Raw genomic sequence first — 72,089 nt, 5'->3', positions numbered from 1 at the left:
CTTGGGTTTGCATCACATTCACATATATATATTTCACAAAACTTGTCTGCATGTTACCAGAAAGAATGAAAAGTTAATGTTTTACAACTGAAACTGAAAAGCATAGACATTCATCACCTGCTCTTTTGGAGGTAAAAGTCCAAATGCAGCTCCCATTGCTAACCGGGAACTTGATTCCTAAACCACCAGTTTAAAAACTATATTTAGCTGAGAACTGCATGTTGGCATCTAACCAAATCATGTTTCAATGAAACAGAAAGGGATAAACTTACAGAGGATACTCAAAGTCACCAAGTTTACTTCCTAAGTTTCTTTTATATCAACAGGTCATGTGAATTAATTTGGTTTTTCATAACAATCTCTCCTCCCTAACAACTATACTCGAAGATGGAAAGGATATTCATAAAATGTAGCTTACCTTTCAATTTATGGTTAACCAAATGGCTTCCCGGTAATGATATTTGCTTCTCCTTCTAGACACTTATAATAAGAGTTAAGGATCTCCTCCTTTCTTGTGAAGACCCACGGCTAGGAGGAGAGAAGAGGGACAACCTTGCATGTGAGGTTGTTAGGTGGTGGTTGTAAATAGCCTAAGAAGTTAGCTTGCTTCGGACATGAGGATGGGAGACTATCCTAGAGCATTGAAGGATTAGATTGTTGGGAAGTCTTATGTGTACAAAAAAATAGAGAATTGATGGAGATGGTGATAGTGTATATGCCTTGGCTAATGAGAAAGAAAAATGCATAATGTGAAAATAGGAGAGTGAGCTTTTGTTAAGAGCATGTTGGGGAATGAGATATGAGTATTATGTTTGAAAATGGGCAAGTGTTGTCAAGGTGCAGGCCGAGAATCAACAAGGGGATGCAAGGTGTCATCATGAGGGTGGAGGTGGCGTCCATGTAGGGAATGTGAGAAGGAGTTTGTTTGATATGTGCACGACATGCATTGGGTGAATTGGAAATAGATTGCCACATATATCATATGGAATGGCGGACATGACATTTTCTACACACTAAAAGACCCGAAAAGAAAATGTACATTACTTTGACCATGTCATTACTAATAGATGTAGTCCCCAAACTCAAGATTCTAGAGTAAAAGATTATATTACTTTGACTTTAAGGCATCTGCACAGGCAAAACATAAGAAAATAGACTTTATTTATGCACGTCAGAGGAAGTATTTCATCTATACTTAAGATTTCTTGTCCCAATTATATGCCACATATGACACATTTATAATGAAAATTAAAAAAAAAAAATCATGTATGAAATTGGGTTGTTGTCTATAATCTCTTATCCACTAGCACAAGCAGCAAGTGAAACAAATAGTTTGATGAAATTGCAGAGGGTGTGTGTAACACCCCGTATATATCCGGTAATGTTATCATACTATCGTATTAAGCAGCGCTTAATTTCAAATGCGGAATATCTTTTTCTTTTCAATTATGATGTCATTATCATTACCAACTTGCTTATTAATCAATTAATAAAATATCGCCTGTAGGTAATTGCAATAAAACAGCTAACTGAAATACCTCATAACATAGATAATATAAGTGTGGCTCTAGTCACGGAACTACAACAATGTAGACCGGACCATCTAACAGTTTATACAACTCCAATCTAAAAGTACTAACAGAAAGTGTCATGGACAATCCCCATGCTCACTCAAATAAGGCAACATGCCCAACATCAGTCTCAACAACAACATATCATAAATAGCGAAAAACATAAACAGCATCCCAAATCCAGTCATGCTAACATAAAGCAGTAAAACATAATCAGCTAAGCTCCGGCCTCCTGCCGCCTAAGGCATCAATACCCATACTGCCTGATCCTGAAATAAGCATTCTCCAAACGTGGGGTAAGATCTCTAATCTAGAAATCTCAGTAAGTCAGTGAGTCCTCAAGGATCTTCCACCCCAAGCTCACTTACATGTGCAATATAAGTTCAAAAGCAGTTTATCATTTCTAAAACAATGCAATGCAGCAGACAATCATGCCATGTGTGTCAATACTAATCTACTGGCCAGAGACAGTGCAGGTATACGTCTATCACCTACACACCGTGCAAGTACCACTTGCATTCACCCCGGTACACCGTCTTGTATGGCGCTACATACTCAGGCTTCCCGTCAAGATGAAACAACACATGCATATTAAAAGTCATTACATGTAAAGTTCAATCAACATATCAAATATCCAAAAGCATGTACACAACATGCATAAACCATACCCCCATCGGACATGGTGGAACCACAACATGGCTAAACCGAGGACACGAAAGCTTACCTTGCAAGCTAACTCCAAAACCAAGAGTCCACAGCTCAAAGTCCAAACACAGCAGATTCACAATCTGTTATGGACCAATACTAAATCAATAACATGTTCCACATGCATACAAATTAAAGACAACGCCTTTTCATTACACTTTATGTCTTAAGGCTTCTCACCAAGCCATAAGCCCTTAATCACTTGATTCTGACTTAGTTCATTAATTACAGAAGTTCCACTTCAGCAATCTAGGGTCCACAAACCCCCAATAGCCTACTGTACACACAGCACAGCTACTGTTCTACGAAATCCCAGAATATCTGAATATTCCTCGGGACCATATCCGGATATGTAATATCAGGATATCTCACTGGACATATCCAGATATGCAATATCCGGATATCCAGAATCCCATATCCGGATATCTATTATCCGGATACTCAAAACCCATATCCGGATATTCATCGGGCACATATCCGGATATTTCACGACAGAATGCAGAAAATGCATTTCGTGAAGATATCCTTCCAAGGTTGGATTTTTAACGATTTAAGCACCTAAACATGCATTTCTAGGTGTGTTCAACATTACCCAACAACAAGTTATCAGCTTTAAGCCTTAACATGCATCAAACTTTCATTTTTAAGCATTAAACTCATGATCAATGGTTGGTACACATACCCCAGCTCAAAACAGAAGAAGAGGTTGCTCTTTGGAGCTCACAATCAGCCCCTCAAGGCTGACTCAACAAGGTGCACGAAATGGACCAACAAGATGAGTCATTTCCTCACCAAGGAAGATACTTGGAGCTCTAAACCACCAAGAACAAGATGACTCCCCTCCAAACTCTCCAACTCAGAGCAAGGACCTCACAAACAGCAACTCATAAACTCAGAAAGATGACTCTTTTCTGCTCACAAGACTCACTCCCTCAAGCCCAAGTGTTTAGGAAGAGGTAACATGGAGGTAGAAGGTCACAAGGCTCACACAAGGGAAGAGAGCACCAACACAGAGTAAAAATGATCAGCCACCACACGACACTCATGCATAGAGACAGTTTTCTAGGGGTATGTGCCCTTAAAAGGGTATTTATAGCCCAAACGCACTTAAACACACAGTATTAACTTTAATTTCTACGTTTAGCATTTTAATCCCAAACTTTGGATTATGAAACTACATAATTTTCTAAGATTTATCATATTTTTCTTATAATTTTCTGAGCACCTTTCCGGTACGCGCTTTTCCAAGCCTGTACCGGTTTCTAGCACCAGTTCTCATTATCTGGACTTGAAACTCGTTTTACAAGTCCTACATATCATTCTAGTATATTTCATACACTTATTATAATTTTCCGGGATACTTTTTCGGTACGCATTTATACCGACTAGCAGAACCGGTATCTGCACTTTTCTTCCGAAAAGCGACTTTCAGCATTATTACTCACTTACTATAATTATTAAAGCCCCATAATAATTATTAGGGTCAATTATGGAATCATTTCCTATTTTCTCGTAATTTATTAATTAAATTCCTTAATTAACGGTGCGAGTTCTTATAGTGTGAATTTAAAAAATTCCAAGCAGAGGATTAAACACATTCACAATTTATCAACTCTAAGAAAGAAATAATAAAAAATGATCTTGCCATTTCATCAAATAGTTTGCGAGCATAGCAAGCAAATTTCCATACCCAATTAAAAAGGACCCTTAACTCATCCCTCTAGACATGCACCAATAAAGTAATCTAGTATTTCAAACATTTAATCCAATAGATGATGAATAAGATAAAAAATCCTCAAAGAAATCTCAAGACATGTTAAGGACCCTTAAAGTCCAAGATGGTAGATCAGGTTTAAGGACCCTTACATTCAAAAATCCAAGAGAATTTCACCGAAGAAGGCATGAATTACCCATACAAAATTACCAAATAAAACATTTATGAATTAAAATTTTGATGAAACGTTTGTCTTTATTCTTCAGTTTTCCCTCCCAAATAAAACCCACATTCAAGCCCATCAAACTAATAGACAAATAACAATGGTGGAAAAAGTAGGCATTTCTTCAACTTTGATAATAATAACACGTATAGGATTTTGAAAACTGAACTTACTGAAGAAATCTAAAATCCTTTGAAAGAAATAAATTATCAGCTGGAAATTCAACAGTGAAAAGAACAAAGAAAAATCAAACGAAAAAAACTATAAATCTCGGCATTTTTACCCTTATAACCTTTAATTAATAATTAATTACCAATTTGACCTTCATTTGAAACTAATTCGAAAATTTAACCCTTTCAGAAAACATAAGACCAATCTGCCCCTGTTTGACCGTTGACCATGAAGCCTACCCGGGTACACCCCTCCCTACCCTGGTATTTTTTGAAATTTTTATCTACCCGGGTAGAGAGGGGTGTACCCGGGTAGAGTTCTTGAATCTGGAAAAATGGTTGAATTAGTTACCCGGGTAAGAAGGGTTGTACCCGGGTAAACATCCAGAGTAGCGTTTTTATATAACCGAGATGCTAAAAAGTTTCTTTTTCCAATTCATATTCTCCTCGGATTTATATTTCTATCAGGTTAATGAAAACGCAAAAAATTGAAGCACCTTCTGATTACAGAAAACAAAATGAAATTAGTAAAAAATTAATACAACATTACCATTAAGCACCTTCTGCAAAACTCACCATTTTTCTGCAACGTCACAACTAAGTAAAACTATAGATAGAGAGAGAGAGAGTAATGACCTGCTAATTGGTTGATGGAAACAAATTCATTAGGGCTGCCATGGAGAGCCAGCCTTGGATCTTCGTTGCTATCGTCCATGAACCATGTCTGTCACAGTTTTTTTCATTTATATAAAAACTCTACTCTGGATGTTTACCCGGGTACAACCCTTCTTACCCGGGTAACGAATTCAACCATTTTTCCAGATTCAAGAACTCTACCCGGTACACCCCTCTCTACCCGGGTAGATAAAAAATTTCAAAAAATACCAGGGTAGGGAGGGGTGTACCCGGGTAGGCTTCGTGGTCAACGGTCAAACAGGGGCAGATTGGTGTTATGTTTGTTCGGGAAGGTAAATTTTTGAAATAGTTTTGAATGAAGGGCAATTTAGTAATTAATTATTAATTAAAGGTCATAAGGGTCAAAAAGCCATAAATCTCAGATCCCTATGATTTTTAGGAAAAATAAAATTAAAGCGTGCAATATATGAAAGGTAAATGAAGCTAAACAGTAGTTGCACCAGAAGATGTGAATCCTGATCGGTGATTTCAGCTTCCTTGACTTTCTGTGCAACCGCCTGAAAGAATGAAATGGAAAATTGAGTAGCCATCACAGAGAAAGTAAGAAGAGGAAGAAAGAGGAATACAAGTGAAGTGAAAAGAAGCACAAATCACAATGGTGCAATTTTTATCTCAAAAATATGTGTTTGAGATTGAGATACATACGAAGGTCTGATGCAGATGCAAATGCAAATGAGAAAATGGAAAGAAAAAAAATGAGAGGGAGAGTAATGTAATAAAGATTTTGAAGTTCGCGGCTTTTCTTCTAATCGCCTTTGAGAAACCGCCAGTGAACCCTGAATTTCCTGTAGTGACTTGTGGGCTCCACAATTTCCTGAAATATTACCTATTAATATAAAGAAAATGTTATATTTACAAACTTTTTATTTAGAAACTCTTATAAATTATACTATGTTTTACCGATAAGATACTCTTGAGTGAAGTCTTGTTAGTAAGACATAATGTAATTTAAAAAAAAAAAAGTTTGACAATATAACCCTATCTTAATATATAATAAACATAATAATAGTTGCACCATGTCAAAAAAAAATTGGTTTAGTGGTTGAACTTACTACCAACCATCCTAAAGGTGTAGGTGTTGCGAAATCGGCAAGTGTACCGATCGTTCCAAGTAATAAAAAGGGTAAGTAGAATATCTTCTCCACGAGGATTGAGGCACCTAATTTATTATAATTATTCCTCTCTTGTTGGATTAATAAAAATGATTTAAGAACAATTGTGGTTTGTGAAATAATGAGAACAATTCAGAAAATGTAAATAATTCAAAGCTTCTTTTAGAAACTCAAGAACAAAAGATTAAAGGTTGAGAAAATATTGCGGTAAAGAGACGCCAACACCTTTATGATCCCCACCTTGCAACTTGGATTACATTTACGTTTACATATTCAATTGATCAAGCAATTTATCATCTTTTATATGATTAGTTAAACCCTAATTCCTTAGTGACTTTAACCTTATTAACTCTATTAGAATCCTAATCCCTTAGAAATTCCCTTTTAAAGTTAAACCTTAGAATCAATGAATCTTTAACGTTTGCGGTTCATATAGCTTATCCCTAGTGCACACATGAATAGTTATCTTACCCTTTGTCAGGAATTAGAATTCCAATATCCCTATTGAAAACCCTAACCCTCGCAATCCTAATAGATTGATCGGTTCCAAAAGAATTATGGAATGAAGAACAAGGCAAAATAAATTCAATTTAAATAGATAAGCATAAATTCAACCAAACTACAAGGGGTACACATCAAGGGTTGTGACCCTTACCACAATAATAAAACAAGCCAGAGATATTCATGTTTGACAAAATCAATACAAAAGAAAATAAATTTCAGAACCTAAAGAAGAGAACGAAGATGAAGATCTTCAGTCTTGATCATTCGAATCTCTGAAACTCCAAAAAGCTCCCAAGAATTCTCACTCTCTTTGTTGTCTTTCTTTTCCTTGTTGTCAAAGTTCATCCTCTTTCTGTTTATGATCCTTTTATTAGGTTTTGGGAAAACTTACTTTTAATTGCTCTCCAATTGGGCTCTCTTTTTGTGTAATTCGCATCAGATTAAAAATAATAATGATCGCCCACGCAATTTGCACCAGCAGCCACGCAATTTGCGCGGAGAAACAGGAAGAAAACTGCAAAATGGCGCGATTTGCGCCACTCACCGCGCAAATCGCGCGGAGATACAGAAGCAAATGGTCTAAATGGCGCGATTTGCGCTATGTTTTGAGCAAAACGCGCTGACTGGAGAACTTCAACTTCTCTTTTTTTTTCTTCTTTTTGATGCTTCCTGGTGTCAAAATATAGAATTTGAGTGAGAGAATGGTTGAGAAAGAATAATCAGCATTTATAACATTTATGACCATTTTTCAACTATTTATGATTAATTCCTTTCTTCTTTTAGCTTGGAAAACATCATATACTGGACGCATATCAGTAGGGTTTGAACCCCCTTGTAAATTTAATCTATTAAAAAGTGAAATTCAAAAAATCGATTCAACTCAAAAACTAATACCGGTTGGATTCACTTTTCAACTGGCTAACCGGTTTCTTACATTCGGTTCCCAGTTCAATCAGCTGGATCGACCAGTCCGATCGGGATTTAATTTCACTGAGTGAGAGCCAATTAATCCTCTTCTTAATACAATTGTATAACAAATAATGTTAGACAGCAATACTTATGACAGCGAGTCATCAGTGACTACTAAGAAAACTATAAGCTATATCTATTTTTGATAAGAATGCATATTATTCCTCTCTACTCAACATCCACATTTGGTGCATAGTAATCACTGAAAAAAGTTTAGGCACAAATCTGTGTATAAGCTTTTACACAAGAAAGGTAAATCATAATGATAGCACAAACAGATGCCATACACATACACATAAAACAAAACACAAGGTAATAGAGTAGAGAGGATTGTAAAAGTATACAAAACGTCAGTGATTAATATAGGATTTATGAGCTTGCAATGGTCTATGGAAGAGATGCTACCATGCACTGTGGTGAGGTGCAAGGCCAAAGGCGTCGAGCGTCGAGTGTGTGCACAATGATAATTAAAAGAGTAGGTTTCAGAAAATGTGTAGATGAGAGGGTTAAACCATTATTTATAGATGGAGTTAGTCTAACTGTTAAGCGATAAGGTGACAGACCTTATCTCCTAATATGTGAGTTGTATGCTTCATCCTAGTCTAATGCTAATTGGTTGCTAATATAGATGATGTGAAACCCATGAGTTGGGCCTTTTTATTTTGAAAAATAAGGCTAAGCTAAGACCAACACTAACAGTTTCTTCACAGTTTATCAAATATTTTTTAATTGGTACGTGGAGATTAAGCACAAATATTAGTACATAAGGCTTCACTTTTGTGACGGTAAGAGTGAGGGTTAATTATATGCAATCTTACCATTGCTTTCTTGCGGATGAGTTATTCTAAATTGACTACAAATTGATGTATTGCAGATGTAGAAACTAACAAATACTTGCAACAAAAAATCCATGATTAAAACTTCAAGGGTAGCTCAGTTGGCAGCTGAGCTCTCAAGAGATTGCTTAGTGCAGGGATCTGCCTCAAGCAGTTTTTTGGAAAATCTTTGGGGGCCAGAGGATAAGCCAAAAAATCTTCGGTTGGGGGATTAGTTTCGTCCTTTCTCCGGTTGCGAAGCTTAGTGCACCCACTGTTACAATGAGGGGCTAGCCCAAACGGGCCGTACCCCGAGGACATGGTGCCCGGAGAAGGTTGAATGGGGATAGCTCCTGGCAATGTATCAAAAAAAAAATTAAAAAAAAAAATCCATGATTAATATTTCGTACAGGGCACCATCCAACAGGAACCTAGTTCCAATAAAGAATTACCTATCAATTAAATTATAGTATCAACAAGCATAATTAAAGATGGCGAGCCTGGAGCAATGATAAAACTGTTCCTTGTGACCGAAAGATTACGAATTTAAATTCCAAAAATAATCTGTTTTTGTAGATATGCACGGGTATTATTACATATAGAAATTATCTTTATCCCTACCCTCACTAGGAATTTGATGGATTTTGATATGGGATGATTTCTATCAAGAAGCATGAATGCAGAATATACTATAGAGTAAGAATCAGTTTAAACCAAGGATTAAAGTAATATTGTTTTCTTTGACAGGTGCAGCTGATTTGGCTCAGTATGAAAGCAAGTGAAACTACAATTATTGTAAACTCTTGTCATATACATTTGGTTATTATACACAAACAAATATCTGCAATTGTCCAATTTTGTGGTCAACTCATTTCTTGGAATTGCCAAACTTGTTCATTAACTAGTGTCTAATATATTGTACAAATGTTCATGAACATTAGTCAGGGTTCTTGTGTCCCTGGCATGCATTTACTTCTTTGTGTATCCTTTTAGAAATCAGAGCACCCTGTATTGTGTTTCTAATTGTAAGTATCAAGTTTCTGGTTGTCATAAACAGTTTCATGTTATATTCATTAGTGAAGTATTTTCTTACATTTGTACATACAGTCTCCCCGCATGTGACTAAAATTAAACTGATACCTGAATTTTGGAGCCTGTTAAGCGACATATGGAAGGTGATACCATGCATTGTGCATAGCACAATCACTGAATTTAATAGTGTCACAAGGCAAGTTCAAAGTGGATATTTCTTGGCTTGCTTCATACAATATAATTAATTTCAGGTGTTAAGTACAACTCTCTTTTCAAGTCCCTTACCACACGGTTTTGTTACTTCAAAAAGTATGAGCAGTCTATAATCTACATAATAACATGTCAACTACTTCCTAATATTTTAATGCTGCAACTGATTCTCTGCCAACCAGATTGCTATGCTTTATAGTCATCCCAGCCAACCTATCTTATTGTAAACTATTTATTATCATCTTTACAACCCAACCATTGCTTTGCTATTGCTGGCCTAGTTTCTTTTGGGCCATAAGAACAATGTCACATTGTCCCTTCTCCATTATTTGACTTTTCTCTATTTTATTTTTTTTAATGAGTCTTGGACTCTTTTTCAAATTCCCCCGTTTGGTCACATGGTTAAAAGCAACATGCACTACCTCTAAAGTCTTGGGAGTAATAGTAGGATTATTCTTTGTGGTGGAAATGTTATGGGTTTGAGTTTGAAAAATAATCTCTTTCCAAAAATATAAGGATAGGATCACATACAAACAACCATCATTCCTATCCTTACAAGTTAGGAAATACCATGCACGGGTGTCTTGACTCTTTTTACATGCTGATTAAAAGTAGAATAAATGAGCTTATTTTTAATGGGCTTGACTAATCTCCTGTTATAGGATATCTTTCAACTTTCCTAATGATACTTTGACAATCGAGCCAACATTTTTTTATTTATTTAAAAAATAGTGGGTCCCATAAGAATGTTTCTACAGCATAAGATAAGATATATCCTGCGACATAAGATTATTATTTCTCATTTTTAAAACATACAATTAAGGTGCATTCACTCTTCAATTATAGTAGATTATAAGATCACATGAACTTTAAATTAAATCAAGGTGGATGGATATACCTTACTTGTGTATTTTGTAAAGGACAAACTCAACATAGTTTTTACTAAAAAATATGACTAAATTTGTGCAATTTTTCCTATTAAAAGTCACCTTGATACCTTTCTTCTTGTGACTTAGACATGCATTCACGGGTTTGGTCTTTGTAGACTTGGTTTGCTGTGTGGATCCCTCTCTTTTGTTTCTCTAAATCTACATGCTAGTTGCAATCCATTTGTTTAGTTACAAAGCCGTGTAGTGGTTGGTTTTCTTTCTCATATACAGATTGGAGACAACCTTTAACAGCTATAGCCACAAGGAGCTTTTTCTATGGAGTGAAATGTGAAAAGGGAAGAAATTCTTTTCTGAACATAAAGCTGACTACCTATTTTATTTTCCGCAACAATCTGAACACTCTTTGTGATGCATTCATCCACCACTAACCTGACACAAAGGAAATCTTAGGTGATAACTTTTAGGAAGACAAAAGCAATTAATTTAGAGTTATTGAATTTTTATGTAAACTTGTGAAGTAAAATATTAATGTAATTTGTACAAATTTAGTTATAATTTTAAGGCGATTCTTTCACTACCTTTAGTTTTTAAAAGAGTATTAGAATCTTCTATGATTTGCAGTTAATATTTTGCCATGTATCATTTTTAGTTAAAATATAAATACCAACATAAAATTTCTAACTGCTCTGTTTTATATTCCAAAAACGTGATTAAATGTTTACCATTTACTTTCCACAAAAATAAGGATACCAAAAAAATTCCTAAATTTTATGTTTTTTTTTTCTTGTACATAGATAAATTTTCAAATATTTATTAATCAGGATAACAGTTTTAAGGAAAAAGAGTATTAAACAATTCCTGATGCATTAACATTATCCTTAATATAAATAAACAATTGGCACTTCATTAGTTATCATCTACCACTAACTCCTAAACTGATTTTGATTTTGATGGGATGACTATGACAAGGGGAGTTCCAGCCTATAGGGATTTTATTGCCTCTAGGCCCCATTTTCAACATGAACACATGGACATGAATAAAAAGAGTGTTAAGTAGATGCCAAAAAAAGTTGGCTTCTTTGGCACAAACCCTTTGTGATTAGGTGTTTCCTTAGCGGTACATTCTTTTGCAAATGGCACCACATGGAATTCTAATTCTAAATTCCATGAATTGATAGGTCATTTCACATAATTAATTAGATGGCTCAACCTTTAATGATCATAACAAGACAGTGTAGAAAGTCCTTTTCAACTTTCAAGTGCCCTTTTAGAAGAGTATCATGTGTTGGCACCTGAAGACAAAATTGGTGATTTTTCTTGCCTCTTTTAGTTTTATGTGCATCACCCTATGATGGGTCTTTTTCACAAATTCAACGCAAGAGGCTCAAATTCCAATAACTTAAACGTATATAGTTGAGGAGAACCGTAAAAGAAACAAACAGATACAACTTAAATAGAAATAATAAATAACTAAACTAAAGCTGCTTCTTATTTAAACTTCTTTAAGTTGAAAAATACTTACGCGCTTTTGAACTGTTATGTAGGTTCCAGAAGAAATGGCGTATTAGGTTGAAAATGTGACAACACTAACGAATTCCTTAGAGTCCAAAGAAGCAGGATTTGAACAAGTTACAAGCTAAACAGCAAAAATTGATAAGGAGTTATTTTAACTTAATTAGTGATATTGAGTTTGAGTTTCTCGGAACCTAACTGGCTTTATTAAAACCTATATGATATTACCTCACTCGAATTAGAGTAGTCGAGTGATTGATGAACCAATAAATAATATAAAAATAAAATAAAATAAAAAATTCACAAGGTCTCTAGCAGAATCTGACTCAAGACAATAGTTTTATTAGTAACAATGAAAATGTGGTATGGTATTGCATACAATGAGTTCAAAACATATATATGAAGTTGGTAGTGCAGAGAATCAATAAAACTTAGCAAACAATTGTTTCTACAAATTAACAAACTCGACAAGATTTATTCTTCTATTCCCAAGCAATTGCAATCCAATATAAAATCAGGGGCAGTAAAAAAAGTGTCCTAACTGCTATTTGATCTTATCTTCAATAGAGGCCAACATTGTTAAGCTAAAATGATTGACATGCATGGTAATTGCATTGAGCTAAATTGCTTAAAAACACCACCACCTGAGTGCATTATGTAGTTAGCTCAGGGTTGGTTCAACTCTACTAGACCTAGAAAGCATTCAATCTCCCAATGTAACCACTGCCAAACATTACACCTTTGAAATTGTCTTAAGGGAGAAGAACACATTATCAAGTGAAAGAATTTAAATGCCACTATACTATTGTAACTCACTCTGCTTTTCTTAGCTTTGCAAGAAAGGAAACTAATTGTATACAAGCCTTCTTTGTTTTCTGAAATAAGGAAAATGAAAAGTATACACTATGCAGTAAATTGCACTAGTTGTGCAGAGGGACTTATTAGAATTCCTTCCTCTTATCTAATATGATCAACCACATCAAAACCTCACTGTACAACAAAAACTGACTATGAACAAAATAGCCACAAGACAAACTCAAAAATTGGTACTAAGTACCTGTATCAATTGTCACCATGAAAGAGGGACCTAATAGCAGCACATGGGGCATCGGATTAGCCCATTTTCATTGCAATCAGGGCAACGCTGGAATCCATAATCACCCACCTCACCATCTTCTTCTTCATCATCATCATCTTCATAGTAGATTTTACAACTTCCATAGCAGGTTTCACAAGGCACAAACCTTATAGCCCCACAGGCGTCACATACTCCCCCAGCATCACCTCCATTACTATCATCAATCTTTTCACAACAATCAAGTAATTTCTCAAGTTTTCCATCCTCATGCAGTTTCTGAATGTCCTCAACTCCACCAATGTAGCTCCTCCCAATAAACACCCTTGGCAATCCTCCCTTACCAAACTCATGACCCAACAGTTCTTTAAGCTCCTCCTTGAACCCCAAATGCATTGACAAATCTCTCTCATCCACCCTCACACCCAATCCTTTCAGAATGTGCCTCACATTGCAGCAATCCTCATAAGTCTTTCTCACCCCACGCAGGCTTGTGAAATACAACACCACCTTGTCCTTCCCAAATGGGGCAGGATTAAAATCCATAACAACATCATCACTGATTTTCTTTTCCTCAAAAGAGAATACCTTACTAGCCATACTCTCTTGCTTCTCTAGCGATGACTTCTGGAATGATGAATCAACTTGAAGCTCATCAGAATCTGAAACTCCAGCATTGAGATTTGATGCCTCCTCAGTCATCATCTGAAGCCAAATGGGTTTGTTTGAATCAGAGTCATTCTCTACGAAACTAGACTTGGGTGGATCAAAAGAGAAGCTCTTGAAATGCTTTGGTGATCTGAAAGGGCTTGTGTCTTCAAGGCCTTCCATCAGTTCCCATGTGTTGATAGTCTCAGGCTCACAGGGTGGTGGTGTTGTGATTGGAGTTTTGGGAATAGCTTTTGGTAACTTTTGCTCAATCATATTGGACCATGTCATGGCCTCATTCTTCTCCTGTTGCTTGAAACTGTCACTGTCACTGTCACTGACCTTGCCTTTGGAAAACCCGAAACCATTGGCATGGTTGTGAGATACCTGCAGGTCCAGAGAACCTAATGTAGTTGATGTCAGTGCCACAACATGGTAACTATCCCCTTTGCTTTGAGGTGGATGATGAACATGCATCGAGTAGCTTCTAGGTACTGGGGAATAAGGGGTGTTGCAATGACTACATTTGTTTTGCTTGGAATTAACACAACCCATAATCACACAAAAACCGAATCTGAATTGATAAACACAAAAAACAGTGAGTACAAAACACAGGAATCAATAACGCCCCCCACAAACACAAAGAACAACCACAAATTCGGATCAATCAAAGTGCTTACATTAGTAAACAAAAACAAAAAATGTAGAAATGTAGAATAAAATCAAAAGATTTTCATTAGTTTCAATTTTGGAAGAACCAATAACTAGACTTGAATTGAGTGTAAGAACCAAAAAAGACAGAAAAAAAAAAAAAAAAAAAAAGAGAGAGAAAATTGGAAAGGAAAGAAAGGGAAACTGGGATGGAAATTGAATTCCAAAGTCAAACAAAGAGGGCAAGAGATTAATCATTCAATCACCATTCATATCAAGACAACTGTTACATACACTATTATGATCCCCTCTCTCTCTCTCCCCCTCTCTCTCTCAAGAGTTTTGGAGAAGCAACTGGAGAGGTTTATTATAGACCCAATCAGATGAAAAATGAACAAGAAAAAACAAAAGAAAAAAAGAAACAAAATTTGGGTTCATAAAGGTAAGAGAAAATGGTTGAATGCTATGCTATGCTATGATCACTTGTTTGTTTGCTTTGAATAACTCTCTGTTCCGAAACAAAACTGCAATCGAAACGCTCTCCGTTACTTCCACCCACGTTGTTGTTGTTATTGTTGTTATCTTTATCTTATTTTATGTTTTTCTTTTTTTCTTTTTCTTTTTTGATAAATATTATGTTATGTTATCTAACTAGAGAAAAATATTTGTCATATTAAATGACATAAAATTATGTCATTTTAAGAGAGAAATAAATATAATATAATTTTTTTTATTTAAAAATTAAATTAAAAAAACTATTTACTTTCTCTCTTATAATTTTTATTTTTTGTGTCTATCTCTCTATTATTATCATTTACGTGGAAACGTCTTTCTTTTCATTTTTGTTTTTTAAAAAGGTAGTCTTTATTTAGGTACTGTTGCTGGCGGCAAGTTACCACCAGTCCACCACTCTCACTCAATTTTCGGCGCGTGGTGGAGACTACCGAATCGAAAATATTCCTTTTTCCATTTGAGAGATATAGTGGGATAAGGTGGATCCAGTGATCACACGCTTTCGCTTGGCGTGTTTACCACCGATAGTATGACTGTATGAGGCGTGTTGGAAAGACCCTACCAAGAAAGAGTTGGATTTTAATTTTAATTTTTTTCTCTAATCATTCACTTATTGGTTACTTAAATCAATGTTACGATCTAATTGAAATACTGTCATTGGTTCAATTGATGCGTCATCCGTTAAATCGTATGACTTGTTGGGTTAATATATGAAAACTTATATTTTATATATAAAAATATGAGAAAATATTTTTTCTTTTTAAAGGAAATTTTTTTTTTTCATATTAGTGGCTCATAGCATAAGTGGATTCCATCTTGAAACTTTTTCTCTCCACTATTTTGTGGGCTCCACTTATATTATGAGTCATTAATATGAGAAAAATTTTCTCATTTATAAAGAGAAAATATTTTTCCTAAAAATATTTAAACACATGTAAAAAATTGTTATGCAAAGTTAAAAATATATATAACTTTTGCGAGGATAGAAAAGGTCATATATAATAACAAAAAAAAAAACATAAGAAAAAAAATTCAAGTATAAGCTAACCATATATAATTGTTCTATGAAATATCACCAACTAACCATGTTTAATAATTATAAGGTATTTATCAATAGCTCTTCCCTTAAAAATGGATTTGCATGAAATCAATATGTCACCTTCTCTTAATCTATTGTTACACAAATTATTTCAGTCTTTGAAACTAAAATTTGATATGATTGTAGGAAAGTATATTACTAACAAACAGAATTACAAATTTTTTTGGAAAGGAGTCCCACACTTTCTTAAGACAAGACGAGATAAAAAAAAAAATTATATATAAAAATGCATGACCTGTCGATTTTAAAGACCCAACTGGGTCACTGGTTTTAATAAAACTCAGTCGGTTCGAATTGATTTTCTATGAGTCTGATATATGATCTATTCGATACTTTACTCAAACCAAACAGATGATCGATTCACCAATTATATATATATATATATATATATATATATATATATATATATATATATATATATAGGTAAGATCATTTGACACCGGTGTCAAATTTGAAGTTTGACACCTCATCTGAGAGCCGTTAGATCAAAAAAGATCAATGGTGTCACATGCTTACAAATCAGAGTCGTTGATCTTTTTTGATCTAACGGCTCTCAGATGAGGTGTCAAACTTTAAATTTGACACCGGTGTCAAATGATCCTACCTCATATATATATATATATATATATATATATATATATATATATATATATATATATATATATATATATATATATCTGGTTTTAATAAAACCCAGTCGGTTCAAATTGATTTTCTATGAGTCTGATATATGATCTATTCAATATTTGACTCAAACCAAACAGATGATCGATTCACCAATTATACATATATATATATATATATATGGACATGGACATGCAAGTTAATAATCTTTATATTTTATTTTGACCGAAAATTTGTTTTCTTTTTAGAATAATTTTTAAAGTAATAGATAGTTGTGTTATTTTAGTTAAAATATATTTATATAATTTAATAAAGAAATGTTATAAAACCTGAATATATTTAAAAACAATATTATTTATATTATTTATATGTTATTTTATTTATTTATTTAATTTTTATTTAATGAAAAAAATTATAAATTTAAATATTAGAACACTGTTTTCATATTTAATTTATTAATTAAAAATTAATGAAAATAGTAAATACAAAGTCAAATTCTTTCACTTATACTTAAAATGAATTCAGGTATTTCTTTGTTCGTTAAAATTTGCATGCATTCTTCTTGCAAACTATTATTTGCATACCGTAATACAGACCATAATAGTTCGATGTTGAGGCATTTGTGGTTAGGACTGAACAATAAGGTGGGTGTGCGTTGAGCAAATGGGTGTCATGTTGGCCTTTGCTTATATTTATTGGTTGAGGTCTTTAAATTTAAATTGTGTCCTCCTCAATAGTCAATATTAATGTCCCACTCTTCCTTCCTCTCGCTACGTCAAATAGAAGAAAAAAAATAATAGAACCGACTAATTAATTCATTAAGTTCTTTCCAAAAATAGTATGCTGAGTTATTAGCTTTGTGGCCCAATTAATGTCAAACTTCTATTACATTGTGATAGCTGACAATGACTATTGAATTGAATTTTTGCGTAAATCTTTTTTTTTTGGTATTTCCCTCAATCGTTGTAGGAAGCTTTTAAATTATTCTACCCTCTTTGGAATTTATGCTTTTAATATAAATTTATATTTCGATTAGCTCAATAATTCTTGAGCTGATCACACACGATTGATCAGATCCAATTCACAAATTCTTAACTTGGGTTGTAGGAGAGTGCTTCTTCGAGCTCTATAGGAAACAAATGGAGGAGAAACACTAGGGCATGACCTTAGAGGAATTGCGCCCCTCGATATTGGACCTCTTAAGAATGATCTAGAACATATATCATCCAATTTAGTATAAATTCATACTTTCATTAAATTAAGTGTAATTATTAAAAGAGTTTGTTTTTTTTTTAATAATAGATGTTATAGTTAAATTTGTTGAATAATTACATAACACATCATTTAGTTTTACTTTGTGAATTGATCAAATTAAGTGCTTTCAATATAATTCTCATATTAAAAAAAAAGGAAAAAGTTCACCAATGCCCCTATTATTTACTCTAGAATCACTTATGTTTTCGTGATTTTTTTATCACATATGCCCTCGTAGTTTACAAAAGAGTATATTTTTTTATCACATATGTCTCTGTGATTTTTTTATTTTTTACAAAGCACAGGAGCATATGTGACAAAAAAAACCACATGAACATATATGATTCTGAAGCAAACTACAGAGATATTGGTGAACTTTTCCCTAAAAAAAAATTAAGAAGTATTATATCAACTATGAGAATATATGTACTCTTTTGTTTTTTTCCACTTAGATAGTATTTATATTAGTTTGCCTACATTTTGATTATCTGTCTTACAATTTTGAATAAAGAAAGGTCATGGTAGTACGGATTAATATAAAAGATTCATTAAGGAAAAAAAAATAACTCTAACCAAATTAAGAATTGAAAAAGTTATTCGAGCATGTAATGATATGTTTATCTAAGCTTCACATGTTCATCTTTTGTACTAGAACATTCGCCAATTATGATTTCAGCTACATACTCTAAAAGCAGCTGATAATAATTTCTATATCGATCCAAGCATTAACTCTACTTTTTCTCACCATCTTCTGCATTAAATATAGGGACAAAAATTATGCCCTTGCTCGATTAGAGAATATAATTTCGGGTACCAACTCCTAGGCCATCTCAAAATTTTGGATCACGATACTAGCCTCTTAAATTTTAATTTTGGTAACAATATTTTTTATTTTAATTCCATTGTTAAATAACAAGAGAGAAGAACATTGAAATAAAACTGTGTGTGTTGAACTGATGAAGAATGTACAATATATAAACATACTTATAGGATAAGCCCAGACCTAATACAAACCCTAATGAAATAAGGAAAATACTAATTACAGATATACAAAAGGTATATTTCTAACACTCCCCCTCAAGCTGGAGCGTATAGGTCATATGCACCAAGTTTGTTACATATAAACTCTATTCGAGAATCCCTCAAAGATTTTGTAAATACATCTGCTAATTGCTCATTAGAGGGTACAAAACTAGTTTTAATTTCACTGGCAAGAACCTTTTTTCGAACAAAGTGACAATCTATTTCTATATGTTTGGTTCTTTCATGAAACACTGGATTTGATGAAATATGCAGAAGCTGCTTGATTATCACAAATGAGAGTTGCATGTCCGGTGTCTCCAAAACTTAAGCTCTCTGAGAAGCTGTTTAAGCCGGATGAGCTCGCAAGTAGTAGTCGCCATGGAGCTGTATTCTGCTTCAGCACTTGATCTGGAAACTATATTTTGTTTCTTACTTTTCCAGGAAATCAAGTTGCCTCCAACAAAGTCACAATACCCAGAAGTAGATCTCCTATCAGCTGGACAACCAGCCCAATCAGCATCACAATACCCAACAACTTTATCATGACCTTTATCTTCATATTCAAGGTCTTTTCCTGGAGATGCCTTGATATACTTAAGAATACGAATGATTGCATTCCAATGTTCTTGACATGGAGAATTAAGAAATTGACTGACAACACTAACTGCAAATGAAATATCAGGCCGATTGACTGTTAGGTAATTCAATTTTCCAACCAATCTTCTATACTGCTCAGGATCTGGAAAGGGCTCTTCCTGATTTGGTAGAAGCTTGATACTTGGATCCATAGGAGTATCAACAGACTTAGAATTTAACAAAGCAGATTCTTCAAGAATATCCAGAGCATATTTCCTCTGAGATATCACAACGCCATCTTTAGATTGGGCCACCTCGATTCTCAAGAAATATCGAAGTTTCCCAAGATCCTTAGTCTGAAAATGGTGACATAAATGTTGTTTCAACTGAGTGATCCCATGCCTATTACTACCTGTGATGACAATATCATCCACATATGCCACCAGGTAAATAGATCCAGAAGCTGAATGACGATAAAAGAGAGAATGATCAACTTCACTCCGAGTCATGCCAAATTGTTGAACAACACTGCTAAATTTACCAAACCAAGCTCTTGGAGATTGATTGAGACCATATAGAGACTTATGAAGACGACAAACAAGACCTAACTCCCCCTAAACAACAAATCCATGAGGTTTCTCCTTATAAATTTCCTCCTCAAGATCACCATGGAGAAAAGATTTCTTGATATCAAGTTGGTAGAGAGGCCAATGGCGAATAACAACCATGGAAATAAAGAGGCGAACAATAGACATTTTTGCCACAGGAGAAAAAGTATCAATAAAATACAATCCAAACACTTGAGTGAAACCCTTCGCCACCAAGCGAGCTTTAAGACGATCCACTTGACCATCAGGTCCAACCTTAACAGCATAAATCCATCTGCAACCAACCACAGATTTTCCAGATGGAAGAGGAACCAAATCTCATGTTCCATTATGATGAAGAGCACTCATTTCATCAATCATAGCTTGTCTCCATCCCGAATGTGAAAGTGCATCACCTGTAGTCTTATGAACAGATACATAAGACAAAGAGGAAAGACATGCAAAATATGATGGAGAAAGACGATGGTAACTAATATTTACTATATACCTGGCTGGAAGGTTAGTGTCACGAGTACCCTTACGAAGAGCAATGGGAAGGTCACTATCCGAAGGTGGGACCGAAGCTGAAGGAGGAGATGAAGTTGAATGTGAGTCCACAGAAACATCTGACGAACTATGTTCGATCTCATCAGGAGAAGAGGTGATAGAAGGAGAGTCAGAAATATGGACTGGTAAAGACGGAAGGTATTCAAAAGAGTCGACTGGGAAATATGACTATACAGAATCAGTGTCTATAGGAGTAGTGATAAACCTTTGGTTTACCATGTTTTTAGGCTAAATTATACAAGAGTTATGTAGTAGAATGCATGGAATTCAAGGTTTTAAGACATTTTAGTCATAAGATAGGGAATTGAGCTGACGTTTTGAGAATATTTGCATTATAAAGGTAAAATCTCAAGAATTGGTGCTAAAAGTGCTAAAGAAATCATGACAAAGAAGTAGCAGCTCAATATGGACCAAGGGAAGTCAAAATAATACAAGTCAAGGACCATAAGAGCACGCTCAAGCGCAGAAACGGACGCTCAAGCACGCTAAGGCAGGAAGATCAGCCAAATTGAGCAATTTAGGGCGCTCAAGCGCCCAAGATGACAAGATTTCACACTCGAAGAGCACGCTCAAGCGCCCAAATGGCCGATTGAGCGCGCATGGGCAGGCAACTCCAGGAATTTCACACGAAGGAGGGCGCTCGAGCGCCCAACAGCACGCTTGAGCACCCAACCTCATTCCAGACAGCAAAGATTCATCAGGATTTGCTGAGATTTAATAAAGATTTCTCCAAACAGGATATGGAACTAAAAAGGAAACAAATCAAGCTGATTCCTGAGAAGATTGAAGGAAGAGTATAACAAGATTCAAGGCTCAAATCTCTCAACCAATCCACAAGATATTAATCCCAAAAAGGAAATAATTTGAGAATCAATTACAAATCTGATATGGATACGGCAAGAGTTGCAATGAAGGATCCAACTCCAATGACTATAAATAAAGAGCTTGGGGTGGGTCAGAACCAAGACACCAATTGAGATATTTATTCATACTCATTCAAGTCACAAGGAGGAATCCTGTTGCAGAGCGCTGGAACTCTGAGGAACCAAGTCAACATCACACCAATGGAGGCTTGGGGTTCCCTTTTCTTTATTATTTCTTTTGAATTCAGTATGCTAGAGTAGTCTTTTATGTAGTTAAGGGTAGATGGAACCCAATTGAATCTTTATGTTTATGAATTAATTTGTCTCTGAATTCTGTTCTTTTTATAATTGAATAAATTATCTGGTTTTAATGCTTTCTCTGAGTTTGTTCCTTATAGAATGATTTTGGGGAATTGTATGACAATAGGGATGTTGGTGCATCAACCTTGACTTGATAATTTATCATAATCCTTGTGATATAGGAATAGGAATAGACATAAGGTAATTATGCAATCTTGTAATTCTTGATCTTAATGCGTGTTTTCTTGGGGAATAATCGGGGAACTAGAGTTCTTTCAAGATTACATAGATTTATGGTAACAAGGAATTGAGCCGTAATTAACTCAGATAGACTTGATTGGCAATATATTAAGAAACGGATTCTTGGCTTTTAATTCATAACATATTGAGGATATTGGGGAAAGTCGAAACCTTAACTACGTTTATTTTAAATCTTAATCAAACATCATCTCGTTCATTCTTTTAATTCTGAATTTTTATATTGCATGTTTTTACTTATTTTTGATTTTAAGTTCTTTGAATAACAATTCTCTTCATCTAAATTCTCTCAAACCAAACCTTTGATTGTCCAACTAAGACGCGATTAGCGAACTAGTGCTTGAAATTCTGATCCTCATGGGAACGATCTCGTACTCAGTACAATTTATTACTTTCACGATCGGTGCACTTGCCGAGTCACAACAAGTAGTAGAAGATCCAAAAAAGGGAACTGATTCAAAAAAGGAAACATCTGCCGAGATAAAACATCGACGTAAAGTTGGAGAGTAGCAACGGTAACCCTTTTGAGACCGAGGATAACCCAGAAAGACGCATTTATGAGACTTGGGAGCTAATTTATCCAAACCTGGACCAAGATGATGAACAAAACACGTAGTACCAAACACATGTGGAGTCAAAGGATATAAAACTTGATGGGAAAATAAAATAGAGTGAGATACCTTATGATTGAGAACAAATGATGACATGCAATTAATGAGATAGCATGCAGTAAGTATAGCATCACCCCATAATGTGTATGGAACATTACCATCAATTAACAAAGCACGAGTGGTTTCAACCAGATGGCGATTCCTGCGCTCGGCTACACCATTTTGTTGGGGTGTATGAGGGCAAGATGTTTGATGAAGAATGCCATGAGATGAAAAGAATTGTTGAAATTGATGATTATTCAAGATGTACTTGGTTATTTTTAATGAAAAATCAGTCTGAGTTGTTTTCTATTTTTCAGTTATTCTACAATGAAATAAAAACTCAATTTGGTATTCCTATTCGTACTTTTCGTAGTGATAATGCATACCATGTTAAATAACAAGAAGAGAGAGGAACATTGAAATAAAACTGTGTGTTTTGAACTGATGAAGGATGTACAATATATAGACATACTAATGGGCTAAGCCTAGACCTAATACAAACCCTAATGAAATAAGGAAAATACTAATTACAGATATACAAAAGATATATTTCTAACATCCATTTCTGCATATGTTTGCTAAGCTTGAGATTGAACTGTTTTTTCAATCTATGTAAAGAACCTTGAGGTCACCACCCCAAAAGCTAGCTCAAGGGGTGAGAGTGCCCAAGGCCTTATAAAGGCCATATTAATTGCCCATCCAATCAATGTGGGACTATATATCTCAACAATCTATAACTTTTATGTTGAGATATTAGCTGAAGTAGCAAAGGAAAGTACTTATAATACACACACACATATATATGTGTGTGGGGAAAGTTATTTTTAAACAAATGTAAGAATAAAAAATTTATACTCAATCTTGGTCATTAATCTATGGTTCACATGATTGAAAAATTATAATTATTAAATAAAACTGGAATCAACAGCTAAGATTAAGAGTATAACTTACACTGCTACTGTTAAATGATCATAACTTACACTTCCATATATATGTATATGGAAAAACACTTCTCCTTTCACAAGAGAAGTGTCTTCTTATGCTAATGTTACATAAAATTTCGAGCCATGCCTTTTTCTTTACGTGGACTCCACCAGGGTCTTTTATCTGCAGGAAGCTAACTTCTTCTCTTGTGAAAGGAGAAGTCGATTGCCCATACATATATATATATATATATATATCACCAATTTAAACATGGGAAAAATACTTTTTTTGTTGCTAAAGTAATTTCCCCTACAGTTGACTCAAAAAAAATATTTTTTTTAAAAAAAAAATGATGGATTTCACTTTTTTTATCTATTTATCTTATATTACGTGAGATAACATAGATAAGATAGTGGAATACACTTTAAAAAAAAATAAAAAATAATAGATCTAATTACTTTATCTTTATTGCATAAAACAATTATCTTATGTAATATAAAATAATTATTTTTTCCTCTTTTTTCTCTATAGTGCATATCCTCAACTTCTGTAATAACAGAAGAAGTTGCAAACCCTTTAAACATACATTATCCATAATGAAAATGTGAGATTGCCACGTGGGTTCATGGATTGGGATTGGGCCACTTCATAATTACACACACTATGAGATAAACATGAGGGCACGTGGACATGGCTCTTTCCAGTTTTCTCACGTAGCCCTATGGCGTTATTTATTGGATCTTGCCAACCTGTACCTCTCCAATTATGGCTGCACCTTTCCAAGGACCCATTTCATTTCCCTCTCATCATTATTTATCCCCTTCACCACATCAGGTAATTATAGTGGTATACATATCTTTCTATTATCCAATTTATCATTTTTCTCATATTGAAGAAATGTTCTTTTCTCTTATTTCTTTCTTCTTCATTACATGTATAAACTTTGCTTTAAATTTTTCCTCTTAATTTATAATCCATCTATTCTAAGCTCATATTTCTTTAAAATCAATTTTGATCAGTCATAATATTCCAATATTATAGGTTTTTTATTCTTCCAAATTTATGGTAATTTATCCTCGAATAGGTACTTGATATATTTATATAGGAGAAAGTTATATTTATAAATTTTTTGTTTATAAACTCTTACAAATTACATTAAGTATAATCGGTCATACTTCAATTAAGAGTGTATGACATATTATATTTAGTGTAATTTGTAAAAAAAAAAAATATAAACAGATCATTTTTTCCATTTATATATGTATATATGCTCATGCAATGGAAGAAGGGGATCAAATAAATTAAAAAATAAGAACATATTCATGGACAAGATGTAGTTCCATCAATTGCTTCCAACTTTCAAGGATTCCTTCTCGAGAACTAGGAAAGTAAGAGGAGGGGACAAAATTCATTTCATATCTCATCATTAAACAATCCATCCGTAAGGTCCTAATTATGCAAGCAGATAAACCTTGATGATGATAACTGCAAAGTGATCTATATGTGCGTGGCACTCTCTTTATTTTGTGTCTAATATATGAACATGAATGAATACACAGGATTTTGCTCTCTTGACTCTATTCGGTCTTTATTCAATTTCATATATAAAACTATTTAAGTATCCATTACTAATTTACTATTCCTAATTAATTTTAAAAAATAATCAAATTTGCAATTAATATATGATTATGTGCCCAAAAACAGGGAATAAAGAGTAATGTGAGATTTAATAGAAAAAAGCATGCTAAATCAGAATGTAATTGGGGTACCTCTTGCTTCTAGCCCAAGTTGATAAACACCTCTTCCTAAATTGCTCTAGGTGTAGCTATCTTATTAATATAATGATTCTGAAGATAAAGTGGTATGGAAATTCTTTTAAATATTGGTGTGAACGTAAGGCAATATGACAGAGAAAGGAAATTTTATGAGAGAGGACGAAGGAAGCTAAATTTATACTAACATAGATAATACAATAATAAGTTAACACAGTTCATCACATAAAAATATAGCTGTTTTTTACGGCCGGTTCGCAACACCTGACGCCAACCCTCCTCCTTTATCTTGGCTTGAGACAGGCCATGCATGCAAGCACACATGGGCAGAGTTAAACAAGATTTAATGGAGTGGGGTATAGATTGGCGGACAATATGTCTTAGAAAGGAATGGAGAAAAACTATAAGTATGGTGGAGGGTTAGACCCGCTGTTATTCCTATGTTCCAGATGGTCCTTTTTTAGTCCTTTTCCCCTTCATTTCCCCCACTTCTTCTTGTCCCTTTCTTTTTTACTTTTATTTATTTATATATACATATATTTTTATTTCATTTTATTTTATTTTATTATTTTATTTGTGTATTTTTATTTATTTATTAATTTATTTATTTTTTATTTTTTTTGTTACTTTTTTTCAACCGTTTTGTATCTTTCATGTGGGTTCATCTACCACCGACCCCAATTAATTTGGGATAAAGGTGTTGTTGATGTTGATGTTGTTGAAGTTAACACAGTCATATTTAAAAGGCTCATAAATTTTTTTTGCAATAATAAGGATATATAAAAGCTTGAAACTTGAGCTTGAGGGAGAGCACGCTTACATTACATGATATTTTTCTTAAATTTGAATAGGTTATGGATAAAGATTTGCATGAACTTATTGGGGACTAACCCCTCCCTAACTCCACAAGTGATAGGACACACATTACTTATATAAACATCTATATGATCCATGATTCAATATGATTTCGGATGGAAATCATGTGAGTTGTTTCTGTGTTGAGCTTGTCCATGATTCAATCTGAACATTGCAAGGTTAATAACATGTCATTATAGGGATATTTTAATTATTCATATGATTTCTTTTTTAAGTTACAACTAGAAAAAAAGTTGCCATGACAACTAGTGGTGCTTATCCAAAGGTGAGAATAAACCGGTCGGCTAAATGACTTACAATTGACTTAAGAGCTTACGGGTTAATTTATTTTTAACTTACTTCGACTTATTTAATAAATAAGTTACATTTCAACTTTTAAAAACGCTTGTTTAAGTAAGCAAAGATTTGGGCATCTAAAAAAGTTTATTTAACTTATCAGACGAATATAGTTATTTATTATTTATATATACATGATCAAGAATTTATAGCTACATAATTTATTATCTTAAATTAATATAACATATTAGTTCTATACAAATAAATATAATCATCTTTTTTTACCATATATATATATATATATATATAATCATCTTTTTAAAGGTCTACCAATATAATTTTTTTTTTCTTTTTGACTTGAAAGTCTTCATATAATGTTGGCCTTTAAATATGCTATTGGGTTAAGCAGACTAAAATGTTTGGCCCAGTAAAAAAAATCATAACAAGAAACATTTTGTTAAACAAATTTGGGCCTATTAAAGAAAAGCCCTAACCACACACAGCCTAGTCCATTTTACACTAATCCCCCAACGATTTTTGTTTTTGTTTTTTTAGGGAAACTTAAAAAGAGGGTTTGTGAAATTTCAAAATTCGGATTACAACAAAAATAATGTTTGCTACTTCTGATGGGAATTTCAAATGAACTGAGTTATTCTTAAATTATTCAAATTTTATTTATTAAATATTCGATAATTTTGTTTTATACAAATAAATTTAAGGGAAAAGCAAGTATTATGTTGTAGGAAAATTCGTAGGTCATGTCATAGAGACAATCAATTGTGAGGGCCACTATTTTCAAAATAAAAGAAAAGTAAAAAAATTGATGCGTCCACTTTTATGTGTCTGTAGAAAAATTGGTTGTGTCATGTGAAATGAGAAAAATATTAGCCTAAATTTAAACTTTGAAATTGTATTTTAGATATTAAAAGGTTATAGATAGTAAAAATTGACATATTAAATAGTCTTTTAATCTTTTTTTTTAAAAATAATATATCTTATATCAAAAAGATGTAAACTACCTCCAAAGCACCGACACGCAGAAATTTTCAAGTTGTGCATGTCGGACACGTGTCCCACACGGGGACGCTCCGACACGCTCTGACAAGCATACAACACGCGGTCAATATTTTGGGACACGTGGTCAACGCTCTGACACGTTTTTTCGACATACAGTCAACTTTTTCCGACACGCGATCAACGTTCTGACACGCATCCGACACGTTTTTTTTTTTTTTTACTTCTTAATTTTATTTTATTAACTAAAAAAAAATTATAAATCAATTTTTTTCTGTTATGAAATTTACATGAAAAATTAACAAGGTACGAAAATTTATTTTTGTTTATATTTATGTTATGAAATTTGAATATTTGATTGGTTATATGACTTATTATAGACCGTTATATGTATTAAATATAAATTATGTTATATATATTAAAAATATTATTTAATATCAAAATGTGTCCCAACATGTCGAAATATGACATTTTTTAGAATTAACGTGTCAGCGTGTCGTGTCGTGTCGTGTCTCGTGTTCCGTGTCAATGTCGGTGCATCATAGTAAACCTCTAAAGCACGAACTCGTTCATTTTTTAAAAATATGTGTGTCGGACAATTGTCCGACATGGACACGCTATGACATGTTCCGACACGCGTCCGACACACGGTCAACATTTTGGGACACGTGGTCAACTTTCCGACAAGCTCCGACACATTTTTTCGACACGTTGTTAACTTTTTCCTACACGTGGTCAACGCTCCGACACATTTTTTCTTTAGTCTTAATTTTATTTTATTAACTAAAAATAAAAAAGTTAATTATAAATTAATTTTTTTCTGTTATGAAATTTGACATGAAAAATTAACAAAGTACGAAAATTATTTTTGTTTATATTTATATTATGAAATTTGAATATTTTATTGGTTATATGACTTATTATAGGCTATTATATGTGTTAAATATAAATTATATTATATATATTAAAAATATAATTTAATATCAAAACGTGTCCCAACGTTTCGAAATATGACATTTTTTAGAATTAACGTGTCGGTGTGTCGTCGTGTCCCGTGTTGCATCATAGTAGTAAACTACACACTAAATTAAAAAGTTAAAAAAACATTTCAAGGAAAATTTTTAATTAAAATAAAGAAAATAATATATGAATAAACAATATAAGCTCAAGCTTTGCATTTTTAAATTAGTCAAATTCAAGTTTTGTATTTGACTCATTTAAAATGAACCAAGTTTAAATGGAACTTTTTTTTCTTGAAATCAAGCTTGAACTCACTCCTCAATTCTTGGATCAAATAATTAAAATTTAATGTTTAATAATTAATCAATTAATTGGTTTTTACGCAACCAGATCTTATTATTATAAAAAAATATTGGTGTTTCCTTTCTCCTATTTTATTTGAAAATTTAAAAATTACAACCATTTGAGTAAAGTAATTTTCCGATGATAAGGATAACGGGAAATAAAATTAGTTGAGGTATTAGATTTTATTCCTATGTAACCTAAAAAAATAAAAACTGCTTGGTGCAGGGATCAAACTCTGCCTCAAGCAGTTTCTTGGAAAATCTTTGAGGGCCAGAGGATAAGCCAAAAATCTTTGGTTGGGGGATTAGTCTCGTCTTTTCTTCGGTTGCGAAGCTTAGTGCACCCACTGTTACAATGAGGGGCTAGCCCAAACGGGCCGTACCCCGAGGGCATGGTGCCCGGAGAAGGTTGAATGGGAATACCTCCTGGCAATGTACCAAAAAAAATAATAATAAATAAAAAAAATGGTTCAAAAAAGTTCACTAAACAAAGTTTGTTGTTAATTATAATATACTGGTTCACACTTCACAACCATATTTTTACTGTGAATTGTTTCAAAAATAAAGTAATTTATGCTGATTTCAGATAAACCGAAGATTCCTTCAGCAAATTTCTTTTAACATACAGGCATAAAATACAGGCATGCAGAGGATTAAGGCAAGGATTTCTCAAATATCAAAAACCTTTCTTTAGATTTTTTTGAAAGCTTTATTTATTTATTTTTTATGTTATTTTTTGATTTAATGTAAGAAAGTGTGGAGGCCCAAAGTGAAAGTGATAGAAAAGTAGGGTCATGCAGGCCATTAGGCTTAAATAAAGGATGGACACTTGTCAGTTGAGGAAAGGCACAAGCCCATGTAAAGTGCAATTATTCAAAGCATGGGCCACCTGAAAGAGTAGAACCCAACATTCCTCCGGTATGATCCTTGGAAAACGGGGACCTGCCATGATTACTATAGTGTATGGAAAAATTATTAATCCTTTTAAATGACATAACTTATATTCTTTTACTCTCACAAAGAGGAGAGACTCACACCTTTATTTTTTTGTCAACTCTCTTTCCTTCTTTATCTATCTCTTTCTCTCTCTCTCTCTCTTAAAATAGCATAACTTTACATCCTTTAAAATGACACACATTTTTCATAGTTTATATATATTAAAACATATTATTAAACCCAGACGAATTATCGATTATATCGGAGTATGGATTAAAAGATCATTCGTTTAACTACTGGAATATTGGTTGAAGGGTGCACATGACAACCTTTCCGGAATCAATTCTTTTTTAATTTCTGTTCTTGGGAACTGAAACGGATATGAAACTCGTTTGGTAAAATCGGTTTATTTTTTTGTTCCCGAGATGAACCGGTTTAATTTTTGTGATGGGGAACAGAAAAAAGAATCAATTTTTTTTTGCTTTTTCGTTCCCAGGCTCAAAATGAGAAACACTTATCTCTCTCAATCACTCTACCTCTACCATCATCACCACCACCACCATCATCCCGACACGACTGTCGCCACCATCGTACCACTAGTGCCGCCGTCACCACCCCTCACCACCACGATGTCACCGCCACCATTACCACCACCTCCACCCATCACTACCACCATGCCAACACCACCACAACTACCATCGCCCCCACCGCCACCACCACTATCACCGCCATCAACCACCACCACCATCATCGCAACCATTGTCGTCAACGCCACCATCGCTGTAAGAACCCGCACCGTTAATTAAGGAAATTAAGTAATTAATTATGTTAAATTAGGAAATGATTCCATAATTGACCCTAATAATTATTAAGAGACTTTAATAATTATGATAAGTGATTAAGAATGCTGAAAGTCGTTTTTCGAAAGAAAAGTGCAGATACCGGTTCTACTAATCGGTATAAATGCGTACCGAAAAATTATCCCGAAAAATTATAATAAGTGCATGATAATTACTAGAATAATATATAGGACTTGTAAAACGAGTTTCAAGTCCAAATAATGAGAAATGGTGCCAGAAACTGATACACGCTATGAAAAGCGCGTACCGAAAAGGTGCTCTGAAAAATATAATAAAAATATGAAAATTCTTGTAAAATTGAGTAGGTTAATAATCCAAAGTGTGGGATTAAAATGCTAAGCGTAGCTAATTAAGTTAATACTGTGTGTTTAGTGATTAAGTGGCCTATAAATACACTGTTGAAGGGCACAAAACCCTAGAAAACAGACTTCTATGCGTGGATACCTTGGAGGCTGATCAGTTTGCACTGTTTTGGTGCTCTCTTCCCTCTTGTATAAGCCTTGTGACCTTCTACCTTCTTGATATTTTTTTCCTAAACACTTGGTCTTGAGGGTGTGAGCCTTGTGAGCAGAAAAGAGTCACCTTTCTGAGTTAGAGAACCTGTGTAAAGGGGGTTTGAGCTTATGACTTTGGTTAGTTTGTTGGTGAGAGCTTGGAGTTGGTGTTTTTGAGCTTCAAAGTGTCACCTTTGGGAAGAAAGAACCCATTTTGTTGGTCCATTTTCGTGTCCTTGAGTGTGCTGGGCTGTGGGAGCTTCAAGTGATCTCCAAGAGCATCTCCCTTTGCTGTTTTGAGCTTGTGGTACGATCATCACACTTGAACTTGAATTTTTATGCTTAAAAATGGAATCTTGATGCATGTAATGGTTAAAAGATGATAACCTAACTTGAGGTAATGTCAAACACATCTAGAAATGCATGTTTAGGCTTCTGTAATCGGTAAAAATGGTACCTTTGAAGGATATCTTCGTGAAATGCAGAAACTGCATTCTGTCGCGAAATATCCGGATATTTGCCCGTGAAATATCCAGATATTGATATCCGGATATGGGGATCTGGATATCCGGATATTACCAGAGAGATATCCGGATATTGGATATCCGGATATGCCCCGAGGAATATCCGGATATTCTGGGATTTCGAAGAACAGTAGCTGTGATGTGAGGACAGTAGGCTATTGGGGGTTTGTGGACCCTAGAGTGATGAAGTTGAACTTCTATAATTAATGAACTAAGTCAGAATCATGTGAGTAAGGGCTTGTGGCTTCGTTGGAAGCCTTAAGACGTAAATCGTAAAAGGAGAACGTAGTCTTTATGTTAATGCTTTTGAGCTATGTATGTTGATATACTTACTGGTCCTAAATCAGATTGTGATCTGCTGTGTGTTGGGCTTGAGCTGTGAGGACTCTTGGCATTGGATAGTGAGCTTGCAAGGTAAGCTTTCGTGTCCTCGGTTTAGCCATGTTGTGGTTCCACCATGTCCCATGGGAGTATGGTTATATGCATGCTGTGTTACATGCTTTTGATGTTTTGGAAATGCTGTTGAGTTGTTATATGAGAGTGCCTTTATGATATGCATGTGGTATTCCACCTATACGGTAAGCCTGAGTAAGTGGTACATACAAGATGGTGAAGCTGTGGGTGAGGTGCAAGCGGTATTCCTTGTACTACGTGTGGGTAATAGACGTATTCCTGCATTTTTCTGGCCAGTAGAATAGTGATAAACACACATGGCATGAATATCTGTTGCACTGCATAGTTTTGGAACTGATATTGATATAAATGCTTTTAGAACTTATATTGCACATGTAAGTGAGCTTGGGGTGGAAGATCCTTGAGGACCCCTTGTCTTACTGAGATTTATGGTTTAGAGATCTCACCCCACGTTTGGGGAATGCTTATTTCAGGTTCGAGTAATGTTGAGACCTCAGGCGGCAGGAGGCCGGAGCTGAGTTAGATATTGATGATATTATATGCTGACATGTTGGATGCTGGATATGCTTGCTGCTTATATGCTTTTAGCTTCATTTTATGATTTTGGATTATCTTGTTGAGACGCTGTTGATTTGGTGAGCATGGGGATTGTCCATGACATATAGACTAGTTATATCTTAGTTTTATTTGGAGTTGTAATAATGTATCAGGATATTGTCCGGACTACGTGATGTAGATCTGTGATTTAGATACTCACTTTATTTATATATTGAGGTATTTCAGTAGATGTCTTATTGCAATTTACATTCAGGCGATATTTTATGAAATTGATTAAGTAATCAAGTTGGTAATTGATAATGACGTCATAATTGAAAAGAAAAAAAATATTCCGCATTTTTAATTAAGTGTAGCTTAATACGATGTAATGATAACACTACCGGATATATACGGGGTGTTACAATCGCCATCACATGCCAGTGCCACCACCTTCATCGCCATGACTATCACCACCACGACGCCACCACTACTATCACCACCACTGTCACCAACCACCACTATCATTGCCACAACCACTACCGTACCGCCGCCGTCGCCACCACCACAACCACACCATATGGAAAGGAAAGAGTTGATCCGAATTTTTTTTATATTTAATAGGAATTATTTTTATTATATTATTTGTAGTGTTATCAAACACAATTCTCATTCTCGGAATAAAAATGGAACATGTTATCAAACACATTTTTTTTCTCAGAAACTGTTCCAAGGCACAGAAATAGAAAAGAATTGTTTCTTTTCAGAAACAGTGCTCGGAAATAGAATGGTTGTCATGCGCACCCGAAGTCAACCTAAATAAAATTCATATAAAAATATATAAATAAAAGTTACATGACAATACGACTTTGTGATTAGCATGTCACTTCCCTTTCTTTAAATGCCATGTTGAGTTGGGTTTTTTTTTTTTTTTTTTTGGTGAGAGTTGAGCTTGGATTAATAACACTGCATCTTTATGTTTTGTGAAAATAATATTACTTGTTAGTTGTTATACTTGCAAATAAAATTCTTATTCACCGTTTATTTTTTTTAATGATTATCAGTGTTTATTACGGAAAGAAAGTTATACTTTAGAATTATGTATAGAAATACCTTTCAAGTAATTATTATTATACTTGATTTATTTTGATAATGCCTTCATACATGATTCCACATTAAAATAAGGGGAAAGCATTTCTATTTTGAAGGTAGAGAACATTGTCTCTGTCACAAAGATAAAATCAAAAAGAGAGAAAACATATTTATTTGAGAGAGAAAAATATGATGGGATCCACTCCAAATTATCTCTCTGTGGCAGATAATTTTTTCTGCCTTTAAAGTGGAAATGTTTTCCCCTTAAAATAAAAGGTCTTTATACTAAAATTTTATCAAAATTAAACTCCTTTTTTAAGTTTAATTTCTTATCAACAAACAATTCAAAACTTTTTTTTGTTTACATCATTAATTAATCATATGTTGATACATGATTGAATTTATGCAGTTATTATTATTATTATTATAATATTATTTAATAATATGATAATTATGATAAAGCCAATGTCTTCCCTAAAGTAAAGTGTTAATTAAAATTCATTAAATTAACCGTGAGCTTCTTAGTGTATTTTGATTATTTATGATAGAGTTAATATTTATTCATTAAAAAGAGTATACTTAGATTTTAGTTTATTAAAAAAATGAGAAAAAAATAATTAATTGGACTGAATTTGTTCTTTTATTACAAGTAAATAGATCAGATTGGAATTTTTTCTTCAAAATCCAACCAAACTAAACCACAAATTACCCTAATTAAATCTAATCCCAAATAACATATATATGATGTAATTCAACGCCAGTACCTTACACTTCAATACTTCATGGCCATGTTCCTATGTTGGAAAGCATAAAAGAATAGTGGTTGGCTTCTATCCAAGGACTCAAGTAACATGGCTGGGGAACACTTGGTCTCTAAGATGTCTTAATTTGTTGGATCTTAATTTTATTTCCAAATCATATAATCTAAAACCCAAAATAGCAAACATGTTGAATCATTTGCCAAGTGCTGAAATGCAACGTGACAGCATAAACCAAAGTACTGTATTTTTTTATTTCCCAGTGTTAGAGCAAAAAAAAAAAAAAAAAACTCTTTGGAAGAGCTAACTGCGCCACACCATAATATGGATGTTCTTGATTCGAATAGAATTGTCTCCTGTATAGGATATTTATGTTTTATCCACACAAAAAATCACTTTATGAAAAGTATGATAATGTACATGAAATAATCAAACCATGAGCCTAACAACATATATATATTTTAACTGATTCTAATGACAAGAATTGAAAAAGAAGAAAACGAAATTAATTATATTATCTCCAAATTAAAGTTGCTAATTTGGTATGTCTCCAATATCTCGTAGCTAGGTATTTGTGTAGACATCATATGCGCTGCAGCATCTATTTGTGGGGCGGAAGCATAAATGAAACTATAATTTTAATTTTCTTGCCTTAGCGGTACCTATCTACAGATTTACAGAATTCTAGTCTATAAAGCCTACTCAGATAGGATATAAAGATAGAAATCCGAGACAACAACACACATATATGATGTGTTAATTTGGAAGGCTTTTGGAGACATCATTGATCACTAGGTTTTTATATTTTAATTCAAATCTTAAAATTTTTATTAATAGTGGGACGTGGACTCTTGAATGATGCTTAATATTAAACTATTTCATGTAAAAGAAGATTAAAAAGAAGAATGCCTTATTAGAATCCTCTTTTGCCATCTGTATCTAAAATAAAAGAGCTCAATGATAAACATGTAAACTTTTTCAAGCGTTGACAAGTTTGTTATACAAGGATGATACACAAGTGAATGTTCCTGATTATCATTGTCTTCTAGGTAATAGTGGTATATTTTGTACATAGGAAATTGTGGATGTGCTTGATCCCAGATTTAATCATGAAGATTAAAATAGTCTTTTGTAAGAGAATAGAAGAACTATGTGACATTAAATAATTAACATTAAATATATACAGATCGATTGTTTTTGTTTTTTATTTTTTATTTTTGTTTGTTTTGATTAAAAATAATATTAGTTGAAGAAGAGAAAGGAGAGAGAGAATATGAGATGTTAGCGGGAAGCACATACTAGCACATGGGAACAGGGGAGCATGTGGAGAAGATCCAGAGCACTTTGATGAATTAATTTATGGGATAAAGAGGAACAAGGAATAACATGGTCTCACCCTATTCCAATGGGCTTACCCCAAAAACATGCAATAAAGGGTTTCATTTGCAAAGAGCTTTGGTGGAGGCAAAGCTATAGAGGTACACCTGGTGGGGTCCATGCCCTAATGATACCCCATTATGCACCAAACCTTCCTTTTCCTTTCATTCCACCACCACAGAAATCAATGTGTAACTGTGAGAGAGCAGAAGAGGCTAGCTGGTGCAAGATTCCTCTCAGTTTCCCCATGATATGCTTAACATTGGAAGAGTGAAAGCAACCAATGATTTCTCCATCATTGGATAAAAGAGTACACATTCTATATATCCCATTACCATACAACTTTTTTCATTCAACATATAAATGTATATCCTTTTGCTCCTTCGTCCTTGTAAATTTCCAATGCATGATAAAAAAAATAGAAAAAAGTGTTTGTCGTTTTAAATGACACAACTTGTGTCATTTTACTTTCATAAAAAGGTGGGACCCACACCTTTATATTTTTTTGTCCACTCTCTCCTCCTTTATTTATTTCTTTCTCTCACTTAAAATGACATAACTTTATATCCTTTAAAATGATACACACTTTTCCCAAAAAAATATGCCCCCACTTTGATTTTAGATATCATTCAAGATGCATTTTCTTCCCATATAGGAATGATTCGTTTATAATTTTTTTTTTATAAATTACATTATGTACTCCCAAAAATACGTACTGTAACCTAGTGTACTTCCGGAAGTACATAGTGTAGTGTTGGAAATCGACAATCACACAAAATCAACAAAACAGAAAAGAGAAGAGAGAAGAGAGATTGACACAGTGATTTACCCTGGTTTATCCAATTTAGGCTACGTCAAACTTGTCTGTACTATATTCACATCACCGCCGCTCGTTACAAGTCACTCGATTTACAAGGAGAATATAAATAAGATTAGAAAAAACCCTAACAGCAGCTATTCATGGGCTCAAGCCTAAACTACTAAGAAAAGAAAAATTTACAATAAATCAGAGGCCCACAACAGTATCTAGCCTCAGCGGGACCCCAGTTGCCTTTCTGTTGATCCCGACAACAAGAGACCTCATCAGCATGCGAAGTATAAGTCATACCCAATATGTAATTTGTAAGAGTTTGTAAACAAAAAATTTGTAAATATAATTCTCCCCTCATTTTTTATAATGTGTAAGATTATTTTATACTTATAAGTTACACTCTCAATTTTGATTGTTGATCCTATTTATATTTAACTTTTTTTTTGGTAAAGATTTATATTTAACTATTTACTAGATACTTGAGTTGTTAAATACAAGCAAATCAATAATTAAGATTTGATATCTTAATTAATATAATATATATTATGCGATAGGCTATGTAACGTGAAATTCTATTTAATATTGGTTGAAATTGGATTAGCTAAAATTAAGAATTTATGATCAAATCTATCTTTACCATGCATGCCCAATGAAATACCACAGGAATGAATATATTCCAAGATCCCAAGAAAATGACCAAACATAGCAGCAGATGCCAGACTCGCTTTAATTAATTTAATTCCAAAGTGCAAGTTCGATTAGTGATGAATATGCATTTGGATCATCTCATATGAAAAATGATATCTGGTCATATTATTTGATTATAAGCACTTATTAATAATAAGATAAGAGAAAAAAAATGTATGATTTTTAATTTAGTGATTGTGATTAAATAACATAATAACATAATTACTTTTTCACATGAAAAGAATTCTTTTCTTTTTTTTTTGTTGGTCATAGGCGCAGCCCCCAGAAAAAAAAAACAAAGAAAACCTCGATCCAAATCCGATAAATACTTATTATTATAAAATGACTGCGTTAGACTTCATTTCTAAATTTTCTATTATACTTCTTTCCTTAGATTCTGGATTTTCACGTTGCAGAATGACCGGTTTCCTCGTCACACATGCATGACCTAACAAGTTACTTTAGGATCAAGTACAATTATTATTATTAGTATTATTATTATTATTATAATTATTATTATTATTATTATGCTCACATAATAGTTGCAAAATTTCAAATTAATTAAAAATTGCAAAATATGTATGATGGCATTACAGTTAATCAATTCCAGTTTTGTGAAAATTTGATTTATTTTTTGTTGGCAAAAAAATTGTGGTTTCTTTCTTACTCGAATCATTTCAATTCTAGTGGATTTCAAGTATTTGAAATTTTGAACCAATTACACACCCCAATAATGTACAAGCAATTATATATATATATATATATATATATATATATATAACACCAAGCACAAGCAAGCATCATCCAGATCTTTCCATAGAAACCATGCTTTGCTTACTCTTTTGATGTGGACAGGTACTAACCAAACTAGACTTTGCATGATACCAATCTCTCATTTCCAGGCTATGCTAAGCAATATAAGGCCAAAAATCCCACATTAGATATATATTAAAAAAATATTTAATATGGCACTGAACTTCATCCTCGAATCATTGAGTTTGAACTAATTTAATTTTTCATGTGGACTTGTACCTATCTCTAATGCAATGCATATAAATACATACTAGCTAGTTAATTAGTAGAAAGAAGAAAAAATAAATTGTGCAAATCAATATAATCTGTTTTTTCACATTAAACTTTTGAAAAACAAGTATAATATTTGTGTTACAGATCACACATCTATGAATCTTCTTTGATCTCTCTATATACATTAAAGGATTAAAAAAAAATCAATAGCCATATATATTTATATATATATATATATATATATATATATATATATATATATATATATATATATATCAATATCACTATAGTAGACAGAGAATCCATAAATATGAGAGTGTGGGGTCCATGAAAGCAACAATATTTGATATATATTACACAAATTTAGACTTCTTATTTTTCTCTCTCTCTGCTGTCTGTCTCTCAACCTAAAAATTGCTGTCTTTCGGTCTCTGTACCTATCATCATCACCATCCCTCTTTCTGAAAACTCTGTCACCATGAGAGTGAGAGCCAAACTCCTGTGGTAGCCAGAGCCTCTTAAATCTATGTAGAAAGAGAGAGAGATAGAGAAAGAGAGATTTTGAGCCCTACAAAAAAAATAAAAAAATAAAAACACTTTGCATGTATGATATCATCACTATCATATCCTCTTCATCTTGTTCTTCTACCATGGACTTCACACCTTCTCATCACACTTTCATGTTTCAAACCCATGAAGATCATGACCAGTTCCGTTCAACTAATTCAACCTCTCTCAACACCTTTCCATCTTTACCACCCCAACACTTTCAAGGTCCCTCTCTCACTCTCTCTATAAGTTTCCAAGTTGATATGTTTTGTTGATATATATACATATATATGAATACTAGTGTTAATTTTGTTTATTGCAGGGGTTGGTGCAGCTTTCATGATGAAGCGATCTATGTCATTTTCAGGCATAGAGAGCAAGTGTGATGAAGTGCATGTTGATGATGATTTATCAGATGATGGATCCCAAACTGGGGAGAAGAAGAAGAGGTTGAGTTTGGAACAAGTGAAGGCACTTGAGAAGAGTTTTGAGGTTGGGAACAAGCTTGAACCTGAAAGGAAAATGCAGCTTGCTAAGGCTCTTGGTTTGCAACCAAGACAGATTGCTATATGGTTCCAGAACAGAAGAGCAAGGTGGAAAACCAAGCAACTTGAGAAGGAATATGAAGTTCTCAAGAAACAATTTGAAGCTGTTAAGGCTGATAATGATACCCTTAAGGCTCAGAACCAGAAACTACATGCAGAGGTAATTGTACCATTGCTAGTTTAATTGGATCTTTGAATTTTCAATACTATATTCTCTTTCTAGATATATATCATATTGGTAATGGTTTTGGGAAAAAAAATGAGAACTTATTGGGATCTTGGGGGTTATAATTGAATACCAATTAATTTGGATGTTTTGGTCTTGATTCAAATATTCAATAGTAGAGTGTGACATGATTCCAATTTCAAATGTTTATTCTTGGTTTTTTCTTTTTTTCTTTCACCAAATTTTAATCTTCCCCTCCTTGACTTTTGAGTAGAGTATATCAATGTAAATAGAAGAAGTTTTTCTACCACTGAAGGCTCTTTTAGTCTTTTTAATGCTCTTCCTTATCCGCAATAATGGATGTAGATTGATATTTTCGTGTTTGAAGAAGAAAGAAAGCTCTCCCTTTATTTTTTATTCGAGCTCATTATAAGAAATAAGAGGTTTTTTTTTTTTTTGAGTTTTGGTGTTTCTTGATATTTACCTAGAAAATTAAACTCCATTTCATTGATTGAGTTATGATCCCACATGTCTTAGTGACTTTTTAAAGTGATTGTTTCCGTCATTAACTTTCTGCTTGATTGTTAGTAGTTGATCATTCTCGGGAAGAGTTAGTGTAGACAGTGTCAGAACTCAGAACTTCATACTATAATAGTAATGTGTGTTTTTCTTTTTCCATTGAATATACTGTGTTATAATTATTCCAAGTTGCAATGAAAAAAGACAACTTAGACAATGTTGCATTAATTTGATATGATTAATGCTTAGTCTCCACATGGGACAAAAATAACAAAAACAAGAAGTTATGTGATTACCTTTTAACATTTTTGGTTTTGCAGTTACAAGCTCTAAAGAGCAGGAGTTGCTGTGAAACAAGAACAATTAGCCTCAAAAAAGAAACTGAGGGTTCTTGGAGCAATGGAAGTGAAAACAGCTCAGATATTAATTTGGATCTCTCAAGAACACCAATCATGAATAGTCCTGTATCTTCTCAGAATGGTAAAAGCCTTCTTCTATCCACTACTTCCCTAAAACCCACCAGCATAACCCAACTCCTCCAATGCTCATCATCAAGATCAGATCTTCAAGATGAAAGCTTATGCAACATGTTTCACAACATTGATGAGCAGCAGAATTTTTGGCCCTGGCCTGAGCAGCAACACCATTTTCATTGAACTCCAAAAAAAAAAAGATTTTAAGACATCAATGATTTGAGGGTGAAATTAATTGAGAAGAAGAAAGTTCATTAGACTTAGTTTCAAACTTTTTTCTGCCAGTTTTTTTTAATTTATGTTTTTAATGTAGATTGGTGTATAAAGTTTGAACAAAATCCACTTATGAGGAGGTGGTGGACTTTGAGTAGTGCAACTTCTTTCCCACTAGACTTTTACTATATTGCAAAATATATATATGTTTTTGCTAGGTTGAAATAAAATATTATGAAATATTCTTGTTAATATATACGTGCCCCTAAGTGGATTTCCAGCTCTGGCACATAGTATGGGCCACGAATAAAAATAGGATTTTCTGTTTGCATTTTTTAAGCTTATATTTTATTTCATGTTGGTGCTTTGGAATCATGATATCATATCATGGAAAATTGCAAGAAAAAAAGGGGGGGCTTGGAGAAAGTTCCCCTAATGAAGGGCGTGGCTGACTTCAGTGCTTATGAGAATTAAAAAGATGCAGTGAGTGTGCCATGTCATTTTATGGGTTGAAGAAAAAGCCAAATGTAGATGGGAGTTTACAAAGAGTGATAGGGTTGGGGCCGGAAAGGACGATTCTTAGCACACAATCCAAGAAGTGAGAAGCTAAACAGGTGAGGGGAAAAAAATCTTCATTTAACACAATGAATAAAGGTAGGCATGAGGATAATTTTTGTAGGAAGTTTTTGTATTGTATATTTATAAGGTGACTTAATATTTCTCGTATTATATAGATAAATTTTATTATATAAATATATAGGAAAAAATATTTCTGCAACCACTTTAGATAAGGTTCTCTACCGTTACTCTTTTTAACTAAGTACGACAGGTCGTACATTAAAAGTGCATTTTCTCTCTCCGTCACGTCAGTCGACAGTATTTGAGGAGAGAGAAAAAAAGAGTAACTTTGTTGTTATAACTAAGTACGACCGATTGTACTTAGTTAAAAAGGGATAGATGTAGATAACCTTATCTAAAGTGGCTGTAAAAATACTTTTATCATATATATATATATATATATATATATATATATATATATATAAATGTGTGGAGTTCATATGAGCCTATGTGGAGAGAGCAGAGAGAAAGAGAAAATATGAATTCTACACACTTTTACGTATAATTAGGAAATAAATTTATTTTCTATACATAAGAAACAATAAATTCAAGAAAAAAAATTTCGGATTTGAACCTTAATTTTTCAATGAGCAATTTTATCATGATTGAGCCACGCACTAAAAAAAAAAAAAAAATGAAAGTTACAAGATTTTGTTACAAATTGGAGCACATTTTATGTGAAGGGGATTACGTACTCTATTACTATAAAAAGAAAAAATAATATAAGAGAAAATAATCATTTTTTTATCATATTTAGTAAGGGTTGTGAAAATATTTTTTACAAATTGGTCATCGTGTTGAAATTTCAAAGCAACCTTTTGCCAATATTAATCTGACAACCGAAACTACTTGACTCTGTATCCTGAAGAAGGTCCATGTGACCTACTGCCAAAGCAAAAACATCTCTCTCTCTCTCTCTTGTATATGTATCCTAAATTTTCGCAGTAGCTGTCTGCCAAAAAGTTGATCTAGGGTATGTTCACTTAAAATAGAGTAGACTCCCAATAGAATAAACATTACATAGATTAATGCTACTATTAAAACAATTACATGCAGGACCTGGTGTCAATAATTATTAATTTGAAGTAGCAGTTTCACCAAACTATTATAATCAACAGTTATGGTCAATTTCTACGTTCTAACAAGACTCATTGTTGGAGAGAACTTATCATAGCTGTAAATAGCCAAGACTTAGATAAAGTACTAGGAGTTATATATACAAAATTAAATTATAGTTGTAATAAAGGGTAGATCATTTTATACAGATGTAATTACACATTCAATCTTGACATCGTTGATTTTTTTATATAATTTTAATTTATTAGATATTTGAACCGTTAAATACAAGAAAAATAATTATCAAGATTTGATATAATTAAGAATTTTTTATTTTTATATAACGGGACCCCTCGTATTGGCCAAAGAAGAGTGGATCCCTATTGAATTTTTACACTCTGATTTTGCAAACTTAATTCATCCGATTATTACATGGATGAGCTCAATTTGAAATATGAACCATAAAAGAAAAATATCAATTAAACAGATGATCACAATAATACCAGTTACAATATCTATTATCCAAAGAGAAACCCTTCCAGCAGTATCAGCTATTTATCCCACTTTTATCTCCATTTGATTAAGTAGCCATGCTAAAGAAATAAACAAGCATAACTAATTATAAAATGATATCCTTCTCTTGGTGTAACAACTGTTGGGAAATTCGTTCCCTCAAACTCCAATGTCAAGCGGGTCCAGGGGAAGCCCGTGGCGGGGGCCACCACCAATAAGCTAAGGCTACATCAACCGTAGCAAGTGGATCCGACACCATGTCTCAACCCAAAACCTTAAGGCATTGGGTTCATGGGTCCTTTCACTTATATACTCTTCACTTAGCTCATTACCAACCAATGTGGGACTCATCACACTTGATATCCCAACAACAACATCATGTCCCGGTAATAAATATTTAAGCCTGAAAGAAATAAATTATGCTTTTTTTTTTCTTCTTCTATCGTAAGTCTGATCTCCACATCACCTCTAGCGACAAATCAAGGTTTAGAAACCAATAACACAATTATTCCTTATCATGACATTTATATATGGAAAATTATGCGCAACCAGGATTTGTTTTGGGCCAATAATAAGAACTTGTGAGTCTTTTGCTCTTTTACACGGTATCATCTCTCTCTCAGAGAACAAAAAATATTACAAGACACTCGGACAGCTATTGGTGTAACTAGTATCATGCATGTGGTTGTATTAAAAAAAAAAAAGTATCATGCATATGGATAGGAAATGTACAAATCCTGATGTTACAAACCTCCAATAGCTAGGAAATGCTAATTTATTTAAGAGATTGGGGCCATTTGAACTGACACATAAATGGTAGAGAAACCATTAATCAATTATTCTATATATCCTACAATATTATGTGAGCATTAATGGGTTGCGTGTCTGATGCAGCCATTCACGAAAACATGTGCAGAAATTGTAATGTGTGGTTGTGTAATCAATATTCACAGACAAGATACCATTGATTAGTAAATTGTCTTTCTTAATTTGGGTCGGTGTTAAATTTCAATAAGGAAACGGGAAAACATGTTTGTGACAATTTTCTAGTTTCCTATCATGTCACATTGATTAATGTCAAGTTCAAGGTCATGTGTGTAAATAAATATATTTTCGGTTAATTCTGCACGAAAATTATAGTTCTCACTTCTCATAGTAACCTCACTGAAAATGGCAAATTATATAGAAGCTTATATACCTTTATCAAGGAGGATTGCAATGTTTAGTTGTATTTGCTTGTAAGCAATTTTCTTCTTGCTTTTATAAAAATTGCCAGTGGAATTGTCTATGAAATATAAATTACACTTTCAGAAAAGTAAAATCTAGATCCAAATAATATATATAAAGAGATACTATTAATGTGACAAGTGTTACGACAGTATCACAGAAGATATTCCGAAAATGAAGTGGGAATTCTTTTTTCTTTATTGAAGATTAAAGAAAGACTTCTGATTATGAAATTTGGTCAACTACTCTATTATATATTTAATACACTTTTCATTGATAAAGTGTCATTATTGCTTCTTCATGAAGAACAGAATCAACACTCGTGGAATTGTTTGGTACAAGGTATTTTTAAAGATGATTGGTAAAGTTACATTGGTAAACGTGAATTGTCATGTTTGGTACAAGTTAACAATATGTCTTTTCCGAATACCTTCGTTTACCGATAATCGAATTTACAAAGAAAACTAAAATTTCAAATTACCAAAAAATATGTGGTAATTGAGGAATCCAACATCGAGAAAGCTGAAAAGCAAATTGTGGGACAAAAATACCCCAACTCACATGTTTTCGTAATAGCAATGAGCTATGTAGCACCGATACAACACGCGACACGTGACACGACACGACACGACACTCCGACACGTCAATCCAAAAAAATTATGGATTTCGACACGTTGGGACACGTTTTAATATTAAATAATATTTTTAATTTATATAGTGATATTTCATTTAATATTTAATAATTTAACAAAAAAATGAAACTAAATTAATAATACCCATCAACACGTTATAAATAGAAACTTTAATAAAAAAATAAGAACTGGGATGAGAGAGATATAATATCAGATAGAGAGATCAAATCATATTAGAGAGATCAGAGAGAAGAAGATACAACAAGAGCGTGATAGGAGTTGACAACAATGATGCTGGAGATGATCTCTTATCTACTTAAGGAAAAAAAAGACAAAAAGATAAAATTGATATGATCAGGTGAAAGCTTTATTAATATATTTTAACTTTAAAAACAAAAAATTAAAAAAAAAAATTACGAAAATGCCATTTGACCGTGTCGGACACGGTCAAATTCGCGTGTCGGAATGGTCAACGTGTCGGAAAAAGTCAACCGCGTGTCCGACACCGTGTCGGAGTGTGTCGCCGTGTCGGACCCGACTCTTCCTGTTTTTACAAGTGTCCGTGCTTCCTTGGCAATGAGTCTCCATTTGAGTCTCCAACAATTATTCCAATAATTACATATCCGATTTGACCTATAGACAAATACGCAAGCATATGTTTCATGCTTGTTTGGGTAATAGCAATGAGATTCTCCAATATCGCTAAGAATAGCTAGGATATATATATATATATATATATATATATATATATATATATATATATATATATATATATATGATATGTTATTATTTTATATTAAATAATTATTAATGTTAGATAAATATTTTAAATGATATGTCAATTTTAATATTAATTTATTAACTTAGTTTATACAAATCATAAAGACTAAATCTACACAATAACTCTCGTCTAGCTCTTCAGCTATATATGGTTGTTGATGAAATTTAAAAGGAAGCTGGATAGAAATGCTTGTCCGGAGATTATCAAAATTTATTTGTTGGTTTAGCAATTAAAAAATAGGTTTAAAGTTTCTCAATAGTATATGAGATAAAATTATCTCTTATGCCTATATAAAAGTATGTGAAACTCATGTGAAATTATGTAAAAAAAAAAAAAAAAAAAACTAGACCTCATACACTTATATATATATATATATATATATATATATATATATATATATATATATATATATATATATATATATATATATATAGGGGCAGGATATTCTTACACCGGTGTAAAAGTTAGTGATCTTACACTCAATCTTAACCATTGATCCACTTAAATCCAATGACTCACATTACTAAAAAATTTGAGTCCTTAGATATAAATGAGATCAACGAATAAGATTAGAAATGTAACTTACACTGGTGTAAAATGATCCTGACCCATATATATATATATAAGAGATCATTTTATATGCAGATGAAAAATATTAAACTCTTAAAAATTCATTCAACTTTTCTTGATATTAGGATGAAGAAAGTGGAATGCATCTTTTGACCTTACTTTTTTCTTTTGTCATTTAATGCATGGTGACTGAACTTAATTTTAAAGGGGAACCATCTTTTGTTATGGAGAATATACTAACAAAGAAGCTGATGAAGCTAACTATTACTTGAGATATATATATTATCTCTTATTCTTTTATCTGTCGGTGGTTTCTTTTGTTATGGTATATAGCTCAATCTCAAGTCACAGTACTGTTCCCACAATATACAACACCGTTCCAAATTAATAACATTATATAGGCTCTATTTTATGGTATAATGGTTATTCATTTTAGCTGACCTAGTACATGCACTTTTTTCTTTTAAATAACAAATATGATCACTGATGTAAAAATATAAATAATTAAAAAAGATTCTCTCGTTGAGCTTTAGCCTATTAATACATAAAAAAATGGAAAAAAAAAAATTACTTTTATGCTACATGTAATAACTTTCTCTCCTACACATCCTTCGATAACTGTGTCATTTTTTTTTCAGGTGGTGGAGCCCATAAATTTATCTTTATGACATGAGATAATTTATCTCCTTTAACATGAAATTAATAAAACCCAAAAAAAATTGTACTTTTTTCCATTTATTTTTATGCATTATAGTGGTTGGACGGTGCCAGGCCCATAGGGCTAAACCCAACGGCAAAGGAACAAGATACTGACCCGGATAAGTCAGGTTTGGTCATCAACCCAAATCCTAACCGGACTAGTAGCTAGTTGGACCCGCTATATAATTAAGGCACACTTATCCTCCTTACAGTAAATAAGTGTTATAAACACAAAAGTTAATTATAGTGATAAATGAATCGCACCCTCAAGAAATTAAATGATCAAAGGCTTCGAGTTTTTTTTTATAAAAATTTGTTTCTCTTAATTATAAATCTCGAGAAGAGTTCTCCCAATGAATTTAATAATACTCAAACCGAATTAATTGAGTTTATGACAAAAATGATTGAACAAAAAACAAATTTATTAAAGATTCCCAACTATAATTTGCTCGAGAGGTTAATCCCATGACAATTTATAAAACTAACTTTATTAAAATTTAAACTTTTTTTTACAAATAACGAAGGGGAAATATATTGTAACAAACAAGTTGTGTTATTATCAAGGTACTACCAATCAATCTCACAATTAGATCGATTGTGTTGATCCAACGGTCATATTTATTTTTATCTTTGTATGATCATGATTTTCCAAATTTAATACTTTATATTTATTTTCACCTTTGTATGGTTATGATTTTTCATATTTAATGCTTTTACTTTAAATATGGGGAATAATAACTATACAAAGATGAAAATAAATACAACCGTTAAATCAACATAATCGACCAACGATGAAATTGATTAATAATAACATAATAATAACACAACTTGATTGTTACAATATCTTTTCTGAATAAGAAATAAGAGAATTCAAGTTATAGAGTGATATGAACATAAATATGGGCCGTAAAGTATAATGAAAGCCCATTAAATTCAAACAAGAGTCAATGACGGGATCAAATCCAAAACAACTGTTAAGAAGTAAAAGATTGCCTTAGATGTGCACAGTGACCTATATTTTAGCCTTTTAGGTGGCAGCACTTAATTGGATAAATGACATAATTAATCACCAATTTTTTAAAATTATAAACTAGATAATATATTACGTCACTTATATCACTCTTAAGAAATTTTAAATGGTTATTCAGATGTGATGATACCTGTTTGACAAATGGCACTATGCAATTGCTCTGTAAATATAAGATAGCAAGTTTTGGAGGTTTTGGCAAAAAAATTACCAGAATATCACGCGAACAGTAAAATTTCTCAAAATGTCACGCGACATAATTCGCTACACAGTGCAGTGAATTATGTGTGCAAATAATTCGCTACACAGTGTAGCGAAATATGCCACGTCAGAACCAAAAATGCCACGTGTCAAACGAGGAGAAATTCGCTACAAAGTGTAGTGAATTTCTCCTTGTTTGACACGTGGCATTTTTGGTTCTGTGCATTCTGATGTGACATATGTTAAGAACCTTGGGATACACCACCTCAAAAGCTAGCTCAAATGGTGGGAGTGACCAAGGCCTTATAAAGGCCACATTAGTTGTCCACACAATCAATGTGAGACTATATATCTCAACTCGCCCCCTCACGCAAGAGCCCTTTGGGCGAGAAGCGTGGAATTGCACAGGCCCAATTTTTGGTTTACCTTTTTGTGCTTTTTTTATTTTAATTCCACTTGAAAGTGAGAGGCAGTGAAGATCGAACTTGTGACCTTATAGTCACTCAAGCTCTGATACCATGTAAAGAACCTTGGGATATACCACCCCAAAAGCTAGCTCGAAGGGTGGGAGTGTCCAAGGCCTTATAAAGGCTACATTAGTTGTCCACACAATCAATGTGGGACTATATATCTCAACTACATATTTCGCTACAGTGTGTAGCGAATTATTTGCACACATAATTCGCTGCACTGTGTAGCGAATTATGCCGTGTGACATTTTGAGAAATTTTATTGTTCGCGTGACATTCTGATAATTTTTTTACCAAAACATGACACATTGGTCACTGTTCCAAAATTTGGAGAATAATTTCAATACTAGCGTGGCATATATTCCCTCCATTCATAATCAAATATGTGTTGAAATAATATTTTTATCTCTGACATATTACTGTAGAAGCATTTATTCTTAATTTTAATTGGAGGATTAGTGCTAACCTTATATTTTTTTAAGGAATTAGTTTTTTTGATACTATAATAGATAATTTTATTTTATACACATAAAAGAAGAGAATTGAAAATTTTCATTTACAGGAGAATTTCATCCCTTCCCGCATAGATAAAAAAACATCGTTATTAACTTGATTATTTGTTAAATTTTCATGCAGCCTATGTTTTTTTTTAGTTGCAGGAGAAACTATTTACCTTAAAAAAATTGTTTAGGTTTCAAAATAATATTTCAAAAAAGAATTCTTTTCCAAAGTCCAATCAGCGCGTCTCTTCTTTCCCTACCACACCAATATTTTTTTAATAATTAAACTTAAAGCTTTCACGATTAATTATATGGGAAAACATTTTCTCCTTTGAAAGGAGAAAATTTCTCTCATGTTAGTGACTTAAAGCATAAGTGGGTCCTACCTTAAATTTTTTTCTCTTTCCACTATTTTGTGAGACCCATTTATACAATGTGTCATTAACATGAGAAAAATTTTCTCCAGGGAGAAAATATTTTCCCTAATTATATAGCTAGGTTTGTATTAATGGGTGAAAGTTAACAAGTTTGAATATACTGTTTCTTTTTTAATGAATTCATTAAGCTTGAAATGTCCTTTAATAGAGTCAGCTTATCATCCAATTTCTAGGTCAACATGTGTATCAAAACTCCTCTTTCAAAAGTTAATTAAAATAAAATTATTTTGTTCAGATAGTGTAAAATAAAATCACTTTGAAATCAAATTACTAAAGTAATTTGTAATAGCCTAATAGGTTTGGTGAATTTTCATTGTGTCATAAGAATATATGGTAAATTTATAATAACTTTGTGTTGATTTTATTTTTTTTAAAGTTAACCAATAATTATCAACACCTTCCAAACTTAATAAAAGTCAATAATTATTACATGTAAAATTATTGTAGCGAATTGTTAGGTGTTAATCTCTTAAATTCCATGTCAGCAGACTTAAGGGTATTTGGTAGGGGATTTTCTTGTAGATACTCAGACAACTTCCATTGGTATTTCAACTTGACCATGTTTGATACAAGACTCAAAAAAATTCAACCAAGAAAATCCTTTGCCCAGCCATTGTGATTTGTTTGTAAAATTTCATGAAAAATACTGTTACAGAAAACCACATGGAAGATGGCATTTTGGGTTTACCAGAAAATGACTGTTCCAGAAAATACTGTTCCAGTCATGGTGATTCAGTTTCAAAATTTAAAACTTAAAATGGTAAGTTTAGTAATTTACACCCATTATCTCAGCAATATTTTATCTTCGAATTCTTCCAACGTTCTCACTAGATCTTAATTTATATATTGACTTTGCTAGCTGAGATGAATCATCTAAGTCGGCTACAATCAAATGCACATGCACATTCTCTTGTAAACCCGGAACTTGTAATGCTGCATCTTTAAAACGATGTAGATATTTTTGGAGAGTCTCTCTAGATTGCTGCCGGATTTTATCAAGTGCAAACTCGGACTTCAGATGCTTCTTTCTTTTGCAAAGTTCAGTAAAAAAATTTCTCCAAAATTTTCAAAAGATCCAATCGAATTTGGTGTTTGCGCAGCTCCAGTCAGAGTTGTAGCAAATATCTGAGAAATGATGGGCTCATCAATTCCTCTGATATACATATCAGTGTCAAATATATTAATATGGACTAGTGGATATTGACTTCCATCATATTTCGACAAATGTGCCGAGTCAAATTTCTCTTGGGAATGGAGAAAAGGACTATTATTGTATCGCCCCTAACGATATTTTCTCCTATACATCCCAGCTTCAGCACGGCCTTGGATCCGAATATCACGATTGTGATCAGCTTTATAGCGGTTCTGTTGAACTTGCATATTTCGATTGTGCTTAGCTTCAACCCAGTTAGACTCCACATTTCCACTTATTCCAGTGTTCCGGTTACGGGCTATCACATTTGCATTGTGATTATTGTTGCCCAGGCCACTACCAGTGTTAACTACACCACGTCCTTCAGCGACTCCAACTCGGATTTGATTATCCAGGTTCAGATCTGTATTAACTCGGACATGATTATTTGTATCATTGACATTCATGAGCTCAGGAGTCCGTAACACATTTAATTTTTTTATTTATTGAGAAGACCTCAATTTTCTAACTTTGCACGAGGGTGGGGCTGGGCCCAGGAGAAAGTCTTGTGGAGACACAAATAAATGGCACCCGCCGTGATTTAAAAAAACAACAGAGGTACAATTTCGATGTTAGTGGAGGAGAAAAATTAACTATGCGACTTCTTATTCCCAAAAGTTTATTGAGTTTCACCGGTATTATTAAACCCGGACCGATCGGTCGGGTCGACTTGGGAACTGGTAAACTGGTCATATAACCGGTACTTATCGGTCATGCATCAGAACCGATGTAACCCGGTTTGACCCGGCCTGTTTTTATGAAAATTGGTGACCCGGTCGGTTAACCAGTGATCCGGCCTGGTCACAAAAAAAATTCCAATTTTTTTTTTTTTCAAAAAAAAATCATAATGGACATATTTGAATATTTTTTTGCTTATTAACTTACATAAGTTATGTATTTACAATACTAATATTATTTCAATTATGCACTATGCAAAAAATTTTTATTTAATTTATAGTTAGGGATGTCATTTTCTGAACTTAAAGCCTCGTATCACGATCATTATATTTTTGTTTGATCCTTTATTGAATAATAATAAGTGATTTATTATTTTTTATATTAAAATATTTGAAAATGTAATCATTTTTTTAGATATTTCAGTATATTTATAATTTTTTATAAAATTATATATAATTACCGGGTCATGCGATTGAACCAGTGACCCAGTGACCCAGTACCTCAACCGAGTCAATGACCGGGCCGGTTATAATAACATTGGTTTGATCCGTGAAAAGCCTATTAAGATATTAAATTAAATTAAAATTAGATGTGGCAATCCTGTTTTTACTCCCTCTTAAAAAATGGCAACTAATCAACTACCCTGAAAGTCGTTGACACAGACTAACTACAATCTCATTTGAGGTTAACAGAACCGAAATCCTTATATTAGATATCCAACCTTTGTATTGTTATAGTTAGGGGTGTTAATGGGCTGGGCTGGGCTTTGGCCATCCTGGTCCAAGCCTAAATAAAAAAAAATTCAGCCTATCTGGCCTACTGGCCTATTAAAGACTTTATTTGTAGGTCAAGCCCGACCCATTTTCAAAAATAAGAAAGTCTGACATGGCCTATAGGCCTTGAAGGCCTCCCACTATATATACTAAGCAAAAAAAATAATTGTATAGAGCAAATAAAGTTCCATTCATGCATGCACTAGTACTTCTCATAAGAAAAAAATGACAAACAAGAAAGAATCAACATAATACCTCAGCTCTAGAATCTATATCATAGAGGAATAGAGTCAAAGAAATGGGAAAAATAAGAAAATTACAATTACTGGATGCTGAAATAAAATCTACAAGAGAATGTCATTCATCTAAAAATGCTCGTAACGTAGCACTCAGATGCGGTTGACAGAAGAAAGAGATAAGAATTAGGGAGAGAAAGAGAGAAATCAGAAGAGAGAGAAAGAGTAGAAGAGAGATGATTAATTCTGCTTAACTATTACTCATTGTTGATGCAACATATAGGGCCCTATTACTATTAGGCCATCAGTTTAAATGTAAAAACACAAACATGAAAATAAAGTCTTAGTGTGACATTGTAACACCAGTGTTATTTTAAAAGCCCAGTATGACTTTAGCTTGTATCATAGTCTTTCAGGTAGTTGGGTAATTGATGCTTGCGTTTGGGCTCCCCTTCTATGCCACGAGTTGGGCTGGACTTAGCAGTAGAGTCTGCTACATGGTCCGTTACACCGGACTTGGGTTGGGCTCAATGTAGGTCGAGCCGTAGGCTGGGCTGAGTTCAGCCTAGCCCATTTACACCCTTAATTATAGTTCAGTCAACATACAAAGATTTCGTGCACGGTTTCAAAAGTTTATTCCACATTAAGACTAAATGATTTAAAAATGAAAAAGAAAGACTACATCTTCTTCTCCATCGATATATTTGCCCCAATTTAGCGTTCGTATGGATAGATTTTCGAAAAAATAATTTTTGTAAATATTTCTTTTTAGATTTTTTTTTCAACAGTTGAAATTATTTTATATTTGGATGTGGTAATTAAAAAATTTATTAAGTAAAAAATTTATTTTGAAATTAATATTAAAAAATATTTTACATATTGCAGAGGAAAATATTTTATATTTTGAAATTAAAATTATAAAATATTTTATATATTGCTCCATCGAACCTCATGCTTTGTTTTTTTCTTTTTCTTTTTTTTTTTAAAAACTTGTGGGACCCGTTTATATGTCTCAGTAGAAAAAAAATATATCATCTGTGACATAAGAAAATGCAATCCCTAGGCAAAGGGAAATGATTGTCTTCTGTTACATAAAAATTTTATTTTCTCCTATATAGACATCGAACCTCACGCTTTGTTTATTTTTTTTTTTAAAAACTTGTGGGACCCGTTTATATATCTCAGTAGGAAAAAATATATTTCATCTGTGACATAAAAATGCAATCCCATAGGCAAAAGCTTGACAAAAGAATGACGCATGATGATAGTATTGGATTCTTGATCTAGAGAATGGAATTAACAATATTTTGAGTTGTGGAATGGACAAGTCAATATTGGACCGTGATATAGTGATGTACTTGTTATGGACCTCGTTGTAGCTTTTATATAAAATGAGGGTCACTCATTTTTATGTGAATATAACAAAAAAAAATTGCAGAAAAAAAATTTCTGCAATAAAAATATAAATATTTTATAAAATATTCAAAACCCTCAACTCATTTCTTATTAGACCTTTGGAACGTTTGCAAAAGATAATGAAATCTAGTGCCGCTATCATACCAAATAAAAAGTGATGTATGCGTCTTATGGCATTTCAATTTTCAGGTACAATGGTTAATCTAGTGCGCCACAGAATTTCATTTTTATAATTGGATAAATATTACATGTACTTGCTTTCTCTGACTTTCGTAGTTTATACGATTTCGTAAGTTAAAAATGTGATTGGAATCCAAGGATAGACACACTCCTATTCTGAGCATAATATTTCCACATTCATTGAACGAGTATTTCAGAACTCTGAACATTAATTTAACTTTTGTTCAACAAAATTTAAACTTCACCCTTACAAACACAACTGAGGAAATAGAGTTATGTAATATCCTCTACAACTCATTAGCATAGATGATATCATATTAATTCTTAAATCTTATTTTAAATAAGAAGATGAGAATTATAATAAAATTCTAACGCAACTGATATGAAACAAGACATATGACAAAATATTCTTAAAATATAATTATACAGAAATCAAGTTAAATATTACATCAGAATACATTATAATCTAAACTAAAAAGAAATATTTTTATTTTCTATTATCTGCTCTACTGAGCTCCGTATAGTCTTCAAAGTCTTTAACCATAGTGCTTTACCTTACTCCAAAGTTACACATACTGGCCTGTTTACTCTGAAAGGTTAGCATAAAAACAGACACACGTGAGATAAATCTTAGTAATATTGGAATTTTCGAATTATAACCAATCCAGCCACTTAAGTGAAAAATATCATTCTCACAGAATAAATTTATAATAAGAAAATAATATCATAAATAAATAAATATAAGCCCAGACCTTTGTGCGTTCTTCATTCAGTCATACCCAAACCTTTGTGGGTGCTACCCAAACTTTATGGGTTTCTATATACATACATATATAGGAACGTGTAATCTTTAATTGAAATGACTAATACTCAATTTTGTGAGCGCCCAAATTCTGTGGGTTTTGTGTGTGAAAGGTTTTGTATGGCGGAGTTCAAGCCATGATAAGGCGTCCCTTACCCTATAACCATTCTGATCCCCTTGTGGGTCAGTCACATCAGAATCATTCAATAAAAGATTACATATTCCATTAGTATTTATTTGGTACCAAAGAAGTTCTTTAATTTCTATAAATTTGATTCAAGATCATTTTCATATCTAATATAAGTAAATTTATCAAATTCACAAAGTCAAATATAGAAAATAAATTAAAAGAGTAGAAAAATTTATAAAATAATTTTGACAGAGTAACGACATCTTCACAACTTTTAAAGAAATAACTTTAAAATACCAACTTTCAACATGACATAGATAAAAACAGAACCAACATAGCTTTCTAAAATATATAAAAATCAACTTTTAAAAAAATAAAGAAGAGAATGAATTACTTATTCCTAATATTACCTTTCCATTTTTATTTATTTCCTTGCCATGTCTACGCTCTACTCTCTCCTTGTCTGTTTTCTTTTTTCGTCATAATCTCAAAGTGCATATATATATATATATATATATATAGATGTTAATTTATTTTCTTTAACAAAATCCAAAAAAATCTACTTTAGTAATAATTGTTTAGATAACTTCCTAAGTAAGATAGTTTACTTGACTTGAAGAGGTGAGATGTACATGCACACATCAATGCGCTGATCTTTTTTTTTTCTTTTTTTTTAAATATATTATTTCAATTATTTTTAATACTTTAATATATATCTGTATTTGCTTTTTTTCATTATTTTTATTATAATAAAAATAATCATTATTTATGTATTGTTTATTATTATTTTATATTTATATTTATGTATATATATGTTATTACTTTGATTATTATTATTATTATTATTTTTATTCGAATATTACAAGTTAAATCTTTATTCCTCACGGGGGTATAGTATCTCAATGTGTATGGGTACTTGAGAAAGTAATGATGGAGATCAAAGTAATAATATTACTCTCAATTTTTTTACACAAAAATTAATCCAAAAGCCGTTTTTCTTAGTTTTAAATTTTTGTTTATTTATTATATGTCTTTTGACCCAAAAATAGGAAGAGTGAGTGTACAACATCATTTCTATGAATTTATGAATGATGCGGCAGACTTACTTCTCTTGTTTATCAAGAGACATAACAAAATAAATAATCTAAAATCAAAGAAATTCACATAAATATTCAGAAAGAAGAAATTCATAGCAATTCCTTCAATTCGGATAATTCTTATTGTTGGTTGAATAGATAAACAACTTGTTTTTATTTAACTCTTGAATTTGAGTCATGAAAATAAAAAAGAATGACGGAAAAAAAAACAAATGTTTTGTTATGTTAGTATATCCCACAATCCACATTTTTTTAACTTAAAATTAATAATATATAAGTAATAATATAAAATTTATATAACTACAAAGTTTCAAACCAAACTGAAAGCAGTTACAACTATAAGATAATAAACACTTATAACTTTTTTAAATATTTAATTAATAATATTTTGAGACCTGTAACTGAATAGAGAATTTCCTTTATAATATTAATACAAAAGTACAAATAAATAAATAAATAAATAATATAGACATATTTAGCCAAAGTGACATTTATTATGGGATAGTGAGAGGAGTAAATATTGAATAATAAATGTTTCATTGAAGGCTAAAATTAAAATTTACTAAAAAGTAATACCATGCATTTATTTTTTGGTTTAAATATTCAAATTAAATTTCAATTGCCAGGATTCACTCATCTCATTACACGTGTACGCGGATGTAAATGTGGCTAATCAACTAGGATCACCTGAGTTTCTATCCTCTGTCTGTCTCTGCCGTAAAAGGTACAGTGTCGAGAGTTTCTTTCCAATTCATGATTTCATGGTCCCTATTTTGGTAGGATCTGCTGTCTCTCTCCTCACTTTTTTTTTCTTGGCACCTTCCATTTTAGGAGAATTTTTAAAGTGAACCGAGTGTCCTGCATTGGGTGTTCTATTTTTTCAAAATAAAATTTTTTATGATATTTTTATTTATATCATTTTATTTATTTATTTTCGTGTCCTGATTTTTTTCTATTTTTAAAAAAGGTGTAACTGCACCAGGAACATAAAGAATATACTCCCATTTCAGATTTCAGTTTCCTTAATTTGCATCATATTTTAGAAAAGTAAAATTGTAACTGAATGAGATAGTTCTCTTCATAATATTATTATAAAATTATAAATAAATAGATAAATAATTGTATAAAAGTCAGTGTTTTAGAAATCCACTCCACTCCCGGTTGACCCGGATCAACCCTGACCCCTCCCCTCTGAGGGTTGGGGTCACAAGTTAGACTCTATATGCAAATCGATCCCTCCGACTCTCAACCCCGGCCGGGTTTCAATGACTCCCAGGTCAGAGGAGTTAAAGGGAGTCTCTGCATATTTTTTTTAAAAAAAAAAAATCATGAAATAACATCATTTTATTTTTTTTAATAAAATAAAAATGCTTGCAAACCTAAATCTAATCATTCTCTTCTCTCCCAGCGACCTAGACGTCTTCAATCTTCACCTCGCTGTCGAGAATCTTCTAAAATAGGAAATAATTTTACCCTTTCAAATAAAATCCTTACGGTCGTTGATGGAAAATAAAAACGCATTCTTACTTCCTTCAAACTTTCCTTTATCAGTGACCTTCCCAAAAGAGGCAGAATCAGGTCAGCGTAGTGTCCCCATTAGAATATGAGTTTTGTACTTTGGTATCTTGATACTTTAATTAGTTTGTGTAATATTAACTTGTTGTTGTAATTGGTGGATTATGTTAAGTATATTTTGAATTTTGATGATTGATGGTTTGTTTTTTAATATTTTCATATAGGATATATATATTTATAATTTTTTAATATATAAAATCGGGTCATCATAGTGATCCCCTGACTCCCCGGTTGAACCCGTGACTTCGTGACCCCTGACCTCGGCCGGGTCGGGTTTTTAAACACTGATAAAAATATAAGAGGCATGTTTAATGAGAGGAACATTTATTGTGAGATAGTGAGAGGAGTGAATATTATATCTCACATTCAAGGTTAACAATAAATTTTATTAAAAATAAGTTATACGTGCTTTTACTTTAAATTGAGGATTCATTGATCTTCTCACTAAATATGTCCCATATAGATATAGATAAAGATTGGGCTTATAATACAAATTATAATTTTCACCTTAATTATCATTTGATTAATTTGAAGAATAAGATTGAAAATGTTATCTCAACTCCGTTATTGATCATAATGACATAACATAACATCATTTTTGGTAGCTTTTGTTGATTGTTGTCTCTGCCTTAATTTAGTAGGTTTTTTTGGCGTTTTATGACATTCGTGCTCAAATTTCAGCTTGTCTCCACTGCCATGTTACGTAGTCGCACTTTATTCTTTCTTTCCTCCTATTTTTCAACACATATTTATCTCTCTCTCTCATTTTTGCCCTTGAATATTCCTTCCTCTTTTTGTCTTTTTTTTATTACAATGGCATGCCTAGGCTAACCCTACACACCTAGGCAATTTTTGCCCTTGAATATTTCTTCCTCTTTTTTTCTTTTTTTGATTACAATGGCATGCCTAGGCTAACCCTACACACCTAGGCTAACCAAAGTGGTAATATTCAGTGCATAGAACACTAAACACACCTAGGCTTTGTACTAAAAATAAAAAAATAAACACACCTAGGCTAACCCTACACACCTAGGCTAACCATAGTGGTAATATTCCTTACTCTTTCTATGTTTGCAAAATCAGGGTCTTGTTGCAATGGTCTATGCAACATCTTCTTCTCTTCCTTATGTGTGATCGTGTCACGCGTTGAAATGTGATAGAGGCAATGCTCAATATAAATAGCGGACTCACCCCATTTCATATATTCAATCTCTCAGTGCTGCCATATCTTTCAATTGTCCCAGCTCTCTCTCTGTTCTTGTCCCAAAAACCATCTCTCTTTCTCTCTGGTGATGCTTTTATTGCTTTCAATTGCATGTCCTTTTTTTCATGTATCAAAATTTTCAAAACCCGATTTTTCCTTGTGGAGTTTGTTCATTTTCTGTTCTCATGATGAACTTCTCTCGGTTTTGGAATGGTTCTACATTTGTTTATTTTTTTTCTTTTGCTTTTTGCATTTGGAGTTTCCATAAATATGTCTGTCATTGTTTCTGCTACTCAGTGCACTCTCCCATTCTTTCTTTCTTTCTTTTTTCTATTTGTGTTGAAGTTTATATGTCTGCAGTTTAGGGTTCTGAGTTGAAGATATGGCAAGTCCTTGTGGAGTGAAGGTTGGAGCTTCGAATGTGGGAAAGTATAAGGGAAGAAAGAACAACAACAACAAAGGTATTGAAGGTCAACGTTCACGGTTTTGGTGGAAACCCAGGTTTTTGTTAAGTTGCATGTCTTTGCGATTTAAAGTTGAAGAAGAAGGCTCCTCCAATGGCAATAACAAAAAATATGGTATTTACATATACCTTGTTTAACTATTGTTGTGAATAAATCTTTGGTATAACAGTTGCATTGAAATTTAGTGCAACCGATCAATAGAAACATAACATATCAGCCAACACACATCAGAAAAGAGAAAATATCAGCTAAAGCATGATGCTCCTATTGATCGGTTGCACTAAGTCTTCGATGCAACTGTTGAACCAAAAATTTATTCCATTGTTGTTAGAGTTTACATCATTTTCTAATTTTGTTTAATAATTCACTTTTAATATATATACTTTTAATAGGTACCGGACGTGTTTGTTTTTATTGGAATTGTTTAGCCATTACTTTTTATGATGGCATGACTCTTAATACTTAATCTCAATCTCAAGTTTCACAATTCAATTCTGAATTGATATCTTTTTTGTTTTTTCTCTTTTTCCTTGTAAATCAGAAGGAGGTAGATCAACAACCAATTACAGTGCTAGAAAGAAACCAGTTGCTGCTCAAGTATTCTCAAGAAACAATTATTCAAGAACAATAAGATCTCCCAAGTTAAAAGGAATTGCAACATCTTCTTCCAGCTTAAGCGAGGAGCTAAGGGCTTATTCCAATCTTCAGAAGTTCTCCTTCAACGAGCTCAAGTTTGCAACAAGCAATTTCAAATCCCAAAATTTGCTTGGTGAGGGTGGATTTGGTTGTGTCTACAAAGGCTGGATCGGAAAAAATGAGAGCTCTCCACCAAGACAACTTCCAGTTGCTGTGAAGACTCATAACCAGAATGGAGATCAGGGCCATAAGGAATGGCATGTAAGTTGCCATGCTAATTATGAACCCGAAATATAAAATACTTTTTATTTATTTTATAATTTTGGCATAGTTCTATGATTTGCATTACTTTTTTTTAGATAAACCACAGGTATCCTCCACGGGAGATAATCCTATTCGAGGTGAGTTCTGAATTAAGGCTTTAAACTACTCCCAAATATCATTTGATATATCTTCATTGTTTCATGTATAATTTCAGGCTGAAATTAATTATCTTGGGCAACTAAGTCATCCAAATCTAGTTAAATTGGTTGGTTATTGCATTGAGGATGACAAAAGGCTACTATAGTATATGAGTTCATGCCTCGAGGAAGCTTGGATAATCATCTGTTTAAGAGTATGTCTTTGAACAAATATTCTTTTAACTTATGTAATATTTGGATTTTATTATAGTATTTTTTTAGAATTTATTACAAAATGGAGAAAGAAAAAAGGGACTGTGTTAATATGCTTTTTCAAGATTCTTGACTTTAATGGACTAGAAGCAATTCAGGTTCAAGAATCACAACTTTCAAATAACAAAATAAGATGAAAGAGAGAGGATGATCTATTATCTGACTACACTAACCTGTCATCACATACTCAGGGGCTGCATAGCCATATGTTCCCATAACTTGAGTTGAAACATGAGTTAAGTCTCCCTCTGGAGCATCTTTAGCAAGGCCAAAATCAGAAAGTTTTGCATTGTATTCCTGAAATAGAAAAGTGTTAAGATGGAAGGAAAGTTGTGTGTTCAAAACTAGTACATATATATAGTATTTAACATTCCACTTACCTCATCCAATAGAATATTATATGTTTTGAAGTCTCGAAATATCACTGGCCTCTCAGCTTCTTCATGCAGAAATGCAAGTCCCTTAGCAGCACCAAGCATAATTTTCATTCTGTGGTTCCAAGAAAAGCACACAGATCCTGCAAATATATGACAGTATTATTACTTATTCTCTAGTATATCTCTAGTATATAATGTTATTTCTATAGTTTCCATGCAACTAACATGCCACATTAGTATTTCAAAAAAAATAATAAAAAAAATGATAAATTAGATATGCAAGTTTCTTCTACATTATTGGTTGAGATCTTTTAAGAAGTGGAAGTGCCTATTGTGATGTATATTGTTGCAGGACATCTCACTTCCAAGAGTGATGTCTATAGCTTTGGGGTGGTTCTACTTGAAATGTTGACTGGCAAGAAAGTCATGGACAAAACAAGGCCTAAGGGGGAGCATGACTTGGTGGAATGGGCAAGGCCACTATTAAACAAATGCAACTATTTCCAATTGACTGACCATAAACTACAAGGTCAATTCTCAGAAAAAGGAATGTATAGGGTAATGAAGTTGGCATCTCGTTGCCTTGTTGGAGATCCAAAAGCAAGACCCTTAATGAGTGATGTGGTTGAAGTGTTAAAGTCCTTGCCTCCTTACTTAAACACGGTTTCTACTTCTAAACTCTCACTTCAGGGTTTCCATGTAGGCCCCTCAAACCATGAAGCTAACTATAGTTTGAGAACTACTTCAAGGAACATCCCTAGTCGTTTTCAAGCCTCCCCTTGTGACTTGAAGTATCCCCTTTCTCTACCCTAACCTTGTGATGCGCCTCCTTGAGACAAAGTATTGTAAATTTTGTTCATGCTTTGTATTTTATTTTATATATAGAAACCGATGTATACACAGGAAAAAGAAAAGAAATAAATAGTAGTTATAGGGCTTTGTGTGTATTAATACATCGGTTATAATAGAAAATATTAACTCAGGTAATACTTTAACCTTGTATTAATACCAAGGTTAAATTATAACCTGAGTTAATGTATTTTATTTTATTATAAGATTGGTTTTAAAGCCAAAACTTATATTATCTTTTTTGCGCCCCACCTCTCTCTCTCAGATCAGCAGTTATAGGGCTTATCAAAAATTAATGTAAATGTTATTCATTGAGAAGCCATTGAGTTGGATAATAAGCTATAGTTATATTTTATTATTATCAGTTAAGTTTAGTTACCTGAGTTAATGTATTAACCTTGGTTAATACATCCTTTTAATACATTAACTCAGGTAATACATTAACCTTGGTTAACTAAGGTAAATACATTAACTCAGATAACTAAATTTAACGGATAATAATAAAATATAACTAGCTTATTATTGGATGAATGCTAAATTGTTTTCGTGTTACATCCTTTTAATTCCTATTATAGGTGATAATTAAGTTTAATTGCTTACAAGAGTACGAGACTTCTAGAACTTTGAATTCATGCACAAAGAGCAAAATCAATAACAAGACTAGTTGACTTGAACCATTAACATTCTCGCTTATGATCCATATTTAATATTCGTAAATCATGGTTTGTGGGAGCCACTTTGGCTATTCATTTTTGCTATGTCATCAAACATCAACAACAGAAGGTCTAGGGTGTAATGATTACAATACAAAATGAGTACTCACTACCAAAAAAACATTAATTAGAGACGGAATAATTCCGTCACTAAGTGAAATATTTCTGTCACTAAATAAACTAGTGACAGAATTAGAGACGAACAAAAATCCGTTACATTATGGCTCGTCTCTATTAGGGACAGACTTAGAGACGAAACGATACCTATTAGAGAAGGATTGATGTTCTGTCTCTAAATCTGTCAATAACAGAGACATAAATATTATTGTCTCTAATTTCCTCCCTATTTATGAGGGATTGTTATTCCCTATCTGAATTCGTCTCTTTTAGAGATGGATTTTTTTCCGTCTCTAAATTCCGTCACTAATCAAGGCTTTTTTAGTAGTGACTTTCGAGGAAAAACACAAAGAAAAAACTGACAGAATTAGAGACGAACAAAAATCCGTTACATTATGGCTCGTCTCTATTAGGGACAGACTTAGAGACGAAACGATACCTATTAGAGAAGGATTGATGTTCCGTCTCTAAATCTGTCAATAACAGAGACATAAATATTATTGTCTCTAATTTCCTCCCTATTTATGAGGGATTGTTATTCCCTATCTGAATTCGTCCCTTTTAGAGATGGATTTTTTTCCGTCTCTAAATTCCGTCACTAATCAAGGCTTTTTTAGTAGTGACTTTCGAGGAAAAACACAAAGAAAAAACTGAAGCAGCTGGCATAACAAAAGCTAGCATCTGCGATATATCCATAAGTGCATGCAAGTAAGTTCTATGCATTGGAGGAACTATTTATAATTTAGGAGTCCAGCTATGCCAAGAACAGAAAAAGAAGCTTCGTTTTTTCAAATTTGGGAGATAGCTTTAACAGCATGTTTGATTTAGTTATATCTAAAGCAAACGATCAGTTCACACTTCCCAATAGCATATGAAAGAAGGAATTAGAGATTAGAGAGCTCTTTCAATCCAACATGTGTGTGGGCAATCATGATGTTTAGAATAGCAAGCACTTGGTGAATGATGGCAATACTATTACTAACATCTCTGAATAATTGCTAGCTGAATTGCAATCTTGATGAAGATATGATAAGGCATGTGCTGTACCATCCTCTTGGTTCAACCTAATTCCACACTCCACAGCTAGAAATATATTCCCCTTATTATAATATTATTCACTGATCTCGTTTGGAAGTATATGAATAAAGTAATACTATTACTTTGAATTTTTTTAAACAAAAGTTAATCCAAAACCGATTTTCTTTGTTTTAAATTTGGGTATGATGTTTGCCAATTGTGTCAGTTTAAGATAAATTATGAAAATTATGGGGAGAAAGTGGATAGTTTTTTTTAATTTAAATTTTAAATGACCATCCATTAGAAGAATAAATATTTTTCCCTTTAAATTTTTGTTTATTTATTATGTCTTTTGACCGAAAAATTGGAAGAGTGGGTGTGCAACATCATTTCCATGAATGATGCGGCAGATTTACTTCTCTTGTTGAATCAACAGACATAGATAAATAATCTAAAATCAAGGAAATTCATACAAATATTCAGAAAAAAGATTCATAGCAATTCCTTCAATTCGGATAATTCTATCATCTATTCTAGGAATAGATACCTAGACTTCTCTTGTTTTATTTAACTCTTTGAGTTTGAGCCTTGAAAATTAAAAAAAAACAAACAAATGTTTTGTGATGTAAGCATGTCCCACAATTCACATTTTTAAGTTAAAATTAAAAATATATAAGTAATAATAAAAATTTTATATAACTACAAAGTTTCAAACAAAACTGAAAGCAGTTACGACTACAAAATAAGAAACACTTATAACTTTATTAAATATTTTAGTTTTTAATTTAATTAAATAATAATAATATTTTGAGAAAATTAAATTTGTAACTGAATAGAGAATTTCCTTTATCATATTAATATAAAAATTATAAATAAATAGATAAATAATAGTATAGACATATTTAGTCAAAGGAAAATTTATTATGAGATAGTGAGAGGAATGAATATTGAATAATAAATGTTACATTGACAGTTAAAATTGAATCTATATTATACAAAAGGAGAAATATTCTTTGAAAACTTTGCTAATGTGTCGTATTCTCCTTCAATATCCACTTTGTGTTCATAACAAAACCACTTTGAAACATTTCCTATTTTAGTAACTTTTCAAATTCAATATTTAAATTTCATATAGGTGGGAAAAGAGTTCAGTATTTTTTTTTTTTGGTAAATAAGAGTTCAGTATTAATTGGTAGCAAACAGTTGTACTAATATCTCATTCCTTTTTTAAATTTCGAATTTTAAACTTGATATAGGTGGGAAGAGTTTAACAATTTTTGGTGGCAGACACCAGACAACTATATTAATATTCCACTACTTTTTACATTGAAATTGTTAAGTATATTAATAATACCACTATTTTTTGCATCGTAAATTGTTAAGCCTATTAGTAATATCTATTATATGTCTATTAGGATTAATTAATTTCTTGGGTCTACAAACGAACCCATGATTATTTGGTTAGAAGATTTGAAAAATAAGTTTTAATATAAAAAATAAGTTCAAAAAACCTCCTTAGTTCGTGTATAAATAGGATACGTGTTCCTGTATATTTTTCATTTGTAATCAGCTTTTGTGAACATATTTCTATTGTTTCTGTATGCTTATCTTTTTCATTTTCTCAAATTGTTCTTTTGCATAATTTTACCCATTATTTGTGCGTTTATAACTTTCTACTTCCCCATTCTGTACTTTATTGGATTGAATTGTTTATATTATTTCTATATTCTATATTATTAATATAGTACACTAACACATGAGCAATTTTTTTTAATTAGTTTTGATGCTGAAGTCGGAGACTTCTTGCTTGACCAAAAAAAAGAACCCGTGACTGATGAAAACGTTGTAATGTGAAAAGTCCTTCGAAGAAATAAGCATAAGGGGTGGTGATGTTTATAAGAGATGTCCTTGGTGTTTGTGTGCGACGAGGATGAAAGGGTGCTGGCGAGGCAAACAGCACGAGGCACATGTCCTTATTGGTCAAGGATACAATCAAAACTGAGGCCAGCTATATCAGGATTCCAAGGCTGAGGATTCGTTCATGTTTGATCGTCTTCACTTGAGTGGTTTGAGTATTTTCTTCATGCAGATTGCTGTATCATTTTCCACCATATTTTAAATTCTACAATTTTGTCGAAGAAGATTTTTGAGAATTTTTTGGAATTTCTACTGCCCAGTTGGTAAGATTATTGATTGTGAAACAAACATGGCGAATAAATAGGTAGGGTAGATAAAAAAAACCTACAATTAGCTTCTTTATTTATTTGAATGAAGACGGGAAACATGTTGGGCAGTTCCTACTTATATTATGGCAGTCCAAAAAATCATGCGAGGTTTTGCATGAAAAATAAATAAATACTGGGCCTGAATCAAAATGAAGAACCTATTTAAAATGGACCTAGCACTGCATAAAAATTCACAAGAAGGTGCATATATGGTATATTTTTTTGTTTTTATTTTAATGAAGCTACTTATCCTATTTCAATGCGTGCTAGCTAGCGCACTATCCTTCCCATTTCCCTTGCTCACAACTATATATCGTGTTTTTTTTTTTTTGGGTATGCTATATATCGTGTTTTAACTTTTACATGGTCACAACTCATAACTAAGTAATAACAGGGTTTATCTAGCTAAAAATGTCTCTCTAGTCAACGACTAAAAGGTCTTTTTGTTCCTACTAAAAAAAAAGAGGTCTTTTTGTTAGGCTTTCCTTAGACCCTTTATTTTAACAGGTAATCTTTGGTGGGGGAAAGTGGTATTCACTACTTAAAGCTATTTTTTGTTCCTTCATGTTTAAAAATAATAAATTTTTTTCTAAAAGTTTTCTTAAAAAATTAACTTTTTTCACTTTGAAATATGCTAAGCAAAATATTCACTTTAACTCGTAAAAGAAAGTCATTTGGTCTAGCGAGGGTTATTAAGGAAGTCAATTTCTTGTAGTGTTTCGTTGACATTTGGCACACCAACAACGGTGGGACGGTTTGCTTATTAAAAGTTACCCCTCACTATTTTCTGCATCTGAAATGATTAAGTATATTAATAATATATATTATTATACCTATTAGAATTAATTAATTTTTTGGATTAAAAAGAATCATATTATTGCAATTATAACACTACATTCTGTATTAGAAATTATTAAGCCTATTAATAATATTTATTATTATATTTAATAGGATTGATTATTACACCTATTAATAATTGAAAAGTAAAATTATTTCCAATAAACCATATGTCTCTTCATAAGTCATTCAATATGCCTATAGCCTTTAATATTTGCATGCTTCATACAATTTTCAATACACAATGTATCTCTTTGTAATTCATGTTAATTGAATTAGATCATAAGATGTTTATAGTTTTCAATATGTTGTTTGTTTTAATCATTGGTGGCATTGTTTAGATCATAAGTGTAAGAACCTGCACCGCTAAATAATAAATTAAATTAGATTATCTATACCAGATCATGGATTTGATAAAGATGATGCATAAGGATGATAAGATAATTAATTAGAAAGTAGAATAATGCTTAAAGTCACTTTTCTGATGAAAAGTGCAGATATCGGTTTGGCCTCGCCGTATAAATGCGTACCGGTGAAGTATCAAGAAAAATTATAATAAGTATAGGAATATTCCTAGAATAATATCTAGGTCTGGAATACCAAGTTTGGAGTGAGAATAATGAGCGTTGATGTCAGAACTAATACCGGCTATATATAAAACGCGTACCGGCAAAGTGTTGCGAAAATTATAATAAAAATATGACAAACCCTAGAAAATGGCTAGGTTCAGAATATGAAGTTTGAGATTAAAATGATTAGCGGAGCTATTAGGACTAATACAGATAGATTAATTTAATGAGCCTATAAATACTTAGTGGGCACTAAACCCTAGGCTGATTCCAGAAATTCTACTTGACATTATGAAGTTCTTTGAGTCCTCCAACTGGCCACCTTTCTTCCCCTTTATGAAACTCAACCAAAATCCACCCTTTCTCTTTGATTCTTCCTCCTAAATATTGTAAACACTTGGTTGTGTGCTTGGTGAGGGAGAAAAGTGCTACCTTCTGAGTTGTAGCTGCTGTTTGGTGAGGGTTGAGGGCTGAGTTCTTTGGTTTATGGTGAGGGAGCCATTTTCTTGGCACTTGTGGCTTTACGAAGCTATTTTCTTGTGTAAAAGACCAAGCTTGTGAGATAAATTTGTAGCCTTGTGAAGTCAGAATTATAGAGCTAAGTAGGAAGCTCCAAGATCATCCTTTTCCTCTTTTTTGAGAGCTTGGTATACATTTCCAACCTTTGTTCAAAGATTTTTATGTTAAAGATTAAGTCTTGGCATGTAAAACGATATGATTAAGTAACTAACATGAACATTGGCCAAAATGTGTCTAAAAATACATGCTTGGTGTAACGCCCGACCACTTCAAGAATCAATGATTGTCCCCACATACTAACACAAGACTTTTCAGTGTGCTTTTCCCAGGAGGTTACCCATCCCAGAGTTGCTCCAAGTCAAGCACGCTTAATTGTGAAGTTCTTCCGTTCCGGGCTACCGAAAAGCAGATGCATGTTGTTAGTATATGCAGTACCAATTAATTCTTATAAGCTATCCAAAACTGTGCAGTCTCATGCCTGCACAGTTTTTAGAATCCCTCTCTTTCGGGTGTCGATTCGATTCATTCATGTAACCCCCGCTGCAAGCCTGTCAGGAGTCGCTCCTTGTCCATGCCCTTTCACACTGGCGATCACTCCCCGCCCTCATCAGCGCCCGAGATGTTACATGCCCACCCGCTTCCGCTGGTTCGTCCTCGAACCACACCGTACTGGGAGAGAGGCATGCTCTGATACCACTTGTATTATCCCCACATACTAACACGAAACTTTTCAGTGTGCTTTTTTCTCACTAGCACACTTCTTGGGAAAACTTCCCAGTAGGTCACTCATCTCAGAATTGTTCTAAGTCAAGCAGGCTTAACTGTGGAGTTCTTCCGTTCTGGACTATCGAAAAGCAGATGCATCTTCTTAGTATAGGTAGTACCAATTAATTCTTATAAGCTATCCCAAACTGTGCAGTCTTATACCTGCACAGTCTTTAGAATACCTCTCTTTCGGATGTCGATTCGATTCATTCATGTAACCCACGCTGGAAGCCTGTCAGGAGCCGCTCCTTGTCCATGTCCTTTCGCACCGGCGATCACTCCCCGCCCTCATCAGCGCTGATAGCAACACGACAAGTGCACCGATCGTGAGAGTAATAAAGTGTACCGGAGTACGAGATCGTTCCCACGAGGATCAGAATTTCAAACACTAGTTCACTAATTGCGTTTTAGTTGGACAATCAAAGGTTTGGTTTGAGAGAATGATGAATTTAGATGAAGAGAATTGTTGTTCAAAGAACTTAAAATTAAAAACAATTAAGAACATGCAATTATGAAAATTCAAAATAAAAAGAATGAATGAGATGATGTTTGATTAAAATTTAAAAAGCGTAGTTAAGGTTTCGATTTCCCCCAATATCCTCAATATGTTATGAATTAAAAAGTCAAGAATCTGTTTCTTAATATATTGCCAATCAATTCTATCTGAGTTAATTATGGCTCAATTCCTTGTTACCATAAATCTATGTAATCTTGAAAGAACTCTAGTTCCCCGATTATTTCCCCAAGAAAACATGCATTATGATCAAGAATTACAAGATTGCATAATTACCCTATGTCTATTCCTATTCCTATTCCTAGATCACAAGGATTATGATAAATTATCAAGTCAAGGTTCATGCACCAACATCCCTATTGTCATACAATTCCCCAAAATCATTCTATAAGGAACAAACTCATAGAAATCATTAAAAATAGATAATTTATTCAATTATAAAAAGAACAGGATTCGGAGACAATTTAATTCATAAACATAAAGATTCAATTGGGTTCCATATACCCTTAACTACATAAAAGACTACTCTAGCATACTGAAAAGAAAAGAAATAATAAAGAAAAGAGACCTCAAGCCGCCATTGGTGTGATGTTGACTTGATTTCTCAGTGTTCCAGCGCTCCGCAACAGGATTCCTCCTTCAGTCTTGGTGTAATGCTCTGGAATTGTGTATTGATCTTGACCCCTCCTTATTTATAACCACAGGAGTTGTATCCATCATCTAATCTTCCAATGAATCCATACAAGATTTGTATTTGATTTCATCTTTGTTTCCTTTTTCATGTAAAATCTTGGAGATTTGGTTGATGAATTAGAGTTTTAAATCTTTGTTGTATCTTGCTTCAATCTTCTCAGGAATCATCTTGATTTGTTTCCTTTTTAGTTCCATATCCTATCTGAACAAATCTTCTTTAAATCTTCATTGAATCTGTTGCGTATCTTGATCAAATTTTCCTTTGAACCTTCAGCAGCTCTTGGGTGGATTTTTGCTGTTGAATTACTTGTTGCTTTTTGTCTTAGCACGTTTTGGCGTCCAGTAGCACGCCAAAACGTGTTGTTCGAAGGGTTTTGGGATGCTTTGTGGATGTTTTAGCGTGAATTAGCACGCCAAAACGTGCTCTTCCAGAGGTGAATCCTTGAATTCTTGCCTTCTTGTGATTTCATCTTCACTTGATGTCTTCCTTTGGTTCCAAATTGCCATAATAAGTCTTAAAAACCTTGTAATTCAACATTACGACAACATGTTAGCAAGATATTCAATTACTGTAACTTTTACAGCATAAAACCCTAATTTCTATGCAATTCACAACATTTATAAATCATAATTAAGCCTAAAAACATGGTAAACCAAGGGTTTATCAAGCGCCCAGGATGTTACACTTGGACGTTTAGAAGTATTAAAAATGGAACCTTGGATGGATTCGCGAAAATGCAAAACTGCATTATGTCGGGAAATATTTGGATATGATATCTAGATATGGATATCCGGATATTGGGTCTGAGATATCCTGATATGGATATCCAGATATTAACCCAGTGATATCCGGATATGGATATCCGGATATGCCCCCATGGAATATCTGGATATTCTGGAAATTTCGTGTTATGAATTGTTCTGTTCAAACAGAAGTGTAGATTGAGTTTCTGGGCCCTTAATTGGTTAATATGAACCTTTGTAATAAGTTAACTAAGTCAGAACCACTTACATTAAAGGCTTATGGCTTTGAGAGAAGCCTAAGGGCATTAAACGGAAAAGGAAACGTTGACACAATGTAATGAACGTCTAGACATGATATATTGATATTGTTTCTGGTATAAACAGAATGTGATTGTGTTGTTTGGTGACCGTGGACTGGTGTGGACTCTTTGTTGGGATTGTTAGCTTGCGAGGTAAGCTTTCGTGTCCTCGGATTGATCTGTTTCTTGTTCCACCGACCTCAATGGGAGGGTGGTTTATATGCATGGTATGCTTTTATGAAAATGATATATGTACTGAGATATGCATGAGATATGTTGATATACCCGTTGATCTAATATATGAATGTGATGTTAATACTTGTATGATTAGGCAATAACCCTGGTGTGCAAGGCATGAGGCAGCATCCCTCATGTTTGGTAGGTAGCAGCAGACTTGCATAAACCCTATCATGTTCCATGGCGAGTCGAATTGCACAAATACATCACATGAGATATGAGTTTTTGTACATGAGTTTCTGAGCATTGGAATATATTGTCATAGCTATATCGCTCTTACATGAACATGCATCGTATTTACTACCTTTGAACTTATATATATACTTGAAAGTGAGCTTGCGGCGGAATAGTCCTTAAGGACCCCTTGTCTTACTGAGATTTCTTCTTAGAGAGCTCACCAATATAATAACCCTAATTGTATAAATTTTAAATTAGAGGGTTATGATGAAGACCTTATGGTCATAAAAGAAACGAGGATGAAATTCTATGAATTTTGATATCCATATTGAGGGTATTTTACACAGGTAAATTTTCATCTATTATTTTTGACTGCTGACTCAGTAACAGTCAATAGAATAGCTTTAAGTTAGCGAATTATAATTAGAGAGCTAATCTAATGATATAAACATCATGAATGAGGTCAGTATATGATTTGATGAAGTTTAATACTCATATTGGGGTATTTCTAAAAAATCACTTCTGCCGGGTATTTTGTACTGTTGTAGAAGCAGCCGGTAGAATTCCAGAATGAAAAAAAGATGGGAAAATAGAAATAAAGACCAATATATGCTTAACAAGTCATAATTAGACCAATAATGTTAAAGTTAAGAAGATTATAAAATCCGGGTACAGTTAAGAACATCGGTAA

At 32.9% G+C, this 72,089-nt stretch overlaps 3 protein-coding genes and 1 pseudogene across 3 annotated transcripts; 3 read left to right on the top strand and 1 right to left on the bottom strand.

Annotated features, from left to right (window-relative positions):
- Positions 1-13,210: 13,210 nt before the first annotated feature.
- Positions 13,211-14,401, bottom strand: LOC133302299 (uncharacterized protein At3g28850-like). Its single transcript, XM_061502057.1, has one exon. It carries the CDS (start codon positions 14,399-14,401, stop codon positions 13,211-13,213), a length of 1,191 nt encoding a protein of 396 aa, XP_061358041.1.
- A 24,627-nt stretch (positions 14,402-39,028) lies between these two features.
- Positions 39,029-41,200, top strand: LOC133302287 (homeobox-leucine zipper protein ATHB-20-like). The gene is made up of 3 exons (XM_061502045.1): positions 39,029-39,267; positions 39,365-39,747; positions 40,593-41,200. Exons 1-3 carry the CDS (start codon positions 39,096-39,098, stop codon positions 40,926-40,928), a joined length of 891 nt encoding a protein of 296 aa, XP_061358029.1. The 5' UTR covers positions 39,029-39,095; the 3' UTR covers positions 40,929-41,200.
- An 18,154-nt stretch (positions 41,201-59,354) lies between these two features.
- On the top strand, positions 59,355-60,883 carry LOC133302296 (serine/threonine-protein kinase PBL34-like; annotated as a pseudogene).
- A 576-nt stretch (positions 60,884-61,459) lies between these two features.
- LOC133302295 (serine/threonine-protein kinase PBL34-like) lies at positions 61,460-61,936 on the top strand. The gene has a single exon (XM_061502053.1). It carries the CDS (start codon positions 61,460-61,462, stop codon positions 61,934-61,936), a length of 477 nt encoding a protein of 158 aa, XP_061358037.1.
- Positions 61,937-72,089: the final 10,153 nt, after the last annotated feature.

This window comes from Gastrolobium bilobum, unplaced genomic scaffold, assembly GCF_033153095.1.
Source record: "Gastrolobium bilobum isolate Gb01-03AN ecotype WA unplaced genomic scaffold, APGP_CSIRO_Gbil_v1 utg39614, whole genome shotgun sequence".
NCBI classification, from domain to species: Eukaryota; Viridiplantae; Streptophyta; class Magnoliopsida; order Fabales; family Fabaceae; genus Gastrolobium; species Gastrolobium bilobum.
The sequence above is the reverse complement of the archived record's forward strand: the minus strand, read 5'-3'. Positions and strand labels throughout refer to the sequence as shown.

Excerpts from the sequence above, each read along its gene's own strand:
- LOC133302295 (XM_061502053.1), top strand. The coding sequence starts at position 61,460 with ATGTATATTGTTGCAGGACATCTCACTTCCAAGAGTGATGTCTATAGC.
- LOC133302299 (XM_061502057.1), bottom strand. The coding sequence starts at position 14,401 with ATGGGTTGTGTTAATTCCAAGCAAAACAAATGTAGTCATTGCAACACC.
- LOC133302287 (XM_061502045.1), top strand. The coding sequence starts at position 39,096 with ATGTATGATATCATCACTATCATATCCTCTTCATCTTGTTCTTCTACC. Across the intron at positions 39,268-39,364 it reads ACCACCCCAACACTTTCAAG|GGGTTGGTGCAGCTTTCATG; the intron begins GTCCCTCTCTCA and ends TGTTTATTGCAG. Across the intron at positions 39,748-40,592 it reads ACCAGAAACTACATGCAGAG|TTACAAGCTCTAAAGAGCAG; the intron begins GTAATTGTACCA and ends TTGGTTTTGCAG.